Here is a 72,089-nt window from a genome sequence, read left to right as displayed (position 1 = left end):
TGGGTCTGAATAATATGTTACTGTTAGCAAAAACTGAACTCTAAATGGCAGTCAAAAATTGACCCAAAGTTTACAGCTGGTAGATGTCGTTTCGTTTTCATGTCGTGAATGATCAGTTGGGATGCTGTCTTCCTGCATGGGTGCCAAAGAAAAGTTGCAGAAAAGCTTGACCTCGCAGTCGGCAAAGGTCATTGGACTTACTTAGATCTACAAGTGGCTTGACAAATGGACCGCTAAATGTGTAAATATATGAATTTAAACAGGTTCAGTCACATTTAACGACTGCAGTAAACTTTTCTTGAAGCCTTTTCTTGTCTTGACCTGAGATATTAATCAGACCCCAGTAGTTAAAAATTGTTCAAGACTTAACACCAGATTTAACTTTATTTATTTATTTGATTGGTGTTTTACGCCGTACTCAAGAATATTTCACTTATACGATGGTAGCTGTCATTATGTTGGGAGGAATACGGACAGAGCCCGGGGGAAAACCCACGATCATCCACAAGTTGATTTAATTTTAAGGCAAGTCTTCAGTTTTGCCCAAAAACTAACATTGTAACACTGTTTGATTAAATCTGCCGCTGGTTCATTTGGTCTCTATAGAACTGTTTTGGTTGATGCATGGGTTTGGATAAAATTGTTAATATATAATAAGACTTAATACCGGTATTAGCTAATACACCTTTGAACAATTGGGCCTAGCGCCTCCCCACTTCGTATAACTGTACATATAACTGAAATATCTTACATTCTTAAAATCTATTAATTCAACAAGTAATGTGCTTCATGAAGTGCCAGAAACGCAAACATTGTCAAAACAATGGTTTAATTTCCCTAATTGCACTAGTTTCGCTATGTTTATATTGCAACTATGTCACTATAGAGGTATTAGACGGGAGAAAAACTATAGTTTGTCTAATGATACTAAGAGTATACTGTATGTGGTAATGACAAATATTACTGTAGGAATATAGCAGGTTAGAATCGTTATAGATCACACCATCAACCTTTCAAACATATCAAAGTCATCATGTAAGCCTTGCAAACATATCAAAGTCATCATGTAAGCCTTGCAAACATATCAAAGTCATCATGATAGCCTTGCAAATTCCGAGAAAAGCACTGGTGGTTAAACGACAGGCATTTATTCATTTTCAAGCTTCTCCCATTTTGCCGCATGACACATTTTACTGGCGTCTGTTCGCTGTATTGTCTTGATTTACGGTTTCTTTTGATGGAAATAAGCATTAATGCTGTTCGTTAATGCTCTTCGTTAATGCTGTTCATCGGCATACCCCCATATGTCGACATACAATGTATGAAGGAATGTAATTAAAGCGTGACTGAGATATATTATTTTGCTTTTTGACCTGCCTGGATGATACTGTTATCTGGTCTGAATCTTAAACATGTACATTTTCTTTATTAGGACATACTGTTATTTTGGAAATATATCTGGTTGATATTACTTTCTTGCGTTCCGAGTATTTATTTATGACAGCGGAACCAGTTCCAAAGCTGGGGGGAATTGTTGGGGGGGGGGGGGGGGGGGGCGGGGCGGTTAAGTCTCATGTAAGGTGAGGGCCCAAGGACCTGCCAAACAAAAGTGGCTGCTCTCTATATAGAAATTTTTTTAAAGCGACCCCTGTTTCTTTCAGTGAACACAAAGTCCTTTTTATATAAGACATAAAAATAGATTTTTCATGCATTTACATGCCTATACTACAAGAGTTTTGGTCAGAAATGATTAAGTAAAAGAACAGTATACTGTGTATGTGAACCCTACACAACAAGTATAGTTAGGAAGGAGTTCGAATATTTCTTCATTATCTTGACCGCATGAGTGTTTTATCAAGTTATACACGCAGAAAAGGATTGATTTTATATTATCGCTACGACTACACGTTTTCAGCATTTTATTCACCTTGTCACGGGGTGTACACCTAACAATCGACGATTTTAAAAGAATCGACAGAATAAGGCTGGGTTAATTAAACCCAGAAACATGAAAGGAAATCTTCAATATGCAAGAAAGGAACAAATGCATGGTACGCTCATTCCCGATACTTATGGAGAACAGAGTCCATAGTGCAAAGGGGATGGTTTCTCGTTAGACCTATACTCGGAGAACCTAGCAAGGCATGATCGTCACGAACTGTCTGGCTTGAGAAAAATCTCCGTTTGTTCACAATCTAACATCGCTTGTGACGTATCGAGCAGACGCAATGTATGGTACCACAAAACAAAACATCGCCACTTTGTCCGCTTTTGAGAGCGGACTGACTTGAGCTTTTTACTCGAAACAAAAGAAAATAAGAGAAATCAAAGAACTGCTAAAAGAATCGTTCTTTAGCTCGTGGATCTCTTGTGCTCGCACAAAGGTGGCAAGCCGACGTGTTGACCCCAGAGTCTTGTTAATTGGACCCCAAGTTTCCATCAATAAAGCAAACACAGAAGTCATCTCAATGCCGCGTTCTTAATTTTAAGGAAACACAAATCGTATCTTTTCCTCATAGCAATTAGCGGACACGTTTTGCCACTCGATGTCAACCGTCGCTGGCCGAGACATCATAGATATGGGAAGCGAGTCTGCGATGTTTCCTGGAGGAACTTGCGAACCATTAGACATGCAGAGCCAAACGCAATCAATACCGTGGCTGAAGAGCAACGCCCAAAACACAAGAAAATCACGTTTATCCGTTTGTTTCAAGGGACGGCGTTTTAAAGACATCGACAATAAATATGTCCAGACACGAGCGATAATTCGCCATTTTACTCGGCCTAAGAGCGGCGGCATCGCATCCGGGAACTTTGCATTCTGAACCCGTCGCGAGACGATATGGAATAAACCCCGTTTCCTGTACTTTGTTCATGATGTAGTATATGTAACCACATATCTTATTATATCAAAGGCGTAGCGAAAACTGCAAATATCAGAAGTCGCGTTATTAAACGCATACCAAAGCAAATGAAACTGCGGCTGGCACAAGGATGGCACGCATATTTTGCTATTCTTTTTTTTTCTTTCATCCTCCGCGATTCCAAATAACCCCACGTGACATGTAGAAAACAGGACCTGCTGGTGAATTATCTGTGAAGTGGTTTAATTCAAGGCGGAAATGTCCAGGGAAAACGCCGTGTCCTGGAAACGTCAACAGTCAGATCTGAAGTGATCCACCAAGGCTGTCTAAACTTACGTGAGGTTGGACAAAAATGAGAAACCGGTCTTGGGAAGGAGTCATCCCGCGTACTCCTCGTAGTGGACGGCAAGACAAGATTGTTCTGTAAATACCACTATCTTCTCACCCTTTTGGTCTAAAAGCTTCGCCCACAAAACAGCCTGGCTATTCGATATGGGCTTTAAGGTGTTGACGTGATTTCCCTCGAGAAAGCATGTAGCTCTCCTGTTCTTGAGGACTGATTTTGAATGCGTTCTGTAAACCTCATTTACATATATTATTTGTCAAAGTCCTATTTGTCTTATATGGAAAATTCCGAATGTTTACATCGTATAAAGAGGACATTTGTAAATTTATATAATTTTTGTTTGTGTATTAAAACAAATCGCTATTGCACGTGCTACAGGCTACGTGTATATTTATATGTATAAGCTAAAAAAGAAAATCTTTAAAATGAAATCATAATGTTCAAAAATCAAGCAGCTAAAACGTATGATGATAAAAGCCGAGTTTGCCAATGTGAAAAAGTGATTCAAAAGGTGCTAAACACCGAATGTTATAATGGAACATCGAGGAGACGCCTGCAAGACCTAACATCCGAGGTATTTGTCCATCGACAGTTCAGGCAACGAAAAGTCAGGCTATGCTGATTTCATATAAATATACAAGGAAAATATATCATCTGCTGGATGTGAGGATGTTTTATTCATGATTTGCAAAGGTATAACTGTTCGTGAAAACTTGTCTCATAGCTCAAAAAAAAAATGTAAAATTAGTACAGCAGTAATGGAAAGTCATCAAAGAATTTAGCGGAATTTTCACAGCTATAAAGAAACCTTTACATACATAAACGATGCCATCTATAAAACGAGAACACTCCATACATCAATCATGCAGGGATTGAAACAAAGCATTAACCGTTAAGCATTAATGCACATGCATGTAAGCAGTTAATGTTGGTGAGTTCTTTTGGCACGAGGGATTAAGAGGCACTGTTGACGATAAGATGTGGTTTTTCCAATGTTTATCTCCTGCTCACGATGAAAAAAGAGGAAGAGAACAACTCAGTCGTGGTATTGTGTTATTTTTGCTTTCAACCTGCTGGATGAAGGAGACAAGAGATAAGCGATGGAGATATTTAGACAGGATAGAATATGGCGCCATGCTAAAAGGTATTTTTCCATTATGCGAACAAGAAGTGTTGAATCAACATTGCTAAAAGACGATAAATTCATGTTAATAATGCCTACAGGTATTTTCCTCACCAGTCGGGTGAAAAATAAGACGAGATATTGAGATCGATTCAGATTTCTGTTGATACAGAGATGGCTGGTGAAGAACCGCCCAGCGATTCCTGACAATGGACAATTAAAGGCCGAACCACATACGCTAATAGCTTTGTTTATTTCACTTTCCAAATACAACGTTTGCAAGAGAAGATCGCAGTGTCGTGTTTTCTGTTGGTTTAATCGCGGACTAATCACTGTAATTCATACTCATCTTGCATCACATGATAATCAATTAGACAGTGTACGGAATCCAGATCTAGCCTGTGCTGTAGACATTAGCGTTAAAGGCATTGAGGACACCTTTGTTTGGCGACCTTTGAAACTCATGCATTACATGCTAATACTGTATGAAGAGGACTGGCCCATGGAGGCTTTGCATATAGATAATGTTCGAAAGCGGAATAACTTTACTGTGAAATCTGACCATACGTAAAAACGGAGAGCAGGGTTTTAAAGATTTGCGAGTCGGTTTAGCTAGCAAATTAGCCATCCAGTTATATCATCAATCAGGCAATCAATCAATCACCAATCAATAATTCAATCAACAGCTCAATGAATCAATCAAACATATAAAAATCTGCTACACTTTATCTGCCGACGAATCAAACTACGTCGTTATATAAATATATAATAAAAAACGTATAACTAAATAACTAAATAAATATTGCTATTGTTAAAAGCGAGCGTATGAGTTATACATGTATGTAAAACACACATAAATGCAGTACAGATAAACTGTTTTCAAGACATGAACAGTTCTTGCTATTCTCCTTAAACGTGTACAGCAGGAATTGTGCTACCCAGTGCTGGACAGTTTCACTTAAGATGATGATAGATCAGGTAGCCAGATAGTTGACACTATAGCAATTACACAAGGCTTGTTTATATAGCAGAAGAAGGACGGTGCCATGTTTCCTTAACCACTTTCACAATTCCACCATTAATTTTTTTTAGCGCAAGATGGAAATTTTCTTGCCAATTTGACAAGCTGAGATGAAATAGGAGACGACGTGCTGAGCGATACACAGTGAACTTGGCTTCGGGATCGAGAGAGAATACCACTGGCAAAGAAGATATATTACCTGTTGTAAACTGATGAAGGCGAGACACACATCTCACCCCTGGCCGAAAATTAACAATTTGAGAAATTTATTTCTGGTACTCAAGGTGGAAAATGATGCATGTTTTTCTCGTCTTTCATTTACCTGGCATCAGGTGTAGAAAACGATTCAGCATGGATTTTGCTCTGTCTTAGGTTTCAGAAAAACCACTTGTCAAGGCAGATTTTTCCCATTTAAACGCCAACTAAAACATATCTTAATACATAACGTAGGCATAAAATATGTAATAATCAAAACCTCTGTAGTCATAGTTATTCCAAAACATTCAGAGTAGCACAAGTGTTGTTAAGTAGGTTGAGATTTTTTTTTTTTCACAGTCGTGTACTGATGTTCAGCTAATAAATTTTGCTTGCTAATTCTATACTGCAAACTCAAATGTTAGACAACAAACTGCACGTCTGAAAAAATAAAGGTATTTACTCCAAGTTCTTGAATACCCGCTTTCCGTCGTCTTCAACCGTCAACCCCTGACAATTAAAATATCTCTCACACCTGCGCAATATGGATGACTTCCAACCAGTCCTCGTGGATTCTCAATTTTGGATCGCTTTCTGTCACTAACCGACAACAGCTATGTTTTTTTTTCAAAAGTGATTGAGACTATAATTGTAAAGCAAAAATGCATAATTCCTATTCTCCGTGTGTGAAGGAAGGAAAACAGATCTGATTGTTTAAGAGAAACCTATATATATATATATATATATATATATATATATATATATATATATATATATATATATATATATATATATATAGGTTTCTCTTAAACAATCAGATTGCCTAAGCCCAAGAAAAACTTTCTTGACGGAAAATCACCCGCATGGTGTGCATGCCGCGAAGGCACACCTGCATGAGCCGCAGCCTTTAATTCGTAGACTACATACCTGCCTCAAACTTTGAAGAAAATATATTTGCCGAGATGATTCTGAGAAGTTTTCGTATACTGGTCTTTAAACTTTTATTTGTCGTACGGATTGGAAGAATTTAACAAAATCCGTACGTTTGAACTGTCGATTGATTTTGTATTATAGTCGATTTCAGGGGGGAAGGATAGAAATTGAATGAAATAAAGTTTGTTACAACATCAGTCGAATACTCGCACGCGATAGTTGATACCATTCTTCGTATCAACTGTCTTCCATGGTAACCATACCAAATGAATCATTGCGCATGTACAGATAGTGACTGTTGTTTCCTGCTTATAAAATACGATATGACCCATTAAGAAAATCCTACGTAATTCACGTTTAGTAAGTACACAAGGGCCGAAAAGTGTGTTTGCCTACATACATAAATGACTTTTACGTCAAGAATCTTACTTGACGCATGGAAAGCCCAAAATACGTGTACAGTTGTCAAGATGGGCCTCTAACAAAAGATGGACCTCGTGGGGTGTGTCCTTCACTATAGGAGCACTGGACCATGAGATTCTCAACATGACCGCGGGCGCATGTCTTACAGTACGTACATGTAGGTATGGACTGTATGCATACAACCATAAGTGGGTAACATCAAAGACCCGTGAAACACGAACTGGAAATTCATTTAAGATACAGCTGATATGGTTTGTGTGGTACAATGGTAACAGATGCTGGGCATATCTGAAAGTACATCGTATAGGAAGTGTGCAAATATGCTATCTGATACAGTCTGCCCAGTTCCTAAGTACAATACTTGGAATCATTCAACTGTTATTGAGAGGAACGAGCAGGATTTTGTGGAATACAACCCAACTTGATTCTCAAGCAAACTGATGATATAATCGCAGATACTTAGCATTAGTTTACAAAAATAGACATGTAGCGGAGAATCACAATTAAGTCATTAAGACATTAAGTCCAATGAGTTTCTATGGTAACATATATATATATATATATATTCTTCTGAGAAGTGGATTTGCGCTATTGGAATATTTTTATATATGTAATTTTTCATTTTTTCTGAACTCAGTTGTGCAAAACAACACAGCAAATAATAGAAGCTGTATCTTTTCCATCTCTTCCTTTATACTCTCGAAGACAAAGTGTTTGTGACACTGTGGTGACCTATCCATGTATCTCTTCATCTCCGGAAGCTTCCACTAGAGGGCGCTTGTGTAACACTATCAGAAAATGTCAAGGAGGTCGAGATTGAAAGCCAAGATGACGGCGGTGCGGACGGTTTGGATGTAAAACAATAGGCCGGGTGAAAGATACACCTCCAACAAAGGCACAGTAGTCACTTAGACGCTCATTATGCGCGCTGAAACCCACATCAAAAAAGCCTACATTGAAACTGGCTACTCAGTCGAAATAGTGGGTGTACACGTTAAGTTCCCTGCCACTGGCGATACCATCATATTTTGAGCTGAACACTTGGGTGTCCCAATCCCTCATTTCATGCAAACCCTTGTTGTCTTATCAGGACCATTAGTACGCGATCAGCCCGCAATCTTCGGCTTTAAGTTCCCGCATTTTGAAACCCGTCAGGACAAAAAAATTAAAGATAATAGTCGGTTTCTAATTTCAAACATCACATTTACGCCTGCCAAGGTAATTAGCCTGTAATTAAGCCAGCCCTGATTGTGTGGCAAGTCGCACGGAGCATTATACAGAACGCACGGTCATATAGCTGCGAATATACATTACAACATTTCTGTTATACACAGAAAGCCAACCCCGTGGTAGGATGGTCTTCCAGTTATTCACTTCAGCCATCTCCCCCCATCATCTCCTGTCTCATGTACCCTGTCCCTCACGCCTGGCCTTAATAAGGGGGGCACTTCGCGAGCAGCACGCACAAGACCAAACTGATACCTGACGGTTGGAGAGATACACAGATTACCATCAAGTTTCCGCAGTATAAAACCTTATATTCCAATTATTCAAGGATTCAATAGCTGTAAATGATCTCTATGTATTGAGTTAATTAGACAATTTAAAGTCAAATCTGTTAGACTTTGTGTTAATCAAACTCCAGAGTTCTGTTTTCTCTTCATTCTAAAATCAAATAGTTCGTATGTTGAGACGGTGATCACCTCGCCATCTCGTTTCCTCATATAAATGGTCTCATTGACTAGTCACATCATATGCTCAACAATTTCATACTTGATTCGCACGATTCATTTCAGCTGCTAGTTGTTAGAAGACATCATATCTAGTAAAGTGGACGCTATATACATATACATCGTGTGAACTTTTATATACTTTCGGGGATCTCCGTCGCTCAGTTGGTTAGCGCGCTAGCGCAGCTTAGTAACCCACCAGGAGTCTCTCACCAATGCGGTCACTGTGAGTTCAAGTCCAGATCATGCTGGCTTCCTCTCGAGCTGTAAGTGGGAATTGGGTTTCCCCCGGGCTCTACCGGGTTTCCTCCCACCGTAATGTTGGCCGCCGTCGTACAAGTGAAATATTCTTCGGTACGATGTAAAACACCAATCAAATAAATAAATAAATCGTATACTTTCGTGTATTTTCGTTAATTTCTATTTATCTACAGAATGCTTACACAAATTATTTAATTATGAAATTTGGCTTACAGTGAAAAGAAACCTGCCTGCATATTGGTTTATGAGCTTGACAGTTCTCACCACCAAAAACGTACGGGAAGTATGATCATAACAGCCGACATGCCAAGTGACATACTCCCCACAGCGTATGTGCTCCTCTCTGCGCTCGCTTTACACCATTGCCACCACCAAACAAGCTTGACCTTTGGAGCCAGTGCGACGCACGTAGGCTTGTTTTGGCTTTGCTTCACGATCGGTGTACTCACGCGAAACTGCATGTATTAATCAGCATTCACCTACAAACATGGGTCAGGTGATGATTAGAATCATCATGTTTATACTTTAGATAAAGAGAGTATCATATCATTATAACCAAAGGTTGAGACAAAGCTTTAAGAGTTTCTGACTTCACGTCCTGTCTCATCACCATGAGGTCAGTGACTTCGGCGTTGTTCAAGATTTTTGTACAAAATTTGCTAGTGGTGTAAAGCGGAAATAGAGAGCCAAACATGCGCTGCAAGAAGTATGGCCAAGCGATACCTCGATCTGACCGGAAGCTTGGCACAGTCGCCACAAAGGTTTCTTTTATACATTTCATACCGTATATATAGTTCTGTGTGTAATGGGCATGTTTTCTTTAGCTATAACAACATGTCCTATATGTCAAACTGAGATCACATATACCACTGTTAGACATGCAGAACTCGCCACCATACAAAAAAGTTAGCTCGAAATCCACTTGGGCTTTATTTTAGGTGCACCACGTCTATGCCCAAACTGTTTGGGTCAAAACAAAACAAAAAAAATCCTGCCAGACTGAATGTAAGAGTGCAAAAGATCTCTCTTTATTTATTTATTAGGTGTTTTAAGCTATACTCAAGAATATTTCAGCATTATGTTGGGAGGAAACCTGGCAGAGCCCGGCAGAAACCCACAACCATCCGCAGGTTTCTGAAGACCTTCCCACGTACGACCGGAGAGGAAGACAGCATAAGCTGGACTTGAACTCACAGCGACCGCATTGGTGAGATGCGCATAGTCATTACGCTGCGCTAGCGTGCTAACCAAATGGGCCACGAACGCCCCCGACCTCTTTTGAAAAGATTAAGTACAGAAATGTTAGTATTTTCTTATTGTTAATGTTATGTCTTGTTAACACTCCTTAGGATCCCCTCTGCTGTGGGAAGAAATTATATTTCTTTTTTAAGAAATGGTTATCTCAGAAAATCGCGGCCCGTTATTTTGTCGACATTGCTCCACATGATTGTGGTGTACCACGTGGTCCTTCCCGCATATACACAGAGAGCTGACACGCGGGTGAGGTGAGTAGATTTTACAGTGTAGCTTGTGGCCGAGTACAAGACGCAAATGTCATTTACAATGATTACAGATTCACTGTTGTATTCCCTATTAATTGAGCCTCGGCCCTTACTTCATGGCCGGTTCTGTTGACATAGTCCCCTCTATTGGACCTCGTCTGTTTTCTTTCACGTGCATTAGACAGAGGTTGTTTGATCTGCGTATTATTGCATTTACCCCGATCCATTAAGGAAAGTCAAACGAGGCCTATTTGAAGAAGTGGAAGCTGGACTGAGAGGGATGTGATGAGGCCAAAAGCGGAAGTCAGGGCGATCAGCACGCGACTTCTAGAAGGAAATGTCCGCCCGTTACAAAGACTATAGGGGGCAAAAGTAAATATTGACCGGCGACAAGCAAACAGAGAATTTCACACTTTACCATCGCGATTGATCGGTTCGAGGAGCTTAAAGCTGAGGAGCGTACAACTCTAGAAGACACAAAAGTCCATTCTACCAAACACTGACGGATTTCTTTGTTAATCGGACTGTGTGGCAGGTTAGCGGAGTTGAACAATGGTCTGCACAGACCAGTAGTTCCTGTATACCAAGCGTTCGGAGCCTGAAGACCAACTAATCAAACTTGGTGCGCAAGGAGGGTGGAAACATCGAAGAGGATTAGAATTTACACATCCCTTGTAGAGATCACGAGTTTGGGGGTCTTCGTCTCTAATTGAATTTGCTCACGTTATATATGGGTGAGGGAAAGGACAAAGTTGAGTTAGATAAGCCGGTGTTTGGCAACGATATAGGGTTTCTATTAACAGGAAACTTTGAGTTCAGATATGTAAGCATCTTTGCGTTTTCTGTATATATATATATATATATATATATATATATATATATATATATATATATATATATATATATATATATATATATATATATATATATGTATATATATGTATATATATATATATATATTATTCACACACACAAACACACACATATAAACATATATATATATATATATATATATATATATATATATATATATATATATATATATATATATATATATATGTGTGTGTGTGTGTGAATAATATAACGGTTTTAGCTGAACCGTTTTGTGTATTGACTCCCACGTTACCCACAGATTATTGAGAATCTATGATAAGTAGCGCTAAGGTAAAAGTACACCATAGGAACAGATAAATACCTCCCACATGATTTAAAGAATTATTGTTATTGTTCAGATGTATATATCTTATGCCTATAAAACTTAAACAATGATAAATAAAGACATTGCATTCTAAAATATTTGTCGAATCGACGTTGTTACTTTTACCAAAATTTCTCAGCACAAAAGCTGCTGCGTCCATTCGAAAAGTACACAATTCCAAACTGGCTCTCCTTATTCGCTCATAATGGTAGATGACAACATTTATTCTTAATGAATAATCTGGGTTTGAAGGAATCTTCGACAAACGTAATAAGCTACCAAGACACACTCATACATTTGATAAAGACTTATTGAAAATTAACCTGTTGATATATAATTCAGAGGTTCGCCATCACTTTCCCAAAGAATTCTCCCTTCTCGGTTGCATGAGAGACTTTTGTGTTCTGCTGAAGAGGCAGATTTTACACAATATACGAGAATATCTGTGTGACATCCCTCGATCTGTGGCTCACCATGTAATCGCGCGACGTGGCGCGTGGCGGGCCCGCAGGCCATTGATTAGACACGTCACCGTGAAGACACGGGAGATTACGAGACATTTCGAGATCAAGAGATAAAGCTAAGTATTGAAGAACCATCTCCAACTATTGTCAATTAGTTTGGCCTCAGGGTGGGAAGCAATGTTTGTTTCTTTTCAATGTAGGAATCGAGTCAGTCATTCATCAGCGGCACGGGCTCACAATCGGCCTGAGATACGCCACGATAACGTGTGTAGATAAAGGACCCTCCGGGGATAGGGGGACAGTGTCACTCTGCCCACCGGTAAACACACACACACACATAGAAAACTTCACCCACAGGTAACACTCAATCACGTTACCTAGCAACACTATCGAAATCTAAAGAAGTTCATCTGTTTTTTTTTTTTCTCTCTCGTTTTGTGATGAAGTCGACGTGATGCAAGAAGCCGGCTATAGGATCTTAATTTACAGCGCGCTCACCGTGTGATAGCTTATACGGGGTTAGCCTTGCCTGCTATTGGGTAAGTCGCAACAGGCCACCATGGGTGAGAAGCTTATGTTGGTGGGGTCAACATCACAGCATTGGTCAAAATGCGGACCATTCCGAATACATTCATATGTAAAACAGGACAGTGAACCATTTATCGCATTTACGTATTCCGGAAATCACAGACTGCAAATTTGTTGGTAAATCCGTCCCATCATGTATAACGTAATATAACCTGGTCAATGTCGAAGTTTAAGATTTATCAGTGTGCGTCATCAGCAGGAGTTCGTGTAGTAGCTTAGTTAAGCTTATCGGTGGAAAATCCAAGAAAATGCCACTCCCCACCTTTATCATGCACACCTTTGTATGTATTGTTTGATATTTAAATTTGTGTTATACTCATAGACACATTGGTTTATATATCTGACTGATGTTCTACGCTGTACTCAAAAATATTTCACCTATACAATGGCGGCCAGCATAATGGTAGGAGGAAACTTGGATAGGCACATTGGGAAAGACATACGTTTTAATTCTTCTTTCAATGATATTTATAATTTGGCAGTATGATTTTTTTTTTGCAATTTTTAGCGGTAAATGAGAAGATAAAACTCGTCAGGGCTATGATTTCAAAAGTGTGTGAAAGACAAGAAAATATACGTCAACATTTTGGTTTTTTAACTTTTAACTCGCGAAAACACGTCATTTTATGGTCATGATTATATATATATATATATATTTATATAGTTAATATACTTTATAAAAAAGAACGGTTTCAATTAAGGAATATGGAACCCAAGGTTTATCTCAAAAATTTCACAATTTTGTTTAAATGAGATAGTATAGATGGGTTTGCCCACAATTTTGTACGTCGATGACAAAGTCGTGCGCATGCGCACTTCGATAAAGAGTGCCGATGTGCCGATTCCATTATAAACACGGTGTCTACACGGAAAAAATTCATTTGCATCGTATGTCTGACAAGCTGAAGAATAAATTTCCTAAGATGCGGTATCTGTTAAAGAGAAACATGCATGGTTATAGTCTGATGATGCACAATGCAGTTTTCTCAGTTCACAGGGGAAGGAAAATTACTGAAAGGTGTGCGTTTCTGAATGTCTATCAAGCTGTATATATTGGGTACTGCACAGTGTATATGAGGTGAGAAATAACTTTGTCAACACGGAAAAATGATTTATGGCCAAAAAATGAATAAGACTGATAGCGTTCTAAATTATGGGTACCAAGCATTTTTTTTAAAAATAAAATTTATATAACCTATATAGATTTTGAAAATGATTTTCATTCAGTAAATACACAATGAAGCATCTGTCTATGAAATGAAAATAACATTCCAATCCAGTTATTAGAGAGTACAACATTTAGCAATTTGTCAAATCAATCAATTTCGCCACACGGTATTTAGACAGGCTTCAAGTCATTCTCCAATTTGAATTCAAAATTGATTCTGTAAAAAACGTAGATTGTTGAAAATATTAAATCTGTTTAACAGAAAGCTGATCGTTTCATGCAGATTGAAGGCAGATACCAACTTATTTCTGAATCACAGCTAATATAGAGATGTCTGCAGTCCGCAGATGTTAACTTGGCTTTTCTTTATTTGAATAAAAAAATATAGAAAACAATACAGCACGTGGTAGGCATTTTTATCCTGTTATCACAGTGGTGCTATCTTAATTGCAATGGACCGTTTCATATTAAGCATCAATTGTTTTCACAGAACTCTGTTAATATAACAATTGTTACCCGCGATGTAACAATTACATAGAAGATCTCCCATCAGTGATGATACAAGTATATATACATGTGTATAATGGTCACACCTTCCAGGTATATAGACAATCTCAACAATTAAGGCGCATTGCACGCTGTATTATTTATTAATCTGTGCTTGGGATGTATCCGAATAGAACCTATAATAATTTTCTAGACTAATTTATCTGACTCACTGATAAGGCAAATTGCAAAAATTTATTTGAAGTTATATCGAAAGGGAATTAAGTCGTCCTGGTTTCAAATTAAATCCCCAGAAATATAAAAAATGTGTACTTGAAATATATTTAAATATGTATCTTATTTATACATATGTACTCTTTGTCCTGCCTGATTTTCATTTTTGAATCCATCTATATACAATATTCAGTACGTATATACGATTCGACACCTACGCGTGGTTTATTATACAAATACCGGTTACGCATGTGGACAAGCTCAATTTTATGCACATTTTTACAGACACGTTCTTAATTCATGCTATCAGAGTCTGTCTAAAACTTCTTATGTAATCGGGATTGTATTAATCGGGCTTAAGCGGTAGATATATCTTCAAGGCTTGCAGATAAATCTCAAACTACCTGATTGCCTGGAAAATTAAGGTAAGAACTTATCGACAGAAGGATCCCAAATTTGCATAATACATGCTAAAATAATATTATAGAAATGAGACCGTATCAGGCCAAACAGTGCGGGTGTATGTTTCTTGTATTATAACAGTCTGAGGGCCTAAGACATGGGACAAAGAGACGACAGGTGGAAAATGCTCAGCTTCCCCGCTCGAAAAAGCGTCTTGATAAGAAATATACACGATAAAGGAATATTTTATTAAAACATCAATAGTCAATTATAATAACAATCGCAGAGAAATATAGATTGCTGAAACCCTGGACGACTTGAGACGTTCATTATATCAATTCACCTGATCAACATTTCCCCGGTTGTTTTTCAGGAGAAATAAAAACCGATTCAGTTACAAAATATTTCTCGGACATTTCACAGGAATAAGCACGTGCGCATATGTGTGAATTGAGAAAGCCACCCTTGCCTCGTCAAGTTAGACCTGTGGGGTATACAAAGATAACCTTCTTTTCCCTTGTGTTCATATAGGCCTCAAAGCACGGGGAGAGTTTAATAAACTTGGTCCACTTTGATACAACGAGCTCATTGTTACTAAGCAAGATGAAAAGACTTTGTTGCCTGCCTGAAGCCACTAAGAACTTTAATAAAAACAAAACTTTGATATTGATTATAGATTTCTGCGGCGCAAAACGAGGGAATAAACTGAAAGGTCCACGTTACCTGCCTTTGTACATTCGATTGTAATTTTTAAAGGCAATGCCATTCCTGAAAAGAAGAGCTGGATAGAAATACATGCCGTAAAATATATATTATATGCTTTTTGCACAGACAATATTAGATTGTGAAGAATACGCATATAGTGTTCTGATTTAAGAAAACATAAGTTTACCAATGATAAAGTTTAAACTTTTAACAAAAGGTGTACCATACATATTTTAAAAAAATATATTTTCTACGATTTTTAGTTCGAAGAGCTCAATGTAATTGTTGTAGGATAAAGTTTATATTATAAGATATTTTACTGATAAATTCCCAGTTTAGGAATGATTACAGGTCTGGTTTTCAGACGGTTGTTCCTTACCTTTCTGAAATTTGTGCTCACAAATTTTTCACTTTAAACCAGTATTTAAGAAAACTAGATATTTTATTCAGTAGCCTAATTCACAACATATATTGGATAATTGTTCTGGGTCGTGTTCATTTACATATATTTATTTATTTGATTTGGTTTTTCTTACGCTGTACTCGTCAGGAAAATTTCACTTATACGACGGCGGCCAGCATTATTGTAGGAGAAAATCTGTCAGAGCCGGAAACTCACGACGAGATTCACTTATAGGCTGTTTATCAAAATGATTGACTGTATCACGATAGCGATCAAAACTTGAAGTCTAGCCTGCTCAAGAGGAGACATGTGCACAATAGACAATGGGTTATATTTCCCGCCCAGGTAATTTGGGCACGTATATTGTTCATTCGTACGTTTACCATGAAGATTTGTTAGCAAACTAGTAACGTATATAGGATAATACTTATCGTGTACACTCAAAAAATCAGTCTTAATTTTAAAAGAAAGTCTGTTGTCTGAGTGATGTAAGAATATTTTCTGTTATTATATAACACTATATTCTGTCATGTTCAACATACTATCCGCTTAGTTTAACAATTAATAACATTAATAAATTAATAAAATAGGTGTGTTATATTTAACAGAATAATCTGCTGCAATAGCAGAATACATTCTAACATCACTCAGACAACAGACTTCTCGTTAAAATTAACAGATTGATTTTTGAGTGTATATTATAAGAGAACAAAGGCCAATCTGACTTGGTTCCCAGTTGCCTTTGCGCGGGAAAAGGTGTCTACCAGAGTACATAAGCCGCGTTAGTGTAGCTACCTCAGGTAAGCCTCTGTTAAGCTTCGAGAGTGGTAACAAAGGGTTAATGTAAAGATGTTGTAAACAGGCGTTACGGACGCCAAACGGATCCATGTGTGAAATCTCCTTTGTTTACACGTGACACGAGGTCAGCCCTTTGTGTAAAGTTCACCAACCTCACGTCACCTGTGTCTTCGCTATGAAGGAGATAATTAATGTTAATGATATTCTTTTACTGCCTTGTTTTTTGTCTTGTTATTTCCAAGGGATATATATATATATATATATATATATATATATATATATATATATATATATATATATATATATATATATATATATATATACTGAGACTACAGCTGGTTGGAACAATTCTGTACAGGTCTTTTTCACAATGTCCCTCCAAGCATTTCTGCGCCTAATTCATGTTGTTGCACAAGGCGTAGAAGTTACGCTTATGACCAAATGCGATTGCTGTCAAATTAACGAAGTCCTCCCTGCAGAGCCCCCACCCTCGCTGCCTTTGTAATTATCTAAGACTGTGAGGCTGGAGTTCTTGTCGTGCCATCGCTAGGTGGACATGTGACTGTTGTCTCGGAGCCCAAACCACACACGGCGAAGCGGAAGTCAGGAAAGCATTCCAGGCATGATGGGAAAAATTACGGCTTATTACTAAAACGACAAATAGCGGCAGTGCCTTAAAGAGTCTTCTTTTTCTCAATATGCACTCTCATGAAACGGTCATGTGGTTCAAATGTGAAAAAAAGATTTGTATAGAACTTTTGAATTTCAAGCAATTTTTGTGGAGTTCGTCAGAAGTAATCTTAAGGCATTATAGTAAGTTGCGTATTTTCCAACCACCATTCACGCGATGTAAGTCTTTTATCTCATGTGTTCTGTAATCGTTTTTTATTAAAACTCCCAAAAATCAATTTTGTCCTTAAATGACCTTTACCAGTATTGAAAATTTTAAAGTGGCATGCACCCAGTTAACCCCGAAGTAGCTAGCGTTGTTCTTCTTGCCCCGCCCTCTATCGGTTTAAGATGGGTTTTTTTTCAAACAACGAGGTCCGGCGTGTATGCTTGATCCGGTTCTAGTGTGGCATGGTAAGAAGTATGCCTATCCTCAAGGGAAGAAAACCATCAACTATCTGCTTCAGGTGCTACAATACAGAAATGGCTGACGTGGAGAAAATTTGTAATTTCCTGTTTGATAATGGCAATAAATTATTTCTCACTAGTTCCCGTTGACGTAGTGTCCGTGCTGTACTGCTGTAGTCTCTGATCTTTGTTGATCGGATTGGCTCACAGCGCGGAAGAATAAATGATCCATGCGGTTGGTCAGACGGATGAACTCTTAAAAAGCAGGTGACAAATCCGAGGAAATCTATTAGGCCAAAGAAAGAGCCGTCGGCAGTAATTTCAAGGTGTCTGACTTTTAGAGGCAGCTTTCTGAGGATGTGCCTGTGTTTATAGAAAGCCGGTGCTAAATGCTTTCGTGGAACGAATTAATTTAGCGTCTGTAATGCAGCGAAAACAGACATTCTTCGATTTTTTACACCCGACATCTGCCGTCTGAGACAAATTAGTAGAAAGCCTAGCCAGTCTTGTTTCTCCTTTGACATCCTGCCGATCGATGGAGCCTTTCTCGCAGGTGAAAAGGCTTTGCACTGATTATCATGCTTGGAAGAAACGGCCTTGATAACACGGGATTAACTTTGTCCATTTACAAAGATAACTACGCATCTGTTGACACACAGCGGATTAATGCAGAGCTGAGTAAACCGCTCAATGAGACCAGACCAATAGGTGACAGTGAATGCAAGGCGGATGTAGTATGGTCTTGAGCTACCATATACGAGTGGGAGGGATCAAGTAGAATTAACCTTAAACACTGCTACAGATACAAAGTAAACCGTGCATTTAAAAACAACCGTCATTTTGCGGGACAACGAACATCATTGATCAGGAATACATTGTTTTTATATAATACATGTTTAGTGTTAAGGAATCCGGGGCAGACAGGGTAAATGTTGTTTGAAACAGCCTTACAGGCCATACAGACTGACTCTCAGAATGTTCAATCAATGTTATTTTGTCCTTTTTTTCTTTCTTAAGATTTTTGTTTGAGTGATGAAATGTATTTTTGTTATTAAGACATGTCAGGTTTATAGGGATTTTTAAACAAAATTTACACTAATTCTTCACTTAACATTTTCTAAAAGTTCTTCAAGCCTCATATCATGTTTGCAGAGGAACAAGCAGAGGATATTACTATATAATTTTAAAAGTTTTGTAGTACGCGAAAGTCATGTAATAAGCGAAAGTCATGTAATAAGCGAAAGTCAATGGCTCGTGAAAATATTGTCACAGAAAGCTCACCTAAAACAATATTCTTTTATTGCCTTTTTCTTGATAGGCCAATTTTAAATGACATACTTACAGACGATCTTAACAACCATGCAGAATCCCGAATAGTACTATAATACTAGTGTATACAAGGCAATGTATAATGAGCAATATTATGCAGAGTATGCAAATATATTAAAACAAAGAACAACTTAATTTCAATGAGGCAATGCAAGGTATCCTACAAAAAAAAAAAACACAAAAAACACAACTTATTATATCAAAGCTATTTTGTTGCCACAACAATGGCTTCAAAGATAAACAGTTTCCTGACAAAGCCTTTCTACCGTATCTATAGTCAACTTTTTCAGTTTTACTTATCTTTTCATTCCATAGACGTTCATGGATTGTCGCCCGCAGATGTATTCTTGGGAAAAGATATTAAGATTTAATATATCGTTTCTAAGTGCATATTATTTATTCATTCATTCTTCTATGCTGTTTTGCAAAAAGTAATTCGGTTTCAGGGAAAAAATGAGTGTTGAAGAATAATAACTTGCCAGTTGGTTTTTATGTACATATCTACAAGAAGTCACAAATGTTTTAATATGGATACTTGTATTGCCCGGTTTCCTCTCATCATAAGAAGTGAAATTATCTTCAGAACAGGGTAAAACACCAACCAAATAAATAAATTAATAAATTTAAATCATTTCCTGTAACCAACACTCAAAAGTCACCGTAAACGATCAAAATTGCCCAAGATCTTCATGACAACGCCTTCTGTATAGCTTAATTACGTTCATCAGCATCATATATATATAGACTAGAGGAAGCCTACGACGGGATTTCAGCGATGTGTTCGTGTATATGATCTTTTCAGAGGCGGAACCTTCAGTTTGTCAAATTATCTTTAGTCGAACTACTATACTCTAAATAGTAGGGCATGATTTTCGAAACATTAAAACTCTCAGAACACGTTGCATGCGTCATCCATGTATACACCTATAGATGTATTCCTTACATCCTCAGCATCGCTGACATTGTCTTTGATGCGTCGAACTCATCTCATTATCTCATCATTATTTCAAAGTGATTTTACTTTTTTTAAGCCAGGGATGCGTGGTTCCGCCTCGGTTTGCCGGTGTATCGCCGAAGGCTGCATGAAGAAGTCGTCCCACATCAAACAGTAGAACAGTACATCGCTGCCAACTGAACCAAGCTTAGATCTTGATGGAGGGGGTGGGGGTGGGGGATGTAGTTCAAGAAATTGCGCTTGGGAAACAACACTATGTGTTGCAAATAAGATGAATAAAAGGCTTGCAAGGCGAGGCTTTACGCCAACAGAATAAGTCAATATAAATTTGTCAAATTGCTGCTGTTAATAAGAAAGATAAACCCTACATGGACGATCAGAAATTCCCGCCATATGGCAGCATACCATATTTCTAAAAACCAAGCCTATCAGGCATCATTTGTTCTGTAAAAAATCCTTTCAATTTCAAAAGGACCATGTAATTTATTCAGTATTTTGATGAAATCAACTGATGACCGATTTCGTTTAGGAAGGTCAGTGTATTAGAATACCTAAAACACCAGGCGGCATTTCTGTTCAATACATTGTATACATATACTGCAGGTGAACTGTTTGATTAGATCTCAGTATAACTAACATAACTACCATAGAACACGGACCTCTTATGGTATAGAGAAATACTGTATTTCACCTAAAGATTGGTATGCAAAAATTTGCTTTCAGAAACACATGGAAGTCTTTTTATTCCAACACTTAGGTTGTTTTTTTTTTCTGAAAAGATATCAATCATGCATAGTTCACGAAAAACTGCAAAGTGGCTATACACGTTGGATGAATCAGTCAGATTCAAGCAAAATGTATAATGTGAAAAATACTAAATTTTAGGTGAAATGTAGTAGTCGCATTAAGATGCATGATAATTATCACCTATAATACGAGCAGAAAAGTATGAAAGTGTTTACCAGGTTAAAAGCAAAAGCGTCCTCGCACAAAGGTGTGAAGATAGAGTTACCAGGCGTTGCCATTAGCTTGTTACGGGCTGGCTAACTCGGATATGTTTTTCCTTGCTTAAAATTGCTTGCTTGATAATTCGCTGAACGCGTATGCTTCAATAATTCACGAGGACAACTACTGATGCATATTATCAAGTATAAGAGAAGAATAAGGCGTCGCCCAAGACATACTGGGTAAGAAGCCACCAGGGACCGTCAGATGAGTTCGGTATCTGGCGAGATCACCGCCCAACCATCCGTACACGGCTAGCTATTCTTTCTTCTTCTTAAATATTAATACGGAAACCGCTCGGCGTTTCTTTGAAAGCTTGTGAATCAATTGACGGGCCTGTCCTGGCGGAGCGGCTACGATTCATTAGACACTGGGGTATAGACGGCCCCTGTCGCGGCTTCATCACTACGAGTGGGGGCAAACTAGACCCTAGGGATTGCCCACTCAATGGAACTTTGTGATTTTCTGAGGGAATCAAGACTTTATTAGGCCGTGTCACGTGACCGATAATGGCCGCCTCGATCACCGCTGCGTTATACAACATGTATATCCACGCATGCGTAGGCCGTAAGCTTTGATGATCTTGAGTGCCGTATGTGGGATCTTTGATCACTTATATACATGCTGACCGAGTCCACGGATTTGACGCCAGCGTTAAGGCACACGGACAAACAGAAGCCGGAAAGAAAGAACTCTTATCGTACATCTATTCGTAACCTTTTTTTTCATCAGTTAGGCTTTGCTGTCATCAACATTAAGCCTGATTTGTCGTCATATTTGTGATTAATGCTGATAAAATTGTCGGGCCAGCGATTGGTTTTGCCTGCCATGCAGCCATCGCATATTAGATGAAGGCTATGTATGTCAGCAAATACCTCCTGTGTAAGGAGAGGGCATATATTACTGGTCCCAGTATTTTGTCATCAATTGAGCGTGTTAGCATGTTGGCAAGTGGAAGTTAATGCCAGTGAATATGGTTAACATATTATCTGTTGGTGATAAACGTGAATGATCATGGTTAACCTATTACCTGTTAGTGATTATTGTCAGTGAGCATGATTTACATATTGTCTGTTGATGATTATTGCCAATGGGCATGGTTTACATATTATCTGTTTGTGATTATTGTCAGTGAGCATGGTTTACATATTGTCTATTGATAGTTATTGCCAGTGAGCATGGTTTACATATCGTCTGATGATGATTATTGTCAGTGAGCATGGTATATATATTGTCTGCTTGTGGTTATTGCCAATGAGTATGGTTTATGTATTGTCTGTTTGTGATTATTGTCTGTGAACATGGTTTACATATTGTCTGTTTGTGATTATTGTCACTGAGCATGGTTTACATATTGTCTGATGATGATTATTGCAAGTGAGCATGATATACATATTGTCTGTTGATGATTATTGTCGGTGAGCATGGTTTACATATTGTCTATTGATAGTTATTGCCAGTGAGCATGGTTTACATATTGTCTGTTTGTGATTATTGTCAGTGAGCATGGTTTACATATTGTCTCTTGATGATTATTGCAAGTGAGCATGATATACATATTGTCTGTTGATGATTATTGTCGGTGAGCATGGTTTACATATTGTCTATTGATAGTTATTGCCAGTGAGTATGGTTTACATATTGTCTGTTTGTGATTATTATCATTGAGCATGGTTTACATATTATTTGTTGATGGTTATTGCAAGTAAGCATGGTTTACATATTGTCTGTTGATGATTATTGTCAATGTGCATGGTTTACATATTGTCTATTGACTGTTATTGCCAGTGAGCATGGTTTACATATTGTCTGTTTGTGATTATTGTCATTGAGCATGGTTTACTTATTGTCTGTTGATGGTTATTGCAAGTGAGCATGATTTACATATTGTCTGTTGATGATTATTGTCGGTGAGCATGGTTTACATATTGTCTATTGATTGTTATTGCCAGTGAGTATGGTTTATATATTGTCTGTTTGTGATTATTGTCAGCGTGCATGGTTTACATACTGTCTATTGATAGTTATTGCCAGTGAGCATGGTTTACATATTGTCTGTTTGTGATTATTGTCATTGAGCATGGTTTACTTATTGTCTGTTGATGGTTATTGCAAGTGAGCATGATTTACATATTGTCTGTTGATGATTATTGTCGGTGAGCATGGTTTACATATTGTCTATTGATTGTTATTGCCAGTGAGTATGGTTTATATATTGTCTGTTTGTGATTATTGTCAGCGTGCATGGTTTACATACTGTCTATTGATAGTTATTGCCAGTGAGCATGGTTTACATATTGTCTGTTGATGATTATTGTCGGTGAGCATGGTTTACATCCTGTCTGTTGCTGATTATTGTCAGTGAGCATGGTTTACATATTGTCTATTGATAGTTTTTCCCAGTGAGCATGGTTCACATATTGTCTATTGATAGTTTTTCCCAGTGAGCATGGTTTATGATTTGCCTATTTATAGGTATTACCAGTGAGCATGGTTTACATATTGTCTACTGATAGTTTTTCCCAGTGAGCATGGTTTACATATTGTCTATTGATAGTTATTGACAGTCAGCATGGTTCGCATATGGTCTATTGATAGTTATTGCCAGTGAGCATGGTTTATAATTTGCCTATTTATAGTTATTGCTAGTGAGCATGGTTTACATATTGTCTGTTGGTGATTATTATCAGTGAGCATGGTTTACATGTTGTCTGTTTGTGTTTATTATCAGTGAGCTTGGTAACATATTGTCTGTTGATGGATACTGCCAATAAGCATGGTTTACATATCGTCTGATGATGATTATTGTCAGTGAGCATGGTTTATATATTGTCTGTTGATGATTATTGCAAGTAAGCATTATTTACATATTGTCTATTGATAGTTATTCCCAGTGAGCATGGTTCACATAATGCTTGTTGATTATTATTTGTCAGAAAGCATGCTTTACATATTGCCTGTTGATGATTATTGTCAGTGATTGTGGTTTACATATCGTCTGTTTAGGATTATTGTCGGTGAGCATGGTTTACATATTGTCTTTTTGTGATTATTGTCACTGAGCATGGTTTATATTTGTCTGTTGATGATTATTGCAAGTAAGCATTATTTACATATTGTCTATTGATAGTTATTCCCAGTGAGCATGGTTCACATAATGCTTGTTGATTATTATTTGTCAGTAAGCATGCTTTACATATTGCCTGTTGATGATTATTGTCAGTGATTGTGGTTTACATATCGTCTGTTTAGGATTATTGTCGGTGAGCATGGTTTACATATTGTCTGTTTGTGATTATTGTCAGTGAACATGGTTTACATGTTGTCCATTGATGATTATTGTCAATGTGCATGGTTTACATATTATCTGTTGATGATTATTGTCAGTGATTGTGATTCACATAATGCTTGTTGATTATTATTGTCAGTAAGCATGGTTTACATATTTTCTGTTGATTATTATTGTCAATGATTGTGGTTTGCATATCGTCTGTTGATGGATACTGCCAATAAGCATGGTTTACATATTGTCTGTTTGTGATTATTATCAGTGAGCAACGGTTTACGTGTTGTGTTTTCATTATTGTCAATGAGCATGGTTCACATATTGTCAGTGAACATGGTTCACATGTTGTCTGTTGATGATTGTTGTCAGTGAGCACGGTTTTCATATTGTGTGTTGATTATTGTCAGTGAGCATGGTTTACATAATGTCTGTTGATGGTTATTGTCTGTGGATCACATATTGTCTCTGGATGATTATTGTCAGTGAGTGTAGTTTACATATCGCATTTTGTTCACATATTACCATTCTGGTAGTTTGTATTTAATTTGTCTGTAAATATTGTTACTGAAGGTGATAAACCCGTTATCTGTCCTTTTTATGTTTTCTTTTAATGTTTTTTATTATAATTCTCATTGAGGGTGTTTTTACTACTACTTTCCCCAGTTCGGGGGAATGTATACGAGGTTGAAAAATTTGGGAGCAGAACGTACAGTTTTAAATAAGGAATGAAATACCCATGCTTGTGTTGATTTAAGTTGATGCTGATCGCATGCTAATTACCTAAAGCACGCTCCCAGCGAAGGAGTCGCCGCATAGTCTTATTCAATTAATTAAAATAACTGCGATAGTGGGACGGAATCGCCAGGTAAGACAATATTTGTGGACCTGGAGATTTCTTCCTAATGAGTATGCAAGGAGGCGTTCTGCACACAGGTGGAGCCTGGGCAAGAGGTAGGCCACGTGACCTCACCAATTACGTCCATACGCCTTAAATTTGACCCCACGACAATTAAGGTATGGAGAAAGCGGCTGGTGGTTAAACATGCTTGCATTTCAATGGCAAGGACATTGTGGGTTCAAACCCGTCCGTGGTCAAGGCATCGCTCCGTTCTCATTGTTTCTCCGGCAATGCTTATAATAAGCGACCGACGACGTTCGTGAGACTGTTTCGTTAACTACCTTTTGTATCCATGTATGCATGTCTGCGCGCGAGAAAGTCCGTCAGCTCTTAAAGTAGGTAGTTTATCCCGGGAAATTCGGTTTCCGACACCCATAAAACTGACCCCTACAGTATAAATGAAAAATTTCTGAGTATAGCATTGAACAATATTTATTTATTTATTTAATTGATTGCACTTATACGACGGCTGCCAGAATTATGGTGGGAGGAAACTGGACAGAGCCCGGAAGAAACTAATGACCAATCGCAGATTTTTGGCAGACCTTCGCACTGAATAATAATCGGATAAATAAATTAAAGGATAAGGATAACATGATCATGCAGATTTTAGCTTGGTGCAGTGTGCCAGCCTTGAAGATCTTGACATTAACTGTTTATTAAGGTTTTCTATCTTATGAGAAGCTCGCACAACAGACAGTGTTCTGCAGGACTGAATGGCGTTCAGTCTATTAAACTGTAGCCATTTGATTTGCTTTAGTAACTTTCAAAAAAATGACATGGTGGTCTTGGTACATTCTATATACGTGGATAACAAATTCATTTATTCTGTATACATAAGCTCCAGATAAAATAACTATAATGGTTATAAACCTCTAGACTGTCACCCGTGTGACTCTTAGCAAAACCTACTGTTTGATTGTACTCACTCAACCTCTGTCTGACATAATTTACTGATTTTTGTTTGTTTGTTTAACAAAAAAAATTTATATTGATAACGTTGAACGAGGAAAAGTCGCCAGTATAGACGAAATAAAATTATTATCCACTGAATAAAATGATACGCACAGCTCGTCAGCTTTAAATATACAATCTAGAACGAACGCAATGAATCAAACGCCATTTCTATGCAATCTTCATCTAACTGTGTTAGCCTGACACGTGTCTGTGGTCCTTGTGTAAAGAGCTGTGGTTAAAGTTTTCTTCATCATTCTTCACAAAGCAAAAACTACTCATTTTACAAAAAGATGACAGTTGATCTCCTGGGACCAGTCTTTCAAAAGTGTATTAGTTTTAATCTAAGCTTGACTCTTAATACGTTTTATGTCGATATAAAGTAAATGGCACTGGACTATAGTTAATACAAGGATTAAGTCCTAATACTCTTTTGAACAACTGGGCAATAAATATGAAACATTTTCCTGGAAAGGGGTTTCTAAAAACGCGTTCTCTATAGCGAATTGAAAGAATCGTTTTCAGCGTATATATATACAAGCTACTGAAACTCAACGAATGCATGCTAATCCCAGTATCAACAATCAAGATTAGATTTTTGGCTGTCACTGCGTTGTCTGTCCAGATGATGGTAACGCCTTCAGACTATTCACCTTAATTGCCGAAGGCCTCTGTCCGATATTGATAATTGGATATTCTGAGAACATTGTGTTTTTTGTTGGCTTTTTCTGTGGCAAAAGTTTCTGGAAGTTTAGTTTTGTGTGTTTAACCAATGTTTTGAACAAAGCAAGCCAGTTGGGTTGTGACATATAAATAATGGTTTATATACAGTGATGTTTGGATTAAAACTATACCATGAGAAAATGCTGCACCTGTGTGTTAGTTACGCAAAGAGGGGGGTGGGCTTGTTTAATGAAGGTGGTATACATGTAGACTGCACATTCTATACACGCATTCAGTAGGAGAGAGATAATTTTCTCTCTAGGCAAAAATACATGGTAATACATGTATGTCAGGCAAGATCTTGTGCAATAACATTTGCAACAACTTTTTCGACCAAAAGTAAAATTTTCTGACATTTATTTATCTCTAAATAAATTTTTGGACATTTACCGTAACATGAACAGTTTCGTTTTTCCCGTCCCTCCAGAACCACCCTCCGTCACCACCCACCATCACTTACTAAACACGCAGATTCCAGGCCACATGTGACACCATACTCAAACGTTGTGTATAGACTGTACACAAATTCACCATCACTAACTAAACACGCTGATTCCAGGCCACATGTGACACCATACTCAAACGTTGTGTATAGACTGTACACAAACCCACCATCACTAACTAAACACGCTGATTCCAAGCCACATGTGACACCATACTCAAACGTTGTGTATAGACTGTACACAAACCCACCATCACTAACTAAACACGCTGATTCCAGGCCACATGTGACACCATACTCAAACGTTGTGTACAGACTGTACACAATCGAGGATTAATGACATACATGCTATAAGTCCCTCTCCCCTCTCCTCTTTGTCTTTCCCCTGCGGGCTATAGCCCGTATGTTTTGTGTTACAACCACAGCTTTTTGGAATTTAGTAATCAAAACCTGTAACCTATATAAGTCGTGTCTCAGCAGAATAATAATAAGAGAAAAATTTACAGCATATATACAGGTGACCAGAAATAAACTACCTTTGTTGTGCTAATCTGAGTCCTATTTGCCGTCCAGTTTTCACCACATTAAGAGAATCCTGAATTTTAAGGTCCTCTTAAAATTATGTTAATTGCCCTTCTTTCGTCTTTTGCTGCATAGATAAAAAAATAAGTAACGACAAACTGTCATTATTTATTTGAATTGTTTCCCGGTTGTTTAACACTGTACTTATACGACATCATCCAATTGTTATGGATGGCTCTATACCGGATGGCGCGGAGTAAACCACTGACCTTTCACGAGATACTGACGGACTTTCCAACATGTGACATATAACATTTTGGTGCAGGGCAAGTGATCATCAGCGAGCTTCATGCAGGACCACTCAGGAGAGCACCATCGACTGCCTATTGCCATCAAGTCATCAATCAAGGCAATAGAACCGTCGCATTTTAGGCCTTGTTAGAGGAAGGAAATTTCCTTAATATAATTATAATATTCATTTTCCATTAAAGTGTCAGGTTGTGTATTTACCCTTTTTCTGGAAATCCTAATCTCTTCTTTGGTCTTTCACTCAATTAAGATCACGTTAAGATATGTCAATATTGAATGAATGAATGAATGAATGAATGAATGAACATGGCTTAATGCCATTTTGGAGGGATTGTAGCCACGAGACGTTAAGAAAGGAAGCTGTTGGAGATTGAAACATTTTAACTCTCTGTCTATGTACCATAAGTATAGTTTTATCTACAATTTGGCCTTGTAAGATTTTCAAGTGAAATGACGATCGATGCGTTTCTGCAATGCTTTTTTTTAAAGTTAAACTTGTGGGTCTATATAATAGTTTTAGTGTATAATGCGAAAAGGATCCTTCACACTGTAGTAAACGTGTTACATTATTAACTGTGTACATGAAAACGTTAGAATATGTTTTAAACCATACGTATATATCACGTATGAGGTACAGGTATTTATATAACACCATAAAACTTAACTTCCAACTTACAGACCATGCATTTCTATATAAATATAAAAAGAATTTTTATACAGACCCATTATAGGTGTGCATGCCTATATTAGTAACATTGACAATATTTCATTGCTGCTGATATGTATATGTGTAGCGTTTAGACAAAGTATGTGGACTGAACACACAGTTAAGTACTATTTTTCCTGACTGATGGCTTCACCTATTGATTGTCGAGGTTTAATTGTAGCTTTTAAAACAGGGAAGCATCTGCACGAAATCATCAGTTCTATTAAGTTACACATACAGTCGTTATAACCATTAACCTTACTTCCTTTCCTTATGTAACTAACTGTTGTACGAGCTACACTACACTTCCGATCAGCTTTCATTTTCGTATATGTTTAATTTTTCTATATGAATAAGGAAAGATGAGCATCACATAAAGGCACTGGAAAATTAATAGAAATTACGAATTAATTTTAAACTGCACAGGGAAAATATAATTTTCAGCCGTTTAACAGCTGTTGAAAAATGCAGTTTTGTTTTCCTACCTTATTATATCTACTACGATCTTGGGAATTTATCAGAAATGAACCTAAATATGCTGGCTTCCCAATAACATAAGTACGTAAGGTTAAAAAACGAAAACAAAGACTAGCATGCGCTGTTTTTTTAAGCTTTATTCTAAGTATCAGTAAAAGCAGGAAATTGCGTTTATGAATGTATGCAGAGATTTTGAAATGTGTAAAGAAAGTCTGGCGTTTAAAAGCATATGTTACAACAGATGTTTCATTTTCATTATTGAGCTGTTTTGTGTCCATATCTTGCGTATATACATGTATATATAATTTGCCTGTATATAAATGGATGTACATTTCTGATATTTTAAGCGTATAAAGGGTCACCAAAGGCAATGTCATGTTAAGCTGAAAGGAAACATCACGACGGTCTTTCAGTGGTTTACCAGATAAAAGAATGGTTGTATCAAAACAAAAGCGCATGTATTCCAGCATTTCAATGCAAAATGGTATATCGAGCATGGAGGGATACCTTGACAAATAGCGAGAGATCGTGAAAATATGGACAGATTCACGAAAGTATGAATTAACAAAGGATGAGTAGATATAACACTGAAGGTATATACACACATAAGGCTCTGGAACTGTAAGGGAAGCTTTTAAATATATACAGGTTTAGGCTATTTCATCATTTATAGAAGACAACGTAATTATGCGTAAAATTTGGAAACGTTATAATGCGATTCGTTTTTATTATTTTATTATTTGCTGACTATCTGTATAACGTACACAGACGAAACTGGTATTTAGTGAAAGATAATTATTTGGGTTACTCCAAAAAATAGCAAAAATTCGATTGAATTTATGCTGATCGATTTTTTGCCAAAAATCTAAGGTATAGCCTCTTGAAAGTAAACAATCGTAATAAATATCGCTAAGTCATGGTCATGGTCTACTACAAGGTCAAAATACCGACAAACGGACTAACACACTGGCAAAGGAGCTTTTAAGTGCACACTGTTAAGGCGCATGCATATACTTCATATATATTCGCTTACTCTGATGAATGCTGCAAGCGTAATGCTTCAGGAAATCGTTGGTTGTTTTGCTCCGGATTCCTCCTGTCGCACAAAGAATATGTGAGACCTTTGACTCCATTAAATAGCCTTGGTCATAATGAGCGGTCAACGGGGCAGTCCATCATTTACGTCTTCCAACAATTTGATGTCCATATCTTGTATAAGTTACATATGATAAAGTTCGTGAGTAACTTGCCAGAGTGCGGTGGTTTATCCCTATATATATCTATATATAGGACTCCGATTTCTTCCACCCATGATAATAAAGGTCTTAACACTTGTAAATAAATAATACATAAACACACAAATAAAGAAATAAATAAATAAAACGTCGAAAATCTCATCTGAATAACGATGCTTGTCAACACGGTTGAATGAGTGGAAAAAGGGGTAAACTATATACTATAATACAGGTTAACTTTACGCTTACAGAATGCTGTGTATTTATACATGTATAGAGAATGTTCGATGTCATAGAACCCATCTAACTTACCCATCTCCTGGGATGTTTTTCCCCTAAGTCGCTAATAACGTGTGTATATGACATTCAACTTCCACACTGCAATGTTCCATTTATTATTCAAATAGACAGTTTTGTCTGAATAACATAAAGTAAGGTTCGTATAGCAAAGGTCAGTGAATATAATCAGTCTGTGATAATAAAAGTCTATTGACAAATGTCATATAAATGACTCTGCACTCTGTGAAATACTCTTGGTTTCTCTAAAGAAAATCCTGATATTTCACCAAAAAATAAAAAGTTTCACTCCATAATTCCTTAACTTTTCCACATATGAAAAAGCAGCTTTGAGGATCGGTGTATACAATGTTAAAAGTTAACACACATTCCATGTTCCCAACAAATAACAAATAACAAATATGTTTGTTTTCGTTTATGTCTCAACAACCAGTTTGGCCTAAAAACCTGTGATATCTAAAAAGAAATCTTTTCAGAACTTTCCATATACAGGCCAACATTGCATTTCGTATCGATGATTTCCTCTATAGAGGTGACTATTAGACCTCATCTTCACGCCAGCAACGAGTTCCGTCCAAAGATCCCTTTATCAGACGTCATCTTCGGGCCGACAGAAAGTTCCGACCAAAACTCTCTGTCATACATATCCTGAACAAGTTAACAGCAAGTTCTTGCCTTGCTAAGGCAGTAACCAGGTTCCGTCGTCATAAGGATTGTTTCCTTCTATATGGTCGTAGAAAGTTTCTGTAAAAGATTATTTAGAGGTTTCATCTAGAAGCCAAAAATATAATTTCCAACCGGTTCTGTCAGAAAACCAGCACGAAGTTCCTCCAGGAGGCCCCCGTTAGGAGGTTCCGTAAGGAGGTCCACATTAGGTTCCGTGACGAGGCCCGCAGCGGTTCCGTCAGAAGGCATGCAGTAGGCTCCCTCAGGGGCCTGCAGTAGGTTCCGGCCAGAATGCCGCAGAAGATTCCGTCAGGCTGCCCGCAGAAGGTTAAGTCAGGAAATCCACACTATAGGTTCAGAGGGCCCGCAGCAGAAATTCGCGCCCCTCTGACGAACTCAGGTCGGCAATCTTCGTGACAGAGGTAATGAGAGGCCAATTACTGCTCCCCTAGTGAGAAATTACTCTATAGTGGGGACTGGCATTCAAATTATTGTAAGAAACAAGAGGGAAAAAGATGCGTAATTGGCGTAATTATGGGGTAGAGAAAATTATGAGATAGGATTACAGTAAGCAAAGCTTCCCAGAAGCATTCATGTGAGGATAGATTAGGCCTAGCAAAGGCTGAGACCCCCCACAGACAAGTGGGAAGTTGATACAAAGTCAGAGCGCGAAAGTCACATATATGTGTACTGAGAAACCCAAGTCGTACATTAGAACTTTGGGTTTAAGTAGGTTAAGTTCTAGGAAGTGTGATCTGTGTTAGAAAGCCAAGTTTCAAAGGAATGAATGTGTACTTTATGAGTATAAAGAAGTCCTTCACTAAAAACATAATCTGTTAATTTTAACAGAGAGTCTGTTGTTTGAGTGGCGCTAGAATTATTCTGTTATTGCAGAAGATTATTCCACCAAACGCAACACACATAATCTATTAATTCAACTTAAGCATTCTATTATACTAACAGGATATTATGCTGAATATGACCGAACATTGTGTTATAGCAGCAGAATGCATTCTATTTAATAATTTAATAAATGATATATCGGAATATCAAATATATCTTGAGTATATTTGCAGGTAGACTCAAATATATCTTGAGTATATTTGTAGGTAGACTCAGAGCGCATATACATATAGAAGGCATTGTCCCACAGTTGATAAAATAATATTTTGTCGCACAAAATATTTTCCACATTCTCCGGTAGAAAGAACCTTGAACGGTGTCTAGAGGAAAAGGAAAGCGTTGTCGCAAAGTTACAAGCATTTATCCATTACTGTGATTGCGTTTGTTTCTCAAATATTTGACAATAAGACTTCGTTTGATTAGGTCCTGTACCCAGGACAAAGGAAAAAATCCATGACCTTTATAGCCTTGCCAGAAGCTATACGCCAAGCTGAATAATTGCATCATATAGTTTAGACAGGGATAATAAATATTAACATGTATATATAAACTCCTTAGTTGACGTTGCCTTACCCTTATAACTCCATTTAATTCTATACATCAACAACAGGTGATAACATACGGAAGGGGGGGGGGGGCAGTCACGTGATGCACTGACGTCAGCAGGATGAGTCGCTCTTCTTCCTCACTGACCGGAGAGAATCATCCGGGCTCTTCGCCCGTACTCGTTCAAACACTTAACATCTACAACAGTTAGTGAGAGCGAATTACACTGGGAACACTCAAATAACCGCGAATTATGGACAATGATTAAAGTAGTAATTATAGAATGTGGAGCTTGATGACACTCGTCTCACACAACTTCAGGTTTATCAATTACCGGTAATTACTGGAGGCAAAGATAATTCTACCAAATTGCTGGGAGCCGATGCAGTGCAGGCATATTCCTTCCGTCAGTGGTAATGTTCTGTAAATCATCCCAGTTTAGGACCATCATGGCGGAAGTATAAGTCAAGCTATAGGTTTAAAACTTGTGAAAAACTGCTCTGAAGGTTACATGACGTAGGTCTCTAACCCAGGCTCCAGGCATTGTAACAGTATACATTAAGAACATGTATAGAAAAGTCTTTCATCAACTGAAAATAAAAGTTAGAAGATAAATTTCTGTTTTGTGTTCGGTTTGTCGTAGAAATGCGTTAAACGACGAAATTTTTTAACATCTGTAAATCTGTAATTTCCTCTAATACAACGCAGCACGATTGTCATTAGCCACTTCTTCATTTTCATAAGTAAGTAAGTACTTGCGATCCAGCGTCATTTTTATTTATCTGATTGATGTTTTACGTGGTAGGCCTACTCAAGAATATTTCACTCATACGACGGCGGCCAGCATTATGGTGATAGGAAACCGGGCCGATCCTTGGGGGAAACCCACGACGATCCGCAGATTGCTACCAAAACTTCCAAAGTACGACGGGAGAGGAAACCAGCGTGCAATCCCATTTTAAGTCTTATATATTACAGTCTATACTTGCATGTAAAACAGGCCTCCAAAGTCTTCGATGAAAAACATTTCATTACGTTATTTACCAATAAATATTTGATTTTCTTTTCACAAATGCGGTGTGTCATTTGAAGGTAGAAGAACGTGTTATTCCATACAGATTTTATGAAATATTATATAAAAAATACCGTGCTATGCAAAAATATTATCGGTCATTCATAAATTGCAACTGATAGTGTTTTTTTTCAAGTTAAAGGAGGGGTCTCCGCGGCCGAGTGATAAACGTGCCTTAGCGCAGCACGACGATTCCTGCAGGAGACTCTCACCAATGCGGTCGCTGTGAGTTCAAGTCCAGCTCATGCTGGTTGCCTCTCCAATCATACGTGGCATGGCCTGATAACAACCTGCGAATGTTCAAATGTCTCCTTTGGGTTCTCTCCGGTTTCCTCCCACCATATATATGGTGTAAAACGCCAATCAGATAAATAAAATTAAAAGAAAAACTAAATAAAAGCCAGTCCCAAAGACCTTGAAGAAACGGTTCATATGGTTAAAAAAACACGTGAAATATTGGTTCAACTGATGAAAGCTGCGTGCTTAAAGATTTAATCTTAATGATTTTGAAAAAAAAATTTAATAGGCTTCAGAAAATGAATAGGGTTTTCTCTTACTCTTACTTGTACGTGTAATAACTAGTTTGGCTAACCTGGCCACAAGCGTTCAAGAGACGGAATTTAGAAGGCGGATGCACTGACCTCAACCGCTGTAGAACATTACATTTATTGTACCAGTCCAATTTTTGCCGATAAGTGTAAATTCCAAACGGGGAAGACTATATTATGTATCAATATTCACATTATGAACACTTACTGTCAACATAGCTTGACTGATTTATTTTATTTTATTTTTAGATGAACTTGTAACGACGACCATACTGAGTTCTGGCGGGAGAAAAACACACAAACTTTCTGATACCCGACACACCTTGATGCCTGAGGAACTCGATAACCAAAAGCCAGCAAGAGCAAATTCGCATGACACATGACTTTCTTAGCCAATGGTTTGAGGTCATCAGAAAGAGAAGCGTTAAACCACTGAGCCACTGAGGGCCACACAGTTGATAAACGTCACTGCAAATCGGACATGGCTATACGTGGAAAGGATGTAAAATAAGATTACACGTACATCGACAAAGATATCAATTGGTTTATCTAGTTATACCATCCACTCAATGATTGGCCCTCATTAAGCCTGTCTGTTCAGGAAGTTGGTAATAGCACGTGCACCCACCAAACAACTTTGATTGCAGCGTAATTTTGATCAGTTTGTTGTACACCATTGCTCAGTGACGGCTCTGTTATATATCCAGTGCATTCCAGTATATAATCAAAGTGAAAGTAAAAGACACAAGCCAGAAAAGAAGTGATGTTTTACTGTACACGTGATGACAAACGCACATTGCTCACGAGAAACTCTGCTTTTATTCGAGAGAAAAAGCCCCAATGACATGACAATCACTTACATGAATAAACGATAAAAGTGAGTGAGTGCTTGGGGTTTAACGTCGTACTTAACAATTTTTCAGTCATATGACGACGACAAACGATAAGAGGCTCGACACTAAACGTCCAAAATAAATGACAACTTTTAAATCCTTTATTACATCATTACTTAAGTCATTTTCTACAAAAGCTTGAATCGAATTACGGTATAGGCCTATATTAAGTCGAATATTATGAAGCAATTACACAGTGTTGGAAAGTTAACATACATAACCCAAATATAAATCCGAATCAAATTACATGTATAAATAATCAAATAAAGATCAACTTTTAGCACTGTTTAAATCGAAAATTGTATAAGTTGCTAATACATTTAATAATACGATTGCATATTGGTATTGTTAAAGTTGACGCAATACCAAATGCTAATGTAGGTTATAGGGAGGTTATTTGTACTGACACAGTGTGTTATGTATAGTCTATTCTTAAGAGCCCGATGTTCCGGAGAGGAAGAAGAGGTCTCGTGTTCAAGTGAAGGGGTCTGAGACGATATCAGGTGACGGTTACGAGTCATCAGACTTGTCATTTTACAACGGTATATTATTCAAACCTTGCAGCATATTACACTGGTGTATAGTGTGTCAGAGAGAACTGCGGATGCGCATGCAAGGCGGTAAAACACATACGAGATTAAAGTAAAAGCATAGTAGACCCTAATATACCGATTATGAGATTTTTACAAATACATATTTATTTGTCAAACACTATTTATAGGATGATATCATTCTTCGCTTCAGTTAAAAGCATTTGCATCCGTAAGCGTATTTAAATCTGGCTCCCATGAGGAAGTCTTCGGGGAATTCCGCACATACCTTTTAAAGATAAACGTATAGCCTATCTTCAAAAGTATTTAACTGATCATGATTCATGTGCAAGTTCCTCATGTGACATCTGAATTCCCACTGATTTTTGATAAAGGAATATGGATGTTGGACTTGAGGAAATCGATGGTACCCTTTCTTATTTGAAAGAGCTTGAATCTTTTTTCGACCTGCGGGGGCGGGATAAGGCATTGTAGTGCAAATTTAGAAAGCCTATAACTGTATCGCTTCGCCAGCAAAATCCCTTACGTTCTTTGTACATTGGGGTTGAACATTGTATTGCAAATTGGTCTTCCGATTATTTGGCCCGGAACTTGTATTATACCGTTGGTATACGAGAATCTGTTCCGGTGTTTAGATTCATTAACGTGTAAGCTATTTTTCATCTACCTGTATCTTGTATAACACAAACAATTGTCTTCTCGATGAAGCCACATTGTTCTGCCAAAAGGCAAACCTCTTTTATATTAATATTGGACCACATGCATAATATTATGTTTGTAAAAATACTAATATGCAGATACAATGTATATTCCTATAATAGTTGGACATACACATTGTAAGCTGACAGTACTAAACACCTTAAATACAACAATGTATGAAATGGTATGTGTTCACAATAGCTCTAAGTCTGTTATAGCTTTTGTTTGACAGTTTGTTGAATATATATATATATATATATATATATATATATATATATATATATATATATATATATATATATATATATATATATATATATATATATATATATGTATGTATGTATATACATACGCTTGAATCGATTACGGTATAGGTCTATATTAAGTCGAATAATTATGAAGCAATTACACAGCTTCATTATATATATGGGCCTGGTATACGTGTTGTAAATGATGATTGCGTTGAGGGAGAACACTAAATTAAGAGATCGCGTATATTTCTGATATATTGCCACCTGTATAGAAACCCACTGGAAACAAGGGAAAAACATCATTGGACACCACACAAGGCGTATTATTCTATTCTTGTTTAAGCCAAGCGTTTTGGCCAAAAACAAATGCCAGAAATTTGCTCTTCTGTACATGACAGTTTGGATGGCGTATATAATATAGTCAAACTCCTTACAGCGCACTTGTAAAACTAATGCTTGGAGCGGCGCATCAGCTGTAAGGAGTATGATGTATAGTCAGTAAAATCACGATGTAGTACGAGACCTGAGAAGAAAAGAGGCCTTGGTCGGTGTCGATATCGGGAATTATTTACCCATTGCTATCGTCTGTCATCACTGTCAAAACACAGGCGGGTTCACAGATACGTATGTAAATAAACCATCGTGAAGTATGCGAAGTAGTGACCATCCCAGGAAACAATGTATCTCTCTCTAACAATTGCTCTTTGTCCGCCGGCTTGATTTGTTGTGACGTTGATACATCTTGAACAGTCCTGTATTGCGATGTTAATACAGAGAGCAGAAGACAATGGATTTGGAGCTGTCTGGTTTACATTGCGGCAAAATCAAAGCAGCGTGATTTAGTCTAGATGCCACGTGACCTATCGTGAACTGCCCCATTCTCCCGTCCCTCTCCCCAACTCCAACCAAACCCCCAACACAGCTGCGGGGTCATGGCACTCTGATGTCACGCAAATGCGACCTGTAATCCTGCTATGTTCTTTGAGCATACCCCATGCATTAGCTTACAACAATAAGTTTGGTTTTAAGTATAGGCCTGTACAAGGTATTTCTGTGGAGTGCTATTTCCGATTAATACTCTTAGCCTCGCCTATAGTCTGATGTGCTCTCCCAATCCCTGTCTTATATCACTCAGGCACTGGCTGTCGATATCTTAGTATTATAATATTGTACTCTCAGATTCTGCGTATTGTCACCTACACACCAACTCCCCGTCGATGTCCGAGTAACACAGTAATGTACTCTCATGCAGCCTTTACCTAATCTCAAACACACAGGCTCACCGTCTGTGTCTTAGTAGCACAATATTATACTCTCAGACTCTGCCTGATCTCATGCCCAGATTCACCGTTGATATCTTAGTAACACAATCAATACTGTACTCTAAGTCTCTGTCTAGTGTCACACACAGACTCGCCGACGATGTCCGAGTAAGACAATATTGTACTCTCATACGGCCTTTGCCTAATCTCAAACACACAGGCTCACCGTCTGTGTCTTAGTAGCACAATATTATACTCTCAGACTCTGCCTGATCTCACCCTCAGATTCATCGTCGATGTCTTAGTAACACAATCACTACTGTACCCAAACTCTCTGTCTAATGTCACAAACAGACTCGACGACGATGTCTCAGTAAGACAATATTGTACTCTCAGCCGTTGCCTAATCTCACCCACAGGCTCCCCGCCGATGTCTCAGTAATGCAATATTCTACTCTCAGTCTGTGCCTAATCTGACCCACAGGCTCACCATCGATGTCCTAGTAACACAATATTTTACTCTCAGACTCCAGCTAAGCTCACCTAGGCAGCAACTCATGGCCGATGTCCTAATAAAAACAATATTGTACTGCCAGTGTCCTAATCTTGCCCACAGACTCACCGTCGATGTCTTTGTAACACAATGTTTTACTCTCAGCCTGTGCTCAGTCTCTCCCACACTCACCATTGATGTACGAGTAACACAATATTGTACCCTGAGTCTCTATCTAATCTCACACACAAACTCACCGTCGATGTCTTAGTGACACAATATTCTACTCTCGTTGTGTGCCTAATCTCACCAACAGATTCACCGTCGATGTCCTTGTAACAAAATATTGTACTCCCAGACTGCCTTACGACGAGAGGGATAGTTTCAATGTTGACATTGTAAATTATCCTTACTTGGACAACAATATACCCAAAGGTCCTGCATATGGCGTGTACATATCTCGCCTTGTAACATTTGTTAGATCTTGCGTGTTTTGTGACGATTTCAATCAACGTCACATGTTGCTGCTGCTAAAACTAGTGTGTCAAGGCTATTGTATCAAAGAACTACACTCTAAGTTTCTTAAGTTTTACAATGAGTACAATTGTCTTGTAAGTAAATATGGACATAGCTTTCAGAATCTCTGGCGCTCTGCTTCATTATTGTGTCTAATTCCGCTTAACCCGGGGCCATGGGCCATACTTGATCGCCACGTTGGATGTATGAATAGCTGCAGTTAAAGCGCAGCTGAGATACATATTTTGTTACCGACAACTGGTATTCTAGCATGATGCTCGATTTGAACACTGATTTCATTTAGTCGCCTAGAAGATGCGTTGCGTCTTTCCTACATCATTGAAAAGTGTTGACCGCTTCTCTTTGTATGATTCCGGCCTACTTTCTTACTTTGTATACTTTCTTAGTTTTAGGTAATTTGTGTTGAACTTCGTTTTGGGAATTGGCCTTGTGATTTTTGATCCGGAAAATTCTTTTTGATTGACGGCTGGTATACGAATGTCTGTTCCGACGCTTAGATTTATGTCAAACACAGACTCACCGCTGGACTATAGATCCTAGAGGTTTATCCTTTTTTTTTTGCTGATTGGGCTTGACTACTGATTTTATGTTTCGGGTTTGCATTTTTCTTAGTTTCTCCGGAATTCTGACAAACAAGCAGCTGTCTGTCACTGTTTGAAATTTCATTTTTCTTTAACATGAGTGTAATGCTCTTTGGTGTTGATGACATAAGCTACGCCATAAGACACGATGATTACCGTGCAATGAGACAAGCGCGTGTAAGTACTGAATTATACAACGTTTATTCTGAACAGGGGTATTCTAACACGCATGGAGTCATCTCATAATCCCACGGGAATCAAGATTGTGATTACATACTGAGGTATAGTAAATTAGTTGTTTCTTTAATATCTCAAGCATTTCCCGGAGTCTGACATTTGTTAACTTTCTAAACCTTGAAACATATTCTGACGGCATTCAGAGAAACTTGGTATCTATCTTTTTCTCCCCGTGCTTTTCAGAATATTTGAACTAACCACCATTCACACACTGTATGTGCTCGTGGATTTAGAGGCAAGCTACGTTGTACACGTGTCATGACCAACACGTGAACTTGCTTCGTGGAGAGGACAATCAGTTCAGGATTGGATAATGAATATTCTTTCATTTGATGTTCTTGTTTTGATTTTCTGGCATATCAGCCAAGGCGCGAATTGATCGATAAGCAGAAAAAACGAATTTAGCCAACGTTTGGGCTTGATTTACATATCTATTTGATTTGTGTTTTATGCCGTACTCAAGAATATTTCACTTATACGACGGTGGCCAGCATTATGGTGGGAGGAAACCGGGCCGAGTCCGGGGATAACTCACAACCATCCATACAATATATATATATATATATATATATATATATATATATATATATATATATATATATATATATATATATATATATATATATATATACAGTAAAGTGTCCTGGTGCGTGCTGATTTATCCATTATCCATGAGTGGCGGAAGCTGGAGTGCAGCTACCATCGGCAAATTACTGACAGACTTTCCCACGATTGAGAACACTCTTTCACCCTGTAATAGCGGTCAAACCGCTTACAGGGTTGCCCAGGCGGTTGGTCTCACGAGCTTCGCAAACCCCTTCTTGTGATCATGTCCTATGAACAATGAGAGCAATTATAAAAAAAAAATTCTGTCCAAACCTGGCACTGAACCCTCATCTCCTAATTTCTCAAATAAAAACTGAGCTGATTTTAATTTAAATTTCTGGCTAGAACCACGCACCGGTCTCCAATCAACTCATTATTGCACAACTGGGCTCATTCTGGTATTAAGACAAAAATGATGACAACAAACAACAGCAAAGTTAATGTTGAGGAAGAATTGTATTCAATAGATAGATAAATAGTCTCCTTATAAACAATGGAATGTCATGGACAGTTGGCGACACACAGTATGGAAGGGTAGAAACGACACACGTTTTTCCAGGCTGAAGGAATGATTATTATATTTTTTTTTAGTTTGTTAAGTAAATGACAAAGGAATGTCAACGACGTTGTGAGCTTCATGTAAAATGGCGCCTCGGTAAAACATTTCGACATCAGCTATATAATCTATCTATATCTACCTAGTAAATGATTCGACATAACAACCATGCAAATAAACATAACTTTTGAACATAAATATAAAACGAGACTAGAGCAACGTGTCCAGTTTTTGCTCGATAATAAATTACATAGCTTAAACACATATATGTATGCACAAAAATTGTTATAAGTTACCATGATGTGCCGTAGTTTTTATAACTTAACAAAAAAATCTTTATGGCAGCTTCACAACCGAAGAGGTCAACTTGAATTGAACTGTATACGACGCATAAGTGTTTCCCTCCTCGTGGAATAGCATGCTTAAAATGTACAATGACTTGTCCTAACTCCGATTGCTCTCTTCGAGTGTCAGCAAAGTAACGTTCTACCTCAACCATACTAGTTACTGTCATCTTCAATAAATAATGTGACCAAACTGGTCTGTGATGAACTTTGGAAATGTCAAATAAAACATATGGATGCCTGACAATGAGGCTATATGATGCTCTGTAATTATGCACGATGATGTCGGGGGCTGACGAATCAGTCATCAGTATACATCGCCAAGGGACTACGTTTTACGGCGAATCGAATGAGCCAATGGGTTCGCCAAGCTCTGAGGTAATTTAAATACTACCTTAAATAAATCTCATTTGCCAATAGGCATACACGATAAAATTATGACTAGAGTGAGCTAGGGCTTGACAGTCAGTCCTATGGAGGCTAGTTAGTAAATCTTGTAAAACAAACCAAAAAACCCCAAAAACATTTGGGGGGAATATATTAGAGTAGAAGATGTTATGATTTGGTTTTGATTCATAAATAGACATGAGCACAACATGGGCAAAGTTTTGATTACTGGAGTGGTTTTGGTCTTAATTTGAGAACATGTGAAAGTAAAAAAAAATCTTGACAACAATAAAGCTAGAAGAAAATAATAAAAAAAATAACAAGGAATAAAATCAAATTAAAAGAGAAACCTTTCAAATCTGTAAAATTCTAGCTCTACCACCACTACAGGTATAATGACAAGAGGACACAGTTTGAGGATGAATGTAACATGTGGCAACATATACAATTCACATGCAAACTATGCAGAAAATGGGACTGTCCAACTTCTACACTTTTTATAGCCTGTGGCATAATTTGCACACATGCTTAAAAATAGTACTATTAACAAAGATAATGGCTATGTACAAATACTGCACCCCATCCCAACTCCCACCCCCCACCCCACCTGCCTTGATCCATCTGGTTTTCACAATTTCCAGGGAATATACTTAGCTTCTCTGTTCACATTTCTAAACCTGCTAACCATGCTGAATAATGATAAACAGCTTTGATCAGAAAAAAACAAACAAACAAAAAACAATTAATCTAAAGCATGGAAGATAACACAAAAAGGCAAAAAAAAGTTTCCTGGGAATTCAACTGCATATATTAAGCTATGGTCCTGAAACGGAGTTGTTATGCATAACACAACTCTACGACTGTGAGAAATTGTTAATGTTTCTATGACAATTTATCATTCGGCCCATAACTTATTATGTTTACTTGTTCTGTTCAATGGAAAAAAACATAAATATGTACCTGGTAGTGCGATCGTACCCTTTTGTAGGTTCAAAAACTAAATAATAAATTATTTACAAGATATCCTTTCCTTGGAATGATGGTATGAGACAGTTTGAGAAGATGCCCCACCCCAATTCTGTCCTTTGAAAAGAAATAAATACAAGCACAAATAAGTCACCATTATCAACAAACACTGGGCATACTTTCTGTTTTCTCAACAGCAAAACCCCTCATATAATCGTGACTAAATGATATATAATACTCCTAAAGTTATTTTTGATTTAAAGTGAAAATCTATTTACAAAATAGTCAAAGTCATACAGCATAAAAAGGCAATTCTGGCCCCATGGTATACATATACGATAAAATTTTCACATATAAATTTTCATAATTTGCATCCAAGTGGAATGGTTGAGGAAAATCTGCTGATAACAACATTCACCAAGACTTGAGTTGACTAGCCTGATTATAGGCCAAAACGGAAATATGGTAACATGTCAAAACCATTGGCAGCGAATGAATATACATGGTTATTTGTACAAACATGGAATGCTTACAAATGCTACAGAAAACGGAATAAGGCAGCAATGTTAAACTGATAGATGATAAAATCTGTGAAAGATTCCTTCATTTCATCTTAGATACATACATAAGACCCATTTCTGCATTTAACACATACAAGGGCTTCTATATATATATATATGTATATATTTAATATGTATGTACTGTACATAATTGTCTATCCATGCAGCAAGACAGGCAAATTTCTCAGAGATGAAGAGCAAGTATTTGATGAATTGTTGGGAGTCAGAGTTAGACAGTCCGTCCAGAAACAGGCATATACATGAGGTACATGTATTCTTAAGTCCTTCAGCACAATATTTTCTGCGTAAGTCTGTGACAGGCAACATTGTCCTGTGTTTCATCTGTTTCATCAGGCCAGAGTTCCTCCTTCAAAAACACCTCGCTCACATTGCACAAAGTTAAAATAGTCTGACTAGCACAAAATTGCATTCGCAGCTGCTTGATGAACAGCAGCTGGTTTTCTTCTGCTTCTTGTTCACATTTCTCCCAATTGCTCCATCCAGTTGGGAGACTTGAAATATTCGGGGAGGGCATCGTCCATGCGAGCGATGACTTTGTAGATGGCTTTCTTCCAGGACTGTTCCTGATCCTTTCCTGAACAAATGGCTTTGAAAAATTCTCGAAGTGTGGACTGAACCACTCCACGGAATGACTCTGGGACCTGCAACACAGCAAAAAAACACAGTTTGAAATACATTGGATAAAAAATGAACAAACAAACAAACAAACAAAAATAAAATAAATAAATGAATAAATAGTAAATGAATATCACATAAAATATGACATACAACTGGACATGTAAGGTGGCAGGTTTTTGTTACTGCTAGGAAAGGGTAGAAGTCTAATTCAAAATCCACAAAATTATTTTCATGAAACAAATAAAAATCCCTGAGTAGGTCATGGTTACCTGTCTCTCTTGACTTATAAACACCAAATTTACTTCATTCAAAGCCAGTTTCAAAAGGATTTATCCCAGTAATCAGAAATACACAAGACTCTTTACCTCTAATTCGCTTTGAGGTCAACACACTAACCCTATTGTTCTCCAAGTACCCAGTATTATTAATAACACAGGAAATAGAGTCTATTTTCTTAAGGGGACAGACACAATGCAGTGTGAGTTAACATCCTGGGTCATCTCTAACCCGGATGTCTGATGATCATTTGTCAAATGCGCAAAGCCTAAACGACAGGAAGCCAACAAATCTCACTAACAATTGTTTCCATATCTCTATCTGGGACATTTCCGCAGTCAACTTCACCGAAAAACATTCCCACAACTATCAGAAGAAGTGCAATCTTGGATTATCTCATGAATAAAATTCGCGTTTGAGAATCCAACCACCACTGTTACGCTTTTTCATGAAAAGTATATAAGTAAACATATTGTTTTAAATTCATAATAAATGTGACAGCAAATTACATTAAGGTGTCTGCGTTTGCAATTAATTTTCACAGAAATGAAAAAAACATGCTTTTGGTTTTCATTCATGATCTTAGTTTTCACCCATAGTTCACAAATACAACCAATGTAAGACAGAGAAATCACTGACTACCTCAAGTTTAAGTCAATATGTAGAAAGCAAAAGTCTAAAGTAGGGAGCTAACAAGGCCTGCCTACAGAGGTCTGTAAGCTTGTAGAATTTGATGACAGGCTCAGGTCAGATGTAGGTGACCCGAAGGTGTCATCAAACCACTATTATGACAGGGTGTCTTTCTGCACATTAAATGTCAGGAAGTCACAGACAACACAAAGCTATCTGTAAGATCCCTGTGCTGGAAAAATTCTGTTCCCAGTCAGGCAAAGGGAACAGGGTGAGATACTGACAGTACCCAGTTCTCATTGTCCCTTAACAGCAACCTCTTTTCAAGGTCACCACAAGTTTAAACGCTGACAAGTGCAATGCAGTTGCCATAACATTTGTCACTTCCTTCCCTGGAACTGTTTGGAATTTCAAAAGGTTGCGACCTGGAAACTTCAGGCTTACACAGGTCGCAAGCACAGATGCTAAAAAGAGTGCAGTGGCCTGTGTTTCATATCTGTGTTCAACAATCACACTGGCACATTTCTAGTTCACCAAGTCAATCTCTTATAACCTTTACATCTATTGAAACACATGCTCACACGCATATAAACCAAAATGATCATAACAAAAACCATGACCTCAATTGAAAAAGATTTAACTTCTTTCATCACTTATCACACGATCATTTGCATAATGTTTCAGGATAAAAAAAAAAAACAAACCCATAATGTTACACCTCTGATACTTGTAAAACGATCTATAAAGCTGGTATCCTCTTAAAAGATTTCTATGATTGTGAACTCTCCTTGTTTGTGTAACTGAAGTAAATGTGAAATATTAAAGTAAAACTTCAAAGGATGTATTCAATGCAACATCTTGCTATCACAATAACTGTCATTAGTCCATCTTCAAAAAAAAAATCACTCAAATCTCCACATATCAAAGAGGTAGACGCTTTGGGGAAAAATAACCACTTCTTGAGAAGACAATAAAAAGTGATATCTTGTGTCATGTTTTCTCAACATGATTGGCTGAGGCTGACAGGAAGTGCAACACCTGAGTAGGATGTTTGTAACCTCAGGGCAACTTTCCCCACAAACAAGAACCTATTAACAGGCTGCTGTTACCTGGTTGGTTAATAGGCTGGAATATGTTTATGAGTCTTTTGAAAGACATCAAACAGTGCTGTGTTCAATAAGAGATTACAGAGACATAGACCAACAAAAAAAAACATAATAATAATTTTTTTTTTATGACTTTATCAAATGCAACTGTAACCACTGAACATCATCACATCATGTTTTGAAACACATTGAAATCTAGTTCGCATTTGTCTCCTGGCTAACAATTAAGCATTTTCAATAGACATAGTATCAAATCTAGAAAAAAATTTAGATTCCATTATAAACGAGTGTAATACAACTCTCCCCCCCCCCCCCCCACCTCCCTGACTTTTGATAATGTCCATCAGTATTTGACATCACCTGGGCCAATATTCCTCAACGCCAAAATGGCATTTATGACATAAGGCTACCTGTTTGTCTGATTTCGTTTGGAGACTCAGACAGGCCTTTTGTAACCTGCAATCAATGGCTTGATGTTAATGTAGGGAAATTACAAAATTATTGCCAAGTCTTCACCATAGACAAGACTCTGACCATCATCATCTCTTGAGGGAGCATGGCATAACTTCGTACCATGTTCTCCAGGATGGATACATTTACTTACTTAGACATTAGTCTCTCTATTGACATAGTACTGGCAATGAGACTGATTAGGTAACAGTTGGGAACTCATAAACATATCACAATCGCGTTTATCCTCCCCTGCCTATTGTCCGACCCCATAACCTTAGGTTAGCCAACGCCTTCGCGCTCTAAACCCAATACTTTGATGCATTCAGCTTCTTGTGTATATTCATGAAAGATGTAGCTGTTATCCCTCGCGTGTGTCTTCAATCTGGGTCCATTTTCACCTCTTGGACCCTTTTATTCTGTAGAGTGGCTGAAAATTGCTGCCATTCCAAAAAGCTGAGGTGTGACAACAAGCAGGCTCCATTAGGGCTTCTTCCCTAAGCTCCAAGAAAGACCGGGATCAATTTACAACACCTGATTTAAATAATGGCTAGAGGAAATTGGGCGCATTTCATGCTTTCCTTGGTCCATTGATGAGACGGCCGGGAAGAAAATCTGGCATCTTATCCCACATTACCTGGCTGTGACAAGCTTTAATGCACAGTTAAGGTGGAGACAAGCTGGCGGAGAGTAGACAGGAATCTAGCTAGCGTAACACACTGACAGGCAGAGATTTCAAAGCACAGTACCACCATTTAAGTTTATTTCCCGTAAAACTGATTTATGTAGTCAAAAGCGATGAGATCCGGTTGAAGGTGATGAGGGAGTTTAAGAGAGTCACTGAAGGTTTTAAGACAGTGATCGCTTCAATGAGCACAGGCTGTATTGTGGACATTAACTCTAAACTGTTTTGTATGTTTTGCAAGAGAAAGGCCAGGAAAGTGACCTTCTCCAGTCACAGGACAGATTGAAAATAATTTGGGCCAAAGGGCGTCATTATCTTTTCACTACCACTTTGGTGATTAGTTTTTTTCTCTCGGATCGCTTTCTATAATTTGAAATCTCTTTTGGGTTTGTGCTTGGCCGAGACTGTTTGCTCTCCTATGACAATGATGGATCATGTCTATTCGCTCCGGCTTATTTGGCGAGCAATATCATTTCTGAGCTAGTCTCTCCTCACCATCGGTGCTAAAAACTAATGACAAAGAAATTGCCAGACATCAGAAGATACATGGAAGGTGCAATCAAACACTGCTAAACTGTCGAAGGGAATTGCCACTCAATCGCCCTCACTTCAATACCCAGTGAGCCCCCAATGACGGGGCTGTCCAGGATTAACACTCACAGTCCAACATGTGGTAATAGCTTGGGAAAACGTTAAGGCGTATTGTCTCTTCACAAAGACCCACTAGATCAATATTTGGACAACAAATTTCCATCAGGGCACTGGGCAGTTCCGCAGACAAGATAGACGCCTTTGGATGGGGAGGGACCCCTCATTGTTTTTCTTCAAACCTATTGCTTCAAAACGCAAACATCTGAAGGCGAGAAGCTAGGTTATCATTTCCGACCTCAAGGGGGATGCGCTTTCACGGAAAATGGATTTCGCTTTCTGCTAGATTAGGCCTCAATCGGCCCCATAAAAACGGCGGGCTCTAGGAACATCTGAGGGAGCAGTGTCGATCTAATATCAATTACAGACGCTGCGGGAGGCGACAGCTAAGGCTCTCCGATAGCCCAACCTATAACCCCTACACATTCAAGATGCGATCATTCCCTGGCCGCAGTGTTTGGTCGTAATTACTGTCATTTCCTTCTTGAGTACACAGCAGCATGTGATCTTGAACAGTTTGGAAACAAATTAGTGTTTCTGTTCAATGCAAAGGAAACGGAGAACAGCTGGTTTAAGTGGCTCAGTGTCTTTTGACAAGTCTATTGCTGACAGCCAACGGTGCTAACTGACAAATATGCCCACAAAACAAGAGGAAAATCTGGCAAAGAAATGAGCTGCAAATTGGAAATGCCAGTATGGATAAAAGTTGATAGCAAAAATAATAAAATAAAGGAAGAAATGGAAAAAAGCTTTTCACTCTCAATTAGAAATCTCAATAAACCATTAATGTATAAAGAATGAAAAAGTCTCCAGTAACAATATCTGGTCTTCATCTTATTTCTTTCAGGACAAACGGACAAATATCTGCTATTTAATTCAGCAACTTCTAATGGAATTGATTACCAGATAAATTTCTCTCTGAACAGCAGTTTAGCCTCAGTCTGAGCAAACAATGCAACAGGATACCTTTCCACAAAGTCATGAGCTTTAAAGCAATAAACCTCCTTTGAGACAGAGAAACCTCACACCAAATGCACTACAATATGGTGGCATACCAAGGGCCATAAAGCCAGATAATCAGTTACAAACACATTACATACACACACTCTCCTCAGATTTGGCTGCCATATCACTTAATTGTGCACTCAGGCTGGCAAAATATAACTTAATCGCACATGTTGACTTAAGGGAGATTTTCATGCCAGGGTCGGGGCAGTGCTGCCCATGTGAGGCACACATTCATTCGTATGTGTATACACTTCTTTCCACTCCATTTACAAAATAACGATCTTGTCTTTGGCACATTCAGAGTACCAATACATCCCCTCCCCCCATTACCGCCATCATCAAACAATTTACAAATTTACAGTGGCACGTTTTGCACAGCTCATCTTTCTCCCCGCAGTTATTCTTCGACTGTGTTTACCATCAAGCCAAAATCTAACGAACATCAGGCCTTAGTGGGTTGACATACCATTACCAGTCCATCCTCCAGTGCTCTGGATAGAGCCTCCAACCATTATTAAGGGTGCCAGCATTTTAATAGACTTTGATCAGCCGATAAAACAGCATTGATGTACCTTGATGATTTAACAACTCTCCCCGGGACACTACATCATACTGAAGCTACCTCCTTAATGTTTCAGACTGAGCAAACAGACCAATGGCCGGCTCACAACTATCCAAAGGCATGTGCTACAAACATGGCAAACTACTGTATCATCACAAACAATTCTTAAACTGACCAATCCTTTCGTGCCGTAGCACCAACATGGAGTTTAACTGTCTACAAAGTAGCTATAAACATGAAACTTCTTGGACAACATGTAAAAACACCGGAAAACAAAATATGTCTGCACTAAATCATAAAAGTTTTTTTAACCTCTTCCACATATGAGAAATATGTCTATTGTAAAACTACTTTCCACCTTTTCCCCATATTTTATTTTTGCCCATGCCAGTTCTTTTCAGGACCAGTTTTGCATATGGATACATGTTAAAAGCAAATAAATGAATAAATAATAAATAAATAAATATATGTTAAAATAAATATTCTACAAAATAAAGTCACGACATACACTTTTGATCAAATAGGCTGTAGTTCTCACATTTCAAGAAAAAGAATACTGCAGTGTTAAAAGAAAACCCCATAAAAACAAACAGAACTTACCTCAAGCTGATTGTTTCTATTATAATGGAGATTCAGCACTCTGTACAACTCGGAGTCTGTGGTGACAATCAGATCCTCAGAATTCTTGACTCCCTCAGCCAGAGCTTGACGAGAATACTTCTCCATTTGGATGTAGTAAAACTCTCTGCAAGAATTACAAATCTCATTTTTAGGAACATTTCAGACGATCAAAACCAATCAATGTTTCCAGCAAAGTATATCATTTTATCATTTTTCTGCATCAAAAACTGAACAAATAGTTCCAAATAAACCACCAACAGGAAATTTTGCATTTTCCAACTAATTTTCTCACACAAACTCTAAGCAGTTACTGAAAATCTATCATCACACATGCACTTTTGGAATGAATATTATTATTTCAAAATGCATGCATCAAAAGAATAAAATCTGTCAAACAGAGCATTTGGATAACTTATATTGGTTGCTACACCAGGCAATGTAGACATAAAAATGCTGTTCTGTTGAGGAAGAAGACAACATTGGGCTGTTGGACACTTGTCCTGATGATAGCTATACTTGGTTGCTGACTTAAGAGCGTGGGTAACTGAAATTGTTATAGTCCATCAGCAAATGAAGACAGGGGTTCATCACCGAGGGGACTACTGACATCCCTCTCCACGACCAGACATCAAAATCTCACTTTTTCTTTCCGACTCCGATTAGGAACATGGATTTGCTTTTATTTCACAAACGCTATGTTTAACAGTTGACTTGAGATGGCAGTTTGGTCAAAACAACGCCCATCCTTGCCCTTAGGGAATGGCGTTGATTTTGCAAATAATATCAATACAAACTCAAGACTCTGGGAAAATTAGCCTTGAGGTCCGTTTATGGTAATTATTCCTAATTACCTTATCTTGGGGGATCTTCCTCAGCTATGGAATTATTCAGTCTGGTGCCAAAATGCTAGCTGGGAAATCTAAGCTACCAAAGGAGCGCTAGCTTTCTCTCATCTGCATATTCCCTACTCTCAACTGATGCCATTTGCATTAACTGAAGACATAATCCCGCCATGAGTTACAGACAATGGCAGGACAAGGCCTCCCTCAGATTACACATTTTGATATTTGTAAGCCGTGAGCATAAATCAAAAGATTCCGGGTGAGATATAAGAGGCCCCCAATCTATTGGAGAGTCACCATTCAGCGTGCTTGTTTTCAAGAACGACAGAAAAAATTTGTGTTTCTCTTTGCAACAAAAACTACAATGTTCTTTGGATTTAAAAATAAAACACAAACATTGAGTTTGATATATGCATTGCATTTGACCTGAAATTACGTCCATTTATATGTTGTAACATTTAATGACCATTATTATATGACCCTAAAAATGCACCTTTGTTTGACAAACATTTGGGTCAAACAGAGCATATGTTGATTAATTTTATAAGCACACCAAGGAAAACGTCCCACAGTTTACACTCTCAAAATCTATGAACAGCAGAGCAGTACAGCTTATACGTGTTAAGTTTATATTTGATGGACTTTGAAGAATGCAAGTGGCATGCCAGACAGCACAGCATGCGAGATGTACACATGTAACAGGTGGGGTGTTTAGGTGCAGGCTGAGTTCAATCCTATAACTGGAGCTTGTTGACATATTAGAGAGTGCTGTGTACACTAGTAGGTAGAGAAACATCAGCAGAAAACAAAGACAAAGTGGCAGCTGCTTGATTACTGAGAGTAAATGAAATATTCAGCACCCTGTGGATGGTTATGCAACCCTTAGACAACAGCCTAGTGACCAGCGATACGATTGATATGACAAAGACACAGATGGGGCTAAACAACCACACTAGGTAGGCTCTGTGTGGTCCTTCTACCTATTGTCTAAGGGACTGGCTGGTCAATAACAGGTCATCCATACTGTGCACAAGGAGTCAACCTGTCTAGGACTGTCCCTCCCACCCCCTAACCCTCACCCCAGGAGCACTGGTGTTGGTTGCTCAGAACCAGCCTGCAGACAATAACTTCATCTCTGCAGTTACCATATGTTTGTTGGGGGAAAGCTGCACTGGGCGAAAAAACCCCACAGCTAATGAAGAATCCATTAATAGCTTATAGTATCAATACTGTGGTTAAACAGCTTGTTTTCACGATGGCCAACAATCACCTGATAATCAATAGTCTTTTGAAATTTAGCCGACTGATATGGGAGAAATATACATCCCGCTGAGACTGAAAATTCTGACCATGATCAATGTTTTGAGCTGTCAGAGATGTTAAACAGATGTTTCAAATAATTATAAATTATGCAAAATAACAGCAAAAGGTAGGACAAAGGTGGGGATACTATCAATGGCTCACATACCGCTTCAAAGATTTATAAATACATACATGTATCTATCTTGATATATCTGGCATATTTGTCATGGATATAAATAACAATGAATTCTCAATAAAAAACAATTTTGCAAAAATGGCCCCAGATGTCTGACCATACGTTTGCCTTGTATATCATCAATACAATGATTGAAATCAACAAAACAGCAGTGATGACCATTAGTAAAGTTGTCTGACTTTCCTGCCTCCTTCATCAGAAGAATGCAGACATTCAAGCATAATGTGTCTCTATCATGCAGCCTCTGTGGGACTACTGCAACCACTCCTTGTTTTAATTTTTGACAAAGCAAAGAAATGAAAAGAGAAATGTGAGATTGTAAAATGAGATCCTGGGAAACTCTTAAAAGCAGATTAACTCTCTTACATGTCTTAAACGGATTAACAGAGTTAACAAAAGAGACAATATTTTGAACGTCACACATTTTAAATATTAAACGCTATTATCCTCGCCAGAATCATTCTACTGATTTACTTAAATCATTTATAATCCAAAAAGGACCTTTATTGAAATTAGTGTTTTTTTAAAAATTTGGTTGTTATCGGATATTTAATAACAGCAAACTTTTATTTGCTAAGTGAGGACTGGAAAAGGAACTATTGTCATTTAAGTTGTAAGCACAATGCCACTGCAAACTTCAGAGAATAAACATATAGAGAACTTAGAACAGAATTATGGTTAACCAACTGTAATTATTCCAGCATAATTTGGTCAATAAATCTGAAGGGGATTCAGGCCACCAGTATGATAATCATATCTGAGTGATTAAAATGGAAATGATAAGAAATGAAGGGAGTGGGATGGAGGGTGCTGGTGCAGAAGTGGGCACTCAATGAGTCAGTTATTGGAGGATCTGTCCTGCTTAATGCTAACATCAGGGCTGCCAACTGTTGAAGGCTTTTGGCCCATCTCAACAGACCATTCATCATACAAAAGAAATGTTTGCTGTCAAATTATGGAAGAAATAAAATCTCCAATGCTCCAGTTCTAAATTCACTTCAAGAGCCTGATAGGCTGTAATTATTAAAATAGGATAATAGCCGTAACCATACACGGCTGTTCTTTGTTCAGAAAGAGGAGTGGGCTCTATAATCTTGGGGATGTGAGGTCGCTTTTATAAGGGTGGTGTCAACCAACCAGTCAAGCTGGGTGCAAAGAGACACTTCAGAGCAAATAAAAGTCTCAATCATACCCACTTCTCCACCACAGCTCACTATGATAGTTGGAAAAAAAGCCCCCAACTACATAATAACAAAAAATAGAATGTTACTGCGAGCTCAAATTTTGTGTTGTTAAACCGTAGCTCACAAATCCTTTGAGAAAGATAACCTTGTGGATTCTACATGCAAAACATAAAACCACGGAAAAATGATAGTATTAATTTTAGGAAGTTTATTTTCATTTACCTAGCAAAATAATGTAATTTATGATTTTCATATCCTAAGAATAGTTATTACATAGTGCTTATTTGTAGCTCTTACTGTTATTACTTTCTGATACAGGAAAACTGAGTGTTTTCTCACCTTTTCATTAACACAAACAACCCCAAAAAAAAGGAGCAAAATTAAAAGAAAATTTGAAAGGGTTCCGAAAGCTCAGGTTTTCAAATCAAATAGATCAAATACCAAAGGAGGCAAACCACGTTAGTAATCTCAAATAGGTGAGAACTAGGACCCTGGCTTTTCATTTTCCTAAATGAAGATTTATGAATGCCATTTGTGGCCTGTCAAAATAACAGCTAGCTAAAAGATTGGTGCCCCATTTACGCTTAGAAGATCTCCTCGGCAGCCATGCTTCAAGTCACTAGGGGTACCCACGTGTGAATGTTTCAGACATTTTCTTTCTGTTTCACATTCCTTGGAATTCTTCTGAGACATGAAAAAGCTCTGCGGCCAGCAGCGAAATTGTCAGCAGTGCTGTTACATGGGATTTAACGGGTGTGAAAGGCAACCGAGGTATACGGTTGATGAGGATTCCTGCCAAACACGAGAATTGCATTGAGAACTGTTCCCCTCACACCTTCCTCTCTTCAATCCAATTACGTAAGAAAACTTGGTTAGAAGCAAACCAGTTAATGGCAGTTATTAGGGAAAGACATATACGGTAATGTGGTCTCATGAAGATACGAGAGCTCACTTAAGTGTGCCGAGGGAACAATAGAATTCAGTTTTCTCCTCTATGCCAGCTTGTCTTAGCACCTTTAAGAAACAAACCTAATGGAACATTTCACTATCTTGTAATTAATTATTGGCCATCACTCTAAAATCTCTCATATGTTGTTTTGAATTAACATATAGTCATCAAGTAATGGGCTTCGGGTTTCGGCACTCCCGCTGCAATAACGGTCCTGCTCTTGGACATAACACCCAGAATTAGTTAGTTACACACACCAAAAATTTGAGCGCACAGAAAACCAAGAAACTAGTACTGATACAGCAAAGAATGGTGGGGACAGCCAAGACGACCATTAAACATGAATTACAGCATCCTTTAAACTACTGCACACCTTGCTCCCAAAATGCTACAAACGGCGAACAAAATATGAATATGGCCAGAAGGAATATTACAGCGAAAACTCTAATATTTAACATAAAAGAACACAACATACATCAAAGTGTATGAGTCACCTAAGATGATGAAAGTACATCACAGCACCATATTTAGGATAAAAATTGTTTTATCATTAAAGCTAACTGCACAAGCCTCCTGGAAAATAAAATTCGCCTTCGGGCCATTATAAAACTTCATTCACATTGCTAAAACAGATAATCCAAGACAGGAAAGAAAATAAATTGAAATTTTTTTTTTTTTTGGCACCAGCAGATTACTTTGGTTAGCCTTTTCACTCATATGTGGTGCTTAAGCATTGTTCATTGTCAACCAAGGCAGGATTATTAACTGTAACAATTTACAACAGTGTCAATAAAATTGCAAGATTGTTCTACGGAGACAAATCCGCGTTAAAGTCATGCATGTTAAAAGCCTGAACCAATATGATAGCCCTTGTCTGTTTTATGACACTGCTGGGCAAAATGTCCACCCAAGCCTGAGGAAGACATCAAAATAAATTGCTTTATTACTGTCATTGATAAATTTAATGCCAAATCTGATCAAATTTACAACAGACTGTAAAGTTTCATCACCTTTACCGACCCTTTTTGTGGGACCAAGTCCAAGGATGCTGACTTTGGTACCACAGCACATAAATTTGAGACAGCCCATTTAACCTTCAAACTGCCTTAGGGTCAAGTCAAATTGAGATCATTTGTTAGCTGTATTAGCCACATGTGCTGCACCAGCTAAGGTTATCACAAAATATGTATGGCATACAACTTATATTTAGTTACACTGGATGAAATTTTAGCTTGTGAAGATGTCAACATGCTCAATTCGGGTTAGATATAATTTTTCATCAGATGCAAAAATAGGCCTGCCACTCTGGTGTGAGCTAGTTCAGGTTAAAACACTTCAAGTCCTCCTGTTAAACATTAAGGACTCTTTGCATCTAGGTTACACCCGATGATCCTTTCACATTCTCAACCCTGGCCATAATACAACTGTTGATCTGGTTTTGAAGGTTAAAAACATTTAATGTTAACATATGATGGAGAGAGAGAGAGAGAGAGAGAGAGAGAGAGAGATGGGGAGATAGGAGTGAAGTGTAGGCTGGGAGCTCACTGCTATGAAATCCTCTGGTTCCCAGAGTCAGTCAGATTTACGCCTTTGTAATTACAGAACGGGTCAGCTGAAATTGGGGAATAATTGTGGTAAACACTTGTGGAGAATTCTTGCTGGGGTAATGATATTACGGTCTGATAGCTAGATTCATTGCATCAATTATCTCCTTGCAATACAGGGCCTGGGCTGGGTAGCTGGGCTTTGATCTAATTGGTCAAGGTTACAATAAGGGTTGAACTAAGGAGTGGAAATGAGTGTACGGATGAAGATGTTAACATAGAACAGTGAAAAATAGAGGATGGGAGGAAGCTAAAATGGATAAGTTTTTTTTCTCTCTCTCTTTTTTTGTGGTAAGAATCAATGAAATCATCTCATTATACATATTTTCACATCCATGAAAATCACTTGACACCAATTAAACGACAATAATTATCACTTCTATATTCTCTAATCATTTTTTCCTACACCTTTTCAAGTTATTTCACCACATCGGACTTGCAGGATAGACACAATCACATCTGCATAATTCCTTGCTGCAGCCTACAACTCCCCCCATGTAATTAACACAAGAAAATTGTTACAGACTAATCAGATTCTAGTAACACATTAGGGACATTTTGGAAACATTGTTTCCTGAGGAAATATCATTTTGTAGGCAATGATTTCATAAGCTTGGCCTTTCTACTAGCTAGAAATCTCCAAGGAGACCAATATTAGGCCTAGTTCAGAATCAGTCCATTTTTGCTGTTGTAAACTATTATCTTAGTGGGGTCATTTGTTTAACACTTCTAATCTGTACCATCATGCCTGAAGTTTTATAAATAAGTTTAAAAAAAAATGCATTTATTTTCCTCTTTAACTTGGTAAATTTTTTTGAGTTGCTTAACTTCATTTCATAAATAAAATATTATGGTTTTAGCATAAATAATGGTATATGAGTTATTATATGACAAAACACACAAAGTTAGAAACATCAAATTTTAGACAAATGTGTTAGGAAAGTCGAAAGAATATAATATTGGGTATAACAAGCAATATCTAAAAAAAAAATAAAAGAAATCAGTTTTTTAAATAATACCATGCACATCACTTCTGCGTTGTGCAGAAAAATAACTCAGTGATATTAAATATATGGTGATGTGCTAAGTTAGAAGAGATCTACAGCTGTGTACGTGGGCATCAGCTGGCTGCAGTGCAGAGCTATCATGAGCCAGCAACAAGGGATGTGAGGACAGAAATTCTGCCCTTTAATTCCCCACTAGGAACGAGTGTCAGAAGTGTCGAAATAATGTGTAAGAAAAGCTTAGCGGCGGTCCCCAGAGAGAGGACAAATTATATCGTAGACAATTCACTCCAATGACCACTTAATGACATATAAAAGCACAGGGGAATAAATCATTTCCGTCAGAGGATAATTTCCTTGAAAGTTTGCTGAAGTTGGAGATGAGATCTGCTCACAGCCATTATCTCCCTCGACTGGGGCCACGGGTTGAGCAAATAATAGCGGGAAAATTGCACTGTATCATCTTGCTGCTTGTTGCCATTACTACTATTATCAAGCCAGCACAATCTCTCAGCCCTCCCTTCCCCCTAAACTTCTCCTCTGGCTCTCTAATATGAAAATTGTAATTATTTTTACCAGCTTTTGCCTCCTATCAACAAAATCATCGGGCATATTTGGTCTCCCAGAAACTACACTAGAGTGAAGCACAGTTATAAATGCACTCATGTCAACTTTTGCCTTCCTATATGTGCACATATTTTAATTCATAATTACATAGACACATTAAATCCTGAACTCTGCACACTACCAAATATCAAAAGTTTACACCTATTTTTAAAACTTGGTGTAAAAAATTTCTTAGTACGTACGTATGTATTATCATTTGTAAATCTAGTCTGAATAACAGTATAATCTCACAAGGATGAAAGTTACAGCTTGAACAATGATTGTTATAACGTAGATAGTGTATACTATTAACATGGTTGTTCACATAAACATATGCCGGTGTTCCACAAAAACAGAAACTTCCACTGAAATTGTCTTTCTTACAAGGAAATGGAATTACATGTACTTCCTGATCTCTAATTTCACTCTCGCTCTTCTCAAATTATCTTAGCAATAACAACATTATTCATTATTTAAATTACTGGAAATGAAAACTAAAAGTATATGTAATGTTATTTATATATGCACACATATTGTATTTATTTACATGTGTAGGCCGGGAGCTCACTGGATGAAAAAAAAAATTAAATGAGACAATCTGAAGATATTAACCTTTAACTCTAACTTTGCAAAGAGTTTATAATACAATTTCATCTAATTATCAAGTTGATTCTAGGCAATATGTGTTTCTATTTTCATTTACATTTGTCCCTATATAATAAAGAAAAAACAATCCCTCTGACTTTAACATATATGTGCCCTCAAAACAACAAATCATGCTGTAACCCAGTGACATTTACAAACAAGATCCTGTCATGGATTTGCTCATACAAAAGCCTCAGTATGAATTTCTCCAGCTGTACGAGTTCACCAACATGTCTGTTTTCCTGAAACACTTGTGAGACTCTTGAGAAGTCGTTACTTCCTCCTCTCCCGTCTTGCAGTTTCTTTCTGCGCGTCCGAGATGGGAGTCCGTATCCATGACGAGGATGTCATGAGCTCTGACTAAGTTCTCCACAACAGGAACTTTACTGAGGACACGCGTAGATTCAACTCCAAACACATTTTTTTTTCTTCTCCATATTTAAGACAACTCACCAGCATCTGACATGGAAAGACACATGTTAAGTGTCTACTTGTGACCAAAATATGTCCTGTTGTGTGTATGACCAAAATATGTCATGTTGTATGTATGACCAAAATATGTCCTGTTGTATGTATGACCAAAATATGTCCTGCTGTATGTATGACCAAAATATGTACTATTACTACTAAGGTTTTGTGGTCAAATTGTGTATATAATTAGATCTACTATTTCACGTTCTTTGTTAGTCATATATGTACCTAAAGACTGCACAGCTCATTTTTACTACTATTCCTTAAATTCACATTTTGGAAAACAGTGTCTACCCTCCAATAATTTCAATGTTTGTGAGAAAAAAGAAAAAAAAGAGAAAAATTTAAAAAACAAACAATGTGAGGCTTATTAATACTTTCATTAGAAAATAAAGAGAATGAAAATGTTCCAGATGATACTTTTAACCTGACAAAGGAAAAAAAAAAACAAGGAGAAAGAATGAAGACCTTAGTAAAACATTTTGTAAACTCTTCAAAAGGTCTGATAAATTTCACCAGGGTCAATATCACTGCAATAGTGTGATCCATAGAACTAGCCAGCTGACTGTGGACCATAGCCCGTGGAGGGGTTTGGTAATACTTGGGTCAACAGAGAGGGTTTGGTAACACTTGGGTCAACAGCGAAGGCTCTGCAGTACCTGTCTAACCACCTATCAACATACCACTTAGACCTGGGCCTACACCATGAGCCCGCATAAGCCACAACCACAATGTTACCAGGTACAACCACCAGAAAAAAAAAAAACAGACAAGCTTTGTTTACATGTCTCATCTAAGTCTACAGAGACTGTGTTGGTACAAAGTCAGCCATGACCCCTGCACCAGATCAACACCTTGTTTTCTTCGCATTAATCCGAGGATTTCTCAACTCCGCCCAGTTCGACTCGTGTGGCTCTCCTGGCGAGACAGAGTTCGCGTGGGGAAGTCAAATGCTATTAGTCCCTCATTAGAGGCTTGTTGTGAGGGGGAAATAAATGTAGGTAGTGCTTAGCTGTCTGTACACAGAGCGTTCTAGCGGCGACCTGACACAAGATGGGAGGGGAAGTTGAAACTCTAAGCCCGCCACATCTTCAGACTTACTTTTCCCCAAGTTTCTGGCATTTTCCTAATGCAAATTAGCAGCTTTTCTACCAACGCCTTCCTCTCTCTCCAGACATTCTGGCACAAGCTCCACGTGCTTCCAACAATTACCTTTCTCTAACGAGGGTAAACTTTTAAATGACCGCCTTGACTAATTTCTTCAAACTTTCTAGAGCACGGACTCTGGATTTACGGTGACATTCACCGGTGACACGGGTAACGAGTGTAACATTGTCTTTTATTGTGTAAATTGTTTCCTTGTTACAGTTTTTTTTTTTACACCCACATTAATTTATTTGCAGGGTATTTCTACAGTGTGACCTGCTAATTCTGAAAAATCTAATTTTGACAAAGAAAACCTTAAAGTGAAAGAAAGCTAATATACGAAGTAAAGTTTATCATACAGACAACTGAAAACTACTCCTAAAAATACTTTCATTTATTTTTTTCATATTTTTTAAAGAGTGTTGAAAGGCATTCAAATATCTGAAAACTATGGTGGGCTTAATGAGCCATACTGATGGTATCTAGGAACTCTGATGTCATATCACCTGTTTACCCTAATGTTCACCAGGAGGAATTTTTGAGAACATTATTTCAGTAATCTTTCACTCATGGGTAAAAAGAGTTATTCCAATATTCAGTATCGTGATTAGACTTGAAAACACTTAATGTGACATCAGAGCTCCTAACCTTTGGTAGTATGGTCCATAAAGCCCACCTCAAAATGCAAATGTCTTACAGCCTTTTAACTAATTTCACAAAAATCTAAAAAAATAAATGGTTATGTATGGTTTTCAGTTGTCTATTTAGTGATGCCTACTTCAATTTTTAGAGGTCTTTAAATCCATGGGATGACACAGTTTTCACAGTTTCTGTTATAGCAGCACACTAAAATGATAACAACAAACATCAAAAGGCAAGCTGCTAATCAATATATGAAAAAAACCCAAAAAACAAAAGAAAGAAATTATAGTAAAATATCAGCAGACTTACCTAAAGTTACTGAACCACTTGACAAGCTGTGCTGTGTTGTTCTTGTTGAATTTGATGTCAGGGAAGTACATCTTCAAAATGGCCGAGCTTGGGTACCGGACAAAGAAAAACATCAGCTTGGCCTTGCGTAGGTGCATTGGTGTGAGAGTACTGGTGTAATAATGGTTAAGGTCATATCTAAATCTGACTTCATACACCAAGAATAGAAAAATGCGACACTATATCTTAACTTATTTTTCACAAATGTTATCTGAGCGATAAGACAATTCTTTGTTAGGAAGAAAAAAATGGAAATAAAATTAAATTGTATTAAAATTTTGTATACTGTATACATGAATACAGAACCTAATAAGTAGATTGATAATGAAAGCAATGATGGACATTATCACACAAGGCACTTTCACATGATTACACAATTTCCCAGGAAGAATGTTTACACTATTAAAATAAAATTCTCCATAGTGCTATCTAGTAATGTCAATAAAGGCGCGATAAAAGCTCCTAGCACAATGTGGCTTCATTAGGTCTTCATAATTATGACTACACAAACAGCCAGTAAGAGACATCCATCTTTATGTTCCAAGACGATCTTCAGCTGGTAACTGAATTTGGATAATTATATTTGTTTACACAAGACGGGCTGGCCAAAGCAGACAAAAGAAGACAGAAATTATTTTGCACTGTTGCTAAAACAGTTGGGACGGATCTGAAGAAGTCAGCAAATATTGCCGGCGTGCAAGCCTGAAAGCTAGTGTGAATTCTCTTAATTTTGTCATCATTGTTTCCTGCTGCGCTGTTGAGCTAACCGTGCATGGAGGCATGGTGAACTGCCCAATGAATATTCCCGAACAGGGAACATGACAGGTCAGAAAGAGAAACGGACACAATCTGGATTATGTTGTCCGCGCTTGTAAGCTTACGCCAAACCCCACAAATTAAGAAGCAAATGCTTTGCTCAATACTCCCTTCCACAAGAGAATACAACCGTTTGACCAGATCATCACTTATCACACACTTTTTCTCTCTTAATTCTTTTTTTTTGCACATTCTTTTTTTTTATGAGATTTCCTCATTTCTCACACACTCTCATCTATTCATGGAAAATTCAGAAATATTTCTTTCCTGCCTGAACCATTAGCTAAACCAAACAAAATTCAATTAGAACGGCCGCTGGGGTAACAATGGCTTACTGGGAGAGATGGTTAGCCCTCAAACAAACAGATAGAGAGGGGAGACGACTGTAATAGAGTAGGGGAGAGGGCGCCATCTCCAGAGACCAGTTAAACACTCGCCTCACTTGCCAGTCCTCTGCAGGATGCAGCTTTTGGCAGAGCGACCAACGATAGGCGCAGAATGATGAGCGATTAATTGTGTGCACATCAGAGGTAATGAATACGTCCGGCCAGGAGAGATATTAAAAAGATACAGTGAAAAGAGACAATACTCCCCGGCCGTCGTATTTGTTTACTCCGATTAGAAGGGCTATCCTCTAGCATGATTGGACAAGGGCCCAAGAGATGGCTACGTATTTCGGTATTAGATTCAAACAAATGACTGAACTAAAGAGTACCCTGTAGTCAGCATGTGTTGACAGCGATACCAATCAAATATTTCCTTCATCAGAGAGCTCAGTGGAAAGCGAAATAAGGCTGAGGTGTAGGCTCTCGAAAACCATGAAGTGTCAATAGGGGAAGAGTTAATTGATTGTCCACTCTATACATATTACATGAACAGATTGGTATTATGGAGAGCTTTAGCCAGCTTGCCTATCTACAACCATCAGCAATTAATTGCCGAGATGGGACTTTTATCATCATGGTTAAGACAGCATGGGAATAAGTAATTTCTATCCAATATACCATCAATATGCTTCCAGTCTGCGAACATGTCAGTCCACAAGTAAATGAATGGATTAGGGAGAAAGAAATGTCAAATGATACATGCCTATGCATGCTTGCTGAGAAAGCTACATGTTATGTGCTTGTTTTCATAACTGTTGGCATCATGGCCACAGTCACAAAGATTCTCAGATAAGTAGGAACAACAAAATAAATTTGAAAAAAGTGTTTTGTGGAGGGTAGGATGACACATGTCTGTGACTGGAAAAATATCACCAAAAGTAATATTTTATGCATTTAAAAATGCACTTCTTCCTGGGGCAAATTTTCAGCGCAAATACAATGATTTAAATAATTGTATTTGTGCACAATTTAAATTTTTTTTTCTTTGAAGAATAAAACATTGATAGAAATAATATAAGATATATATATAAGTATCTGATCTTTGTTGGTTAATAAAACTGCTGAAGGGAAGAACACAAAAACTAATTTAAAGTTGTCAAGAAAGTAAACCAAAATGGCAAACTGTTGAAAAAATACTGGTAGATCTTTTGGAACGGGCAACAAATGTCAGTATGTAAATGAGGGTATTTATCAACCCCTATGTGGAAGATGAGTCAATGTAACTATTTTCAAAACAAGTCTGTTATCTTTTGTTCTGAACTGTTTGCTGATCATTTCCATGTCATTCTCAAATGTCATGTATCAAAAGACAGGAATAACTGGGAGATAGTTTTTACCAACGAAAGACAAACAATCAGAACCCAGCCAGGTGATTTCTCATAACAGTCAGTTGGGTTTTCTCCCTCAATTATTTCTACCTCTCTTGCAATTTCAAAACATCTGTCTGCTTTGGAACAACAATCAGACAATTCTCCAGCTTAGTCACTGGTGATAGGTATGGCGAAAAGTTCACAGAAAGCTCTGATGGATGTCTATATTATGCTATATCCATAGCTAAGTAAACAGCCCTTCCTTCTCTATCCTCCATTGTTCTCCCATTGGCTCCTGTCCTACCAGGACAGGCAGTGTTGAAAAAACAATGGTCACAACTAACCTCAAACAAAATTCTATAGAAGACAAGAGTTTTTGTCAACAGCCCTTCTACCTTACTGTCACAGCTTGCCTGATGTCCACAGTGAGAAAGCCAGCCAGCGGAAACGAAAGCAGAAAACAATCAATATCAAACATATGTGCATTTTTTCCTTTTTTACGTCAACACCCATACCCACTACAATCTAAACTGTATTTTGCTAAGTTGTGTGCACAAGATGTCAAGAATGATCGAATGTAAAATTATTCTTAAATCCAAAAACCATATTCAACTCCAGAAAAATAATCTAAAATCACAATGTCAAGATATCCATGCGCATAATATGTGGAGCATCTTCTTCCAGACCTTTCCAAATAAAGATATATTTTAGTAAATTTAAACAACATTTATTATAGGATTTCTTTATCTGGTATTAAAAGGAATAAGAAGTAGAAAGACATTGGTAGCTAGAGATATTTGATACTTTTGTCTACCAGAAAATTAAAGTTGGTCAAATATAGAAAATTATGAGTTATAACTTCATTGTGTGGGTGCAGTAGTGGTTGGCTACTGATTCTTTAACAATGCCACTCATCTTGGCCGATCAGTCAATATCAGCCAGCTCAGATGGCTATTTCTCAATAGCCAAGGTTAAATATTGTTTATTTATTTATTTATTTATTTGATTGGTATTTTATGCCGTACTCAAGAATATTTCACTTATGCGATGGCGGCCAGCATTATGGTGGGAGGAAACCGGGCAGAGCCAGGGGGAAACCCATCTGCAGATTGCTGGATGAGCTTCCCACGCATGGCCGAAGAGGGGGTCAGCATGAGCTGGACTTGAACTCACAGCAACCGCACTGCTGAGAGGCTCCTAAGTCATTACGCTGCGCTAGGACGCTAACCAGCTGAGCCACAGAGGCCCCGGTTAAATATTAAGAAGAAGTTCTGATTTCCTTCCTTAGCCCCGACAGACCAGAGATTGTTTCTAAATTAACAGGTAAATGGCTTTATAAAACTTATAAAACTGGCACATCAGGGAAAACATTTGGCAGGCCTATTACTAAGAGGCTCATTCATTATGTTACATACTAAATTATTTATTAACACCGCTTTAGTGAAATTTCTCCTCTTTAGAATGTCTTTTTCTGTACCTTTCACAGTGGAAAAATTTCATTACTACAAAGAGTATTTTTGTTGGATCTCTTTTCAGCCAAAGTAAGTGTAAAGAAAGTGACTTGTTAATAAAAAAATAAACTAAGAGTAAATACAACAAATAAAAAGTTTTAAGTATAGATGCTAAAGGATCCTGAATACTATGTGTCAACTGATGTATTCCCAGAAGTTGGTTACTTCTGAGAGAAGGGAAAACCAGATTTTAACTTAAAAGGTGCATCGATTTAAAGTTGATTTCATTCCCCAGCCTATTTCTGTGGCCCTCTTCACAGAGAGGTGTTGACAGACCACCTGTCCACAGGGGTAATGAGGCCTGAAGAACACTACATAAAGTAACAACTCCCTGCTGGTGTTAAAGGCAGGTCACACTAAACTGTCCAGGCCATGGAGATTTGACACCTCATTGTTCGTCCTTTAGAAAATGTGACATTGTGTTAGGACAGTGTTGCCAGTCTCCAGAACTTTGATCAGACCCTCTTCCCTCACTAACTAGCCCCCCTTAGTCTCTTAGGGCAAACTTCCACCCTGCTGCAGCTAATAAAGGGCGATCGTTATTGGCAGGGCAGCCTTAAGGCCAGTCAGGCACCCACAATACCTGGCCTTATCCAATCAAATGCCCCTGGGGCAGACTTGATGATATCTGCAATCTTAAAGGGGCTGATCTTAAGAGGGCATATTGTGAAAGAAGCCCTTGAGGTTTCTATCACATTGACAATCTTCTTAAGGAGGCTGGCAGATCTATTCACACTCCTGACACAGCTCAACAATGGGGGCATATGTTCCCCACCGCTTCTCATAAGGTAACGCTTCGCTCCCCACCTAAGTTACCTGAAAGTCAATCTATCTTGCTAATTAAATTTTTTTTTACCTTTGACAAAGACGGTGTTTCAAAGTCAGAAACCGGCAGAAGGTTAAGGTTGCAGAGAAAGAAAAAAAATAAGTCCAAAAAAAAAAAAAAGAGCCTATGAATTCATTAAGTTTGACAGGCCAATGACTGACAACAAAATTTAACCCAATATGAAGACAAATCCGTTAACACAATGTGACACAAAAATGACTAAGAAAAAAATCAACAAAAACAATAAAAATTGTAGCCAGACCTAAGGTAGGGCATATCTAGTTTTTACCTGTAAGTTCTCTGTTACATCAAAGACCAGCCCAAAGCTGTAGTCATAAGGACAATAATGGTTTACATTGTGGGTATTAAAACCCGCACACTGTCGCACAAGATTTGATTTCTTTTATGCATGGATGGTAATTCTGTAAAGATTATTTCTCTCCATGAAAGGAAAAATCCCATTATCTCGATCAATGCCCATTAAGCCTATTACCTGGTATTTTCAGCCGGCACAATTTTACCTTAATCAAGTTTTTATCCATTTAGCGTTACACTACAGCTTTGATTTTTCTGCCAATACATTGAGCCATTGCTTTCTGGGCCGGCACTCCGAAGGTAAGAAATCAAGGCTTCTTTATGTTGTGGACTTATGGAAAATGTTCATTTGAGCTGAAAATGGATTTTTAGCGCGAGTTCCCGAATGGCATCATCCAAGACATGCACATCGGCATTGGCCAGGTGTCAGAGCCTCTCTGATGTTAATGTGATTCTCGTGTTACCTTCCTATTTATACAGGCTCTGTTCTCAGCAGCCTGATTGTTGATAGACTTAAGAAGGAAATCAAGCAGTTAGGTGGCAGTGGTGTGGCCGATAACGCACCAGGAAATTGCTACTTGAACGTATCTCAAAAGACACTGGACTCTTCTCTTTAACGTGTGAAGTAAATTAGTCAATTATCGGGACCCGGCTCCCTGACATAAACATCCATTAGACACAAAAGCTGTAATTATAAAGAACATTTTCAAGTCTGGCCAACACTTTCCCAGCAACTTAGAGACAGGCAAGCTGAAAGAACTGTAGTGTTTGTGTTTCAAAGCCATGGCAACCTTTCTTAGCTCAAGTCCCCCACCCTCAAGAAACCAAAATATGAATTGTAATTAAGAGTGTTTCTGAAAGCTTTTGTCCGGAGTGCTGCCAACCACTTTGTGGCAAACAATAACTGCCACAAAAAATGTTTTCAGAGAGAAAAAAAAGCTAAAGTAAAAATTGGGAAAAAAATGACCGCCAAGGAAACGAACAATAAGGTGAAGAAAAAAATTCAATTTAAAGACACACACTATTGAAAAATAAATTGGATGAACACTGAATATAAACATGTACGAAATTCTCTTTGGAAAATTCTACAGAAGAAATATTGTGAGAAAAAGAAAAAATTAAGTCCATTAATAACCAACATATTTTGCAAAGTCATAGTCTGGCCAGCTAAATAACATGGAAATTATCCCATAATAATTTCAAATTGTGTGTGAGTGACACTGAACTTGTGAAATGAATGTTTTCCACTATATTCAAATTAACGACATGAAAATATTCAGACTTTATAAGTATATAGCTTAAAATACCTACACAGTCATGCATAAGTAAATCTGGATCATTCTTAGATAATGCTTACAATTCTAGAACTTAACACGAAACCTGCACTAACAGCGTGAATAAGATATGCTGATATCACAGATAACTGTCAGTGACTTTATACTGACCATATCTGGGCTATCGTCAAGAGACTCTGATAGCACTGGCAAAATGTACATGTGATGAAGTACATTAACAAGTGTACACTTAATTAAAGTCATACATGTATGTAAAACAACTATAAACCATAAAAAGGATATCATGTGGAAGGAGTCATAAGATGAATCTCCTGGACTGTAGGAGTCCCGCTCACGCTTGCCATTGGACAGGTGCGCCCCCTCGGAGGCGGATATGTGGCTGGCACCTGGTGAGCCCTGGTCTGCATGGAGGGGCGAATGGGTGGTGGACTGGGGGCCTTCGTGGTGGTGGTTGTTGAAGACCTGTTCCTCGTAGAACCTCATAAAGTCTGAGTGCTGTAGGCCTGGGTTAGGGATGGCCACAGATGTGGGTAGCATGGGGAACATGTGAGGATAAGAGGAGGGAGAGTGGCGTCCCAGTCCCATGTCGCTGTGGCTACTCACGGGGACACTCTCCTGCAGCAAGACACGGGCAGCGCGGGGCGACAGGCGGGTGTCGGTCACCTTCGTTCTTTTCTTCTTGGGTGTGTTGACCACTAAGGGCAACGCTTCTGTCTGCTCTGGTTCCACCCCAAACACAAGCGGGTTTGGGTGGTGGACTTGGGTGGGCAAGTAAAAGGGCATGGAAGGGTAGGCTGGCAAGTGGGGGTGATGGTGCCCTCGTGGCAAGTCCATAAAACTTCTTATGGGCGAATCCAAGAAGGACTTGTGGTCAAACCTGTCAAATTTCTCCAATCTCTCTGATTTGTCGCTAACTTTTGGTGTCTTATTGGAATTCTGTTCTTTTTCTTTAAGATTTGAGACGGGACAAGAGTCTTCTGTAAGCTGGGGGAGCACTTCCGTGGGGCGGGGGGACACATGTACTGGCTTATTTTCCTTTTCCACCACTTCAGCATTAGCAGGGCTAAGAATCTCATTTTTCTTGGGCTTCACTTGGGTGTGGCTGAACTTTGTCATGACACCATCAATAGCACTTGCCACAGCATCAGCTATTTTGTATTTAAGCAAACTGGCAAACTCAGTAAAATTGTCCTTTTCTAACATATCTCCAGAGTCTTTTGTATTTTGTCCTGAGTCCTGAGTAAAGTTTGATCTGGCTGTTTGCTTGACCGCAGCACTACTCTCAACTTCTGAAGGTTTAAAATTCAAATTTTTGCACACCACGGCTTCCTCTTTTCTATTACATAACTTATCTGATAAGAAGTCAAAGTACTTACTGTCTCTGCTCGATTTCACGTCTGACTGGGCAATTTCCTTCTCTTCCTCATCGAATAAATCCACATACTGTTTTTGCATTTGTTGTAATGTTTTTTGTACAAACTCTAACTGTTCCTTGAGCTTATCCCTCTCCTCTTGTTTGCGATATTTACTCGAAGAGTGTGGGACATATTTGGAGTCGTGCTGCTGTGGTTGGTACTGTTTGCGTTTCGGTCTCCTCATGTCTGGTGACAGCTGAGATCCCACTTCACCCCCTAAGCCCGAGGGTGAGGGACGCATACTGGTGATGATATTTTCCACCCTTGCCCTTTTTGCCTCCATACTGTCTCCATCCTTGCCTGACTGTCCCATCAAGTCATAGTTATCAGAACTCCAATGTTTGTCTTCACAGCTTCCATCCTTAATCTCAGAGTCCATGGTGTCACCCAAATCCTCGTCACCGTTAAATCGGCAGGTTTCTGTGTAGCTGTCCCTATCCGAGTCACTCTCGCTCTCCACCTGGGTACCAAGTCTCAGGCTTTCCCTCTCCTCCATCATGGATGAGTGGCTGTGAGAACCAGGGTTGTTCTTCAGCAGCTGAGCTATCAAATCACTGTTATCCTGACCGTCACGGCTCACCATAAAACTCTTCAAGCTGTTGTTGTTTTCGCGAAGTTTTTTGTCTTTCTGCTGTAGTATGTCCTTAAGAAGTTTGGATGTCTCCGAAGGAAGCCCTGCCCTGAGCTTATCACAGTGTTTAGGAGGTACACCTGGAGATGTGACCCTCTCTCTGATCAGTTTATCTGTCTGTGGTCCGGCAACGATGGAACACTTGTTGTTATTATCCGTCTGTACATGTACTGGACTTCCCTCATCTGCTGCCCTGCAGCTTCCACCCAATTTCATGTCTCGCTGTGCCGGCTGACAATGAGACACTTCAACTCTATCACCCTCCTCTCTCATAGTAGATAGTCCCTTACCCAGACAACTTCCTGATTGGTGGCCAGAGAGCAGCAGAAGCTCTAGGGTGGGGAGGTACTGTACTATGAGAGGCTGGCTGCTGGGGACACAGTAGTATAAGCTACAGCAACCCTCGCTTCAAGACCAAGGCCAGGCAAGACTGTTGTAAGCAGCACTACTGTCCTTGTTCACAGTCTTTGTGCTGGCTGATAGAGTAATCATAGGGGTTAGATTCCTGATCTTATTTCCACTGTCAGTTGGTATAAAATGACAACACCCTCCCTATACAGCATTGGCTTCTTCTCTAAAGGCTGGCTCTACTGTCCTTCAGATCTCACTGGGCCTCTCTTACAAGTACTAGAGATTCCCTGAAGTCTACTGGCCGAGCCTCTCCAAGACATTGCTCTGATTGGCCGAGAGCTAGGAAGTGGGCGTTGCCTAGCCGCTGAGCTATTGTCATGTGGTGGTCTCAAGCTGGGGCATGCTGACAGGCTGTGGAAGTGCTGTCTATTCTCTAGCCTGGAAGGGGAGGGTGTATCTATTCATCAGAAGTAAAAACACAATAGAGACAGATGTTTCATAGAAAACTGTCTCCAGTTGTGAGGTAGAGATGGCTAACAGCCCAGTGTGAGGCCTGCCTCAGCTGACATGCCATTGGCTGGTGGGGTCTGCAGCTCTAACACTGAAGGCAAAGGACACCCTGGCAACACCATACTCTCCCCTGCTTGAACACTTAACACAGATAGATGGGATAAGGGTCAGCTATTATAACATAAACATTCGTGTCAATCAAATTTATATGACTGGCAATAGACCTGTTCATTGTGTCTGGGATACTACACTGCTACAGCATAATTCAGATGTCCAGTTATAAATACATATTTTAATACTGATAATGTCATAAAAAGATGGAGTGCGGACAGGGACATAAATTTTCACTGATAGACAATATTAGTAATCTGTTAAATTCTCGAAATTTAAATTTCCCTTTTAGACAAAATAAATACAAGATTATGGGAACATATATATGTGTATTATTAAATTCAGAACGAGTGCACGCACTGACAACAACCCACTGCAAGATAGCTATATGCTAGTTAACATTGCTTTTCCTAACAACACACCCTTAAATTCCTGACTTCAACCAGCATACCCTAACAAGCCATGCCAACCAAACACCTGATCTGAGGAGGTGAATCCTGTGTTAGTCTGATAATCAAATAGCGGTACTAGGTTCACACCCTTAGTCATACGTGTGTTTGCACACACAGGCTCTCTACCAGGAACAAACACAGTCAGCACAAACGGCATCAAGGAACAGTTGAACTAGCGTATTGTAAATTTACCACTATCAGCAACTTTCAGCATTTCTGTTACACTTAATCAGGAAATAGATATTTTAATAATTTGAAGGAGCATACATTCTTTCAAGTCCGAGTCTTACAACTATGAAATGTCTGACTTTCTGATGATTAAAACACTCAACATTTCATAAGCATTCATGCCTGAACCTTTCAAAATAAATCCCTGTGACTTTATTTTCTAGCTTTTTTTTTTATCAAATATCATTAATTTGCATCTAATTTTGTTTATTTATGTAATTATTTATTTCATTGGTGTTTTATGCTATGCTCAAGAATATTTCACTTCTATGATGACGTCCACCATTATGATGGAGGAGACCGGCAAAGCTCAAGGGAAACTCATGGCCATTCGCAGGTTACTGCCAAACCGTCCCGCATACTGGCATAAAATCTGACGTTGAGTTGGAGACATTTTAGCTTTGTGCTTAGATTAATGCTTGAAAATAATACAATACACATATATGTACATATATATATGATTGTCATTACAAACATAAATCTGGTGTTACTGTGAATTGGTAATGGTGACAAAAAAAAAAAAAATGAAGTGGCATACACTCCTAAAGACTGATAAACTATTGTCTAGAATTATTTTCACTTTTTACATAAGATACTTTAAAATCAAAAATATAACTTGCGAAGATAATCAGAAGTAACAATGACAAAAAT

At 38.2% G+C, this 72,089-nt stretch overlaps 1 protein-coding gene across 1 annotated transcript; it reads right to left on the bottom strand.

The window, feature by feature from the left end:
* Nucleotides 1–42,949: 42,949 nt before the first annotated feature.
* On the bottom strand, nucleotides 42,950–70,348 carry LOC135466760 (prospero homeobox protein 1-like). Its single transcript, XM_064744425.1, has 4 exons — nucleotides 68,023–70,348; nucleotides 61,243–61,397; nucleotides 50,322–50,466; nucleotides 42,950–44,379 (listed from the first exon to the last, which is right to left on the bottom strand). Exons 1-4 carry the CDS (start codon nucleotides 70,057–70,059, stop codon nucleotides 44,194–44,196), a joined length of 2,523 nt encoding a protein of 840 aa, XP_064600495.1. The 5' UTR covers nucleotides 70,060–70,348; the 3' UTR covers nucleotides 42,950–44,193.
* Between the last annotated feature and the right edge of the window lie 1,741 nt (nucleotides 70,349–72,089).

Source organism: Liolophura sinensis, chromosome 6 (genome assembly GCF_032854445.1).
Source record: "Liolophura sinensis isolate JHLJ2023 chromosome 6, CUHK_Ljap_v2, whole genome shotgun sequence".
In the NCBI taxonomy this organism is placed as follows: domain Eukaryota; kingdom Metazoa; phylum Mollusca; class Polyplacophora; order Chitonida; family Chitonidae; genus Liolophura; species Liolophura sinensis.
The sequence above is the reverse complement of the archived record's forward strand: the minus strand, read 5'-3'. Positions and strand labels throughout refer to the sequence as shown.

What these genes read in the sequence shown, in the direction of transcription:
- LOC135466760 (XM_064744425.1), bottom strand. Translation starts at nt 70,059, where the DNA reads ATGAGAGAGGAGGGTGATAGAGTTGAAGTGTCTCATTGTCAGCCGGCA. An exon ending in CTTATGACTCCTTCCACATG is followed by an intron (nt 61,398 to 68,022) that starts ATATCCTTTTTA and finishes AACCATTATTAC; the next exon opens with ACCAGTACTCTCACACCAAT. An exon ending in ATAGAAACAATCAGCTTGAG is followed by an intron (nt 44,380 to 50,321) that starts GTAAGTTCTGTT and finishes GCTGTGTTGCAG; the next exon opens with GTCCCAGAGTCATTCCGTGG.